Below are 67326 nucleotides of genomic sequence, written 5' to 3' on the forward strand. Positions count from 1 at the left end.
GTGGGATAGCAGGGGAAGGCAACTCGGGGAGATTAGTCACCCGTGAACAGGGAGTTTTGCCGCGGGCGACTAATCTCCCCGTGTGCCAGAGCTCTAAATAAAGCTGCATGAATAGTTTTTGCTTTACACAACTGTAAACCTGTTTCTAAATTCATGCATGTGACAAAGCTTTGTAATTGTCTATAATCTATTTACCAGCATTCTTTATAGCATGTTAATAAGATTAGCAATTAAAAAAAAGCTCACCAAGATTAGAAGTACAGAACGCCCCCTTGGATATGTTGAACTTTAGAATGTTTTACTTGGACATTTAGTATAGAAAAGAAGGGGTGCTTTGTGGAGAAAATGGAAAAGACTCGTCCAGTGTGGGATAATCCGTTACAGTTTGTTTTTGCTTGCATATCCTATGCTGTTGGTTTAGGAAATGTTTGGAGATTCCCGTATCTGTGTCAAATGTATGGAGGTGGTAAGTTAATGTTTTTTTTTTTCCACTAGGGTATATATTTGAAAGTTTTAGAAAGAATATACTTTATATTTTACAAATTCATTAGTAAAGCATGCCCTTTTTCCAATAACATATTATGAGTCTTATATTACTTTATTTGACTTCTATATTCATGTGTCAGTTTCTGTGGTTTTATTTGGAAGGCAGGCAGTAGTACTCAGACTGGAGCAAGTGAGAATATTCCACTTTCCTACCAAAACTGAGCATGTTATGAGTAAAGGTAGCTATACCTGTGGCCATAAAAGCTGCTGGCTCTGTTTCTCCAGACCAAGCCAGGAGCTTATTGGTATGTGTACAGGGCTAACTCTGTGTAACAGTTAATCAGACAGCACTACATTCAGTCTTAAAAGATAATACAAAATCTTAGCCATTTTGGGTGCATTTCAGCCAGAGGCAGTAAGGTGCTGTTAGTAATGAAAATGCTTATTAATAAATCCAATATTTTTATAAATTAAAAAAAATGGACACAGGTTCGGACTGGGCCGCCAGGAAAAATCCCGGTGGCCCAGACCCGTCCCTTGTGGCACTCCCCCTGCCCTACTGCTCCTGCACTGATGCATTAATTTTACGTGCTCAGGGGAAGACATCGGGTGGGGGGCCCTGCAAGGGGGGGCTCCGGGGGATGGGAGCCCTGGTGGGCCCTTCACCCCCAGTCCGACCTTGGTAGTTTCTGTCATGTGTCCATTGCATGTGCACATTGCATATTCTTTTTTGCATTATCTTTTAAAATGTGCGAATAGGCTTGAAAAACAGCAATAATTGCACATACATGCCAATCAGTGGCACTTCCTATTCAAATTAGTGGGAGAGGATTAGTGGTAGGTATCAAACATCTTCTCTGCTGAAAACAACAGTGATCAATATAATCTGTGTATGATTGCCCATAGGCACACATAGAAAAGTCATAATTACAGTATAGTAAAAAATCTCCTGTAGTGATATTGGCTTTAATCCTCACTAGTCATTGCAGGTTACTTGTTGTTTGACGTGAACAGTAAGCAACATGGGCCAGTTTGTGTCTTAAAAATTTTCAGATGATAATCATGGGTGCAGAGCTTCTTAAACTAGGAGACCTTCAATGACTAGAAGGTGTTTTGATCCTTTTTGCCATTGCCCAACCAGCCCAATTGCCCAATAAGCATGAATGAATAAAGTGTAGCATAAGGTTTCCCAATTAATTACAATGATATGCAATAATATGAGAAAATGTTCCCCCAGTCCTGCCACCCCTTCCAATCAGATTTTTGCTTTTACTATTCTTATGGCATGAGGTCAGTATAAGTTTACTGCTGATAAATGGGTGACTGAAACTAAGCAAAATATTATATACAATATTGTAACTCTTAAAATTAAATTCAGTGTACTGTACTTATAAACAGAAGCACTTTATTTTCAGCATTACTTTTTCCCTACAATACTTCCATAGTTTTGTGTTAACACAAATATTGTCAAATATAAACAGGACACAAGATTCAAACTCATTTAAGCATCCTGTTATTTGACTAAACACTTGCTGCAAGGCAAATTTTAGATTACATTAAACATCACAATCTCATGGCTAGTCTAATGACTACAGCTAAAAAAAAGCTATATGAATTTATCCACCGGAATTGCCTGTAAAAAAACCTATTTTTTCAGTAAAAGTCTAGGTCAAATACACTATAATATATAACTATAATTATTGGGGCTCATTTTTAACACTGGGCAAATTTTCACCTGGGCTGCAACCCATATCAATAAATTACTAATTCACTTGTTTAAAAAGAGAAGGAAAGGTACAATTACTGGGGTTTTTACTATTGGTTTGTGATGCATAATTCTACATGGTGATGCCTAGGCAGACATGCAGGGGCCAAGAGCACCACTAAACTGTTGTATAAACCAGGGGTGGGCAAACTACGGCCCGCGGGCCACATCCGGCCCGTTGGCCTTTTTAAACCGGCCCGCCGACTCCGGGTCCCTTTAAATAATTTCTGGGCCCTGATTGGTTGCGCTTTAGGCGTGCTCGTGCGCAGGGGGCGCAACCATAAAAAAGGATGCAGCGGGGAGCCGAGGAACAGACGCAGCGGAACGATGGAGGGAGCTGCAGGTCGGAGAGATGGAGGATGCTGGTGGGGGGGGGGAGCTGGGGGGAGGACGTTGGCCCGGCCTGGCCGGCCTGGGAGTAAATGTGGCCCCCGAGTCAAAAACTTTGCCCACCCCTGGTATAAACAGAGTAAAGGTGATTTTCTTCTATAAAGGCTGTGTATCACCCATCATTTTAGCCTGGTGGACTATAATTTACTCAATGAGCCATAATTACAATACTTAGCAGGTGAAGATGTTAAAGTTTAAAGATGGTGGTAAATGTTTAGAGCAAACATTCAGTATGCAGCCACTGTATATGCTGTTTCCATATTTAATTTATTCTGGCCACTTAAACCACTTAAAACAAATACACCTTAAAATTGCATTACTTTATGTATTTGTGTGTGTAAATGTATGTGATTTGCTTAATTATCCTTCCATTCTTTTTGCATCTTGCCGTCTTTAATCCTTGGTCAATGTATTCTCTATAAATTGGGCTTTTATATTAAGAGTCACCCCACAATACTTATGTCACTCTCATTTAGGGCAGTGGCAGACGGGGACTATTCTCCCCGCAATGCCTTGAGAGGAAACTTCGGTCAGAAAATCGTATCAATGCGTATGCCATCCCACCAGCGATTTACATTCTTGCTGGTGGGATGGCATTGCGGGGAGATTAGTCGCCTGCGGCAACAAAGATTTGTTGCGGGGCAACTAATCTCCGCGTCTGCAACTGCCCTTATGCCTTTTTTACTTTACCTTGTAGCATTTGCATTTCATACCCCTTTCCCCTACTTTTGATGTTTTCCCCTGTTTTCTCTGGTTTTACTTGGTTTCGCTCTCCCCTTGTGGTATTTTTCCCATTCCTTCTGTAGATGTTGAAATATGGACACATAGGGGCAGATTTATTAAACTACGATCCAACTTTTTCGTACTTAGCGTATTTTCTGCAACTTTTTCGTACCTTTGCGAAAGAAAGTGCCATTGAGTCCTATGGGAGGCTTCCAAAATCATGTACAAAAGTCAGAAAGGTTTTCCTGCCATTTACGATCGTTCGGATACAAAAATTTTGTGACTTTCGGATCGCCAATACAATATTATCATCACTAATACGTTTTATTCGTAAGCATTTTCATGATATTTGCGATCATCAGAAATTATCGTATCCAATCCGAATTTTACCCATTTTGGGATTCGAACTCGTACTTTGATGAATCAGCCCCATAGCATATTAGATAATCATTTCAGCTACAAGTGAAGTAATAAGGAAGAAATAAGGAGTATCAACATTAAGCCACTCTGAACACCTAAGGGCAGATTTATCAAAGTGTGAAATGAGAACTCACTGCAGAAAAATTCACCCACTTTGAATTCATTCCTATGGGATTTTTAGAGGTGTATTTATCAATGGGTGAAAGTTAAAGTTCACATTTGATAAATCCGCTTTAAAAATACCATAGGATAAATAAATAGTGGGAGAATTTTTCTTTGGTGAGCTCTAATTTCACACTGTGATAAAGCTGTTCCTTCATGATGAGAGCTGAAACCACAATTAACTTGGGTGTAACACATATCATTTTCTACACAGAACAAGGGTATCCAACCACATATTCATGTAATGCAAGTAGGATGCATTTTTAAGATATGAAGCAAAAGGATAGAAGTTGCAAATTGTCATAAGAATCAATTATGACAAATACTTAGGACTAAGTCACCTGGCACATGGGAATACTGCCCCAGACCCTGAATAAACAATATAGTAGTAGGCAGTTTCACATATGAAAAATTTATTTGGTGAACAAAACAATCATTGATTTATCCAAAGTTCGAAAACATTTTTAACCATACTAAAAGGACAGAGGTACCACAGTGCTGCATGGTCCTTTTGGTATGTTTTTTTTTTTTTAATTTTATTTTTGATAAATTTATGATTTATTTTTTTTGTGCACCAAATAAACGTTTCATGTGTGAGACTGCCTACTACTTGTATTACTAAACTGTAACAGTCAAAAGTATCCATAGTTACATTAACTACTTAAACCAATATAAGCTTTGAGCTATTTGTATGTGATTGAGAACTTGTCTTATTAATTGTTTTTAACCTTATGGGGTTTTGGTATTAACAATAAATTCTACATTTTACATTCCTCCAAGGAATTAAAGATTGTTACAATTTGCATAGTATAACTCCCATTGACTTCACCATGACCTTGACAGCTTTTAGATGGCAAAGTTTTGTATAAGTGTTTTTTGGGGGGTTTTACACACACCACAAAAAATGTATATCTTTATTTATGAAGTGCTACTTATGTACGCAGCTCTGTAAGTAGAATATATTAATATAAACAAGGGTTTATTAAAATAATAGATACATGCAAAGTATTACAATAAACACAAATAAATATAAGGTACAGTTGCAATAAGTTAAGGGCCAAAGACACAAGAGGATGGAGGTCCCTGCCCTGTAGAGCTTATAATCTATATGGGAGGGTAATTTACAGACATAAATAGGCAAATATAAGTGCTGTAGGTTACAGTTGTTGACACTGCAATGTAAATGTGTTTAGGTTTTTTTTACATAAAAAATTTGAGTATAAGCAAAAAAAGACATGAATCGTAAAAAAATGAAATACAAATGTTAGTAAATGCCTCCCTTAGGGGCACATTCATCAAAGTAAAAAATGTTTTTTTTTTTTAATGGTTACAACTTTTGTGTATTTTCTGCGACTTTTTCGTACATTTGCGTGACTTTTTCATACTTTGCGACACAAAACGCGACAAACTCGTATTGTTTCGCTGAGTACTAAAGATTCAGAATTCATTTAAGATTCGGTATCGTGACTTTCCTTGGGTCAGGTTGGAGCTGCATAGTGCCATTCCTATGGGAGGCTTCCAAAAACATGCACAGAAGGTTCAAAGTCGGAAAGGTTTTCCTGCAGTTTACGATCGCTCAGATACAAAAAAATCGTATTATACGAAAAGATATGATTTTTTTCGTATTTCAAGATACAAATTTTTCGTACTTAAAAAAGCTCAATACAAAAAAATCGTATTTAATGTGATTTTTTTTGTATCATGCTTTTTAAAGATACGAAAATCATACTTTGATAAATCTGCCCCTTAGTGTATATCTAATCTCAAGTAATTGTCATTACAATGAGCACCCTACAACAATAAAGTCGTGTCTTTCAGCAAGCCAACAACAATAAAATCAAAGTTCCTTTTTTCCTTTCTCTTATTGTGAGGTTGGGGTGCAGGGTTATATTCTAATAATATTCCTTCTGCTCACTTGTCTAAAGTAGTGGTATTGCTGTCTCCTCTTCTGCCATTGTACATCTCCCCTCAAAAAATTTGCAGACACAGACACTCACAGAAAGAGCAGTATGGACAAACCTTGTTGGTTTCAATGTATTGTAGAAAGAGAACCAAATGCAGAAGGTATGTGTATGTGCAATCCAGGTAAATCTGGAAAGAAGCCTGTGCATAGTCAAAGTCATGAGGTTCTCAGGATCAACCATTTGTGCCATATTTCTGCTGACAATCTAAAAAGAGTTAAAGCTTTCTTCTTGGGCATAAAACCCTTTCAGCATTTCATAATAAAGACATAATATGAGGATTACCTAGGATTTATTAAACTTCGCCTGGAGTGGTAATAAAGATAGGTAAAGTGTAGAATCCAAAATGGCTTTTAGATTAAACTGTTCCAATCACATTATAGTTAGAAAGATAAGTAGAATCAAATCTGGAGTATTTTCCAACAAATATGAATTAAAGAGCTGCATTGCATCTTGTGACATACAGCAAATTGTTGAAACGTACCAGAGAAAATGGGTTTGGTAATCTTAAATGCTATATCGTTTATATTGATTAAGTGCAGACATTGTGACAACTATAGATATTTGCAGGAGGGTACTTATGTATCTCTTTTTTTCTATCTCTTCTCATTTTCAGGTGGGTTTTTGATTCCTTACTTGATAATGTTAATTTTGGAGGGAATGCCTTTGTTATATTTAGAATTAAATGTGGGACAGCTTTTACGGCAAGGAAGTATAGGGGCCTGGAAGTCGATAAGTCCTTACCTCGGTGGTGTTGGTATGTCACTGCTTTAATTCTCCTTATTTTTAATATGGCTTTATTGTTTACTTTGAAAATAGAGGAATGAGAAAGATGCTGATATCACTTTTTCATTTTCAATATTGTATATAAAGTTATTTTAATAAAAAAGTTTGTTGTGTATTTTGACATAGTATGACAACATGCAACTAAACTTCTCAGAGAATCCTTTTATCCACATGGTGCTTAACAGGTACTTTTAGCATAAAAACATTGAAGGAAAACTATACCCCCGAACCATGTGGGTCTCTATAAAAATATATTACTTTAAACAACTTACAGTATATGTTAAACGATGTTTCATCTAATTTATCTATTTTTATAAAATATACTTTTTAGTAGTATGTGCTATTGGGTATTCCTAAATAGAAAATTGCCATTTTAACTACTAGACTACTGATTCCCTGGGATCATACGATTTACAGAGCACACAAACAAACCAAAGATACACATACATGTTAGGTCACATCAGCCAATTAATTGACAAAGTTCTGCCATCACAAACTGGTGGTTCAAGGTGAAAATGGGCAATATTTACTAAAATATATACCAGTTTTGTAGGATTCTTTAATAGGCCACATAATATAATATAAACTCTGCTGGTTAAGAATTCATTCTGGGGGTTTAGTTTTCCTTTAAGCCACCTTTTGCTGTGGCGCTATAATTTCATGTTGCCAAAAATCATTCATATGGACACAAAATGCAACAGAACTTTTTAGGCACCAACCTCTCATCTGGGAGAAGGTCAACAACAACTTCTTGTATGCAAACCAATCACCCCTGCTCAACTGCCCTTCATTTTATCTGTTACTTCACTCACATCAAAAATGGAGGTAAGCATCTTGGTGGCTCTGAAGTAATCTTCATCACCATGGAGTACACAGAAACGATTGTACACAGCATACAAAAATGCTATATGTATAGTTTACTGTATGGAAATTACATAACTAATTTGTCTACTTTCATCTCTTACACAGGAATTGCCAGCATGGTTGTGTCTTTTTTTCTTTGTATTTATTACAATGTAATAAATGCTTGGGCCTTCTGGTACCTATTTCATTCATTTCAGGTTTGTAAATATTAAAATTTTTACATTTTAAAGTTTTTACATTATTTAAAAAATACAAAAAAAGGTACTGATATTTTCATCCTACATATACTATAAATGTTTATTAATAAATATTACTATCAAGTAAAAAAGACAAGGCTACCATCGTCACTAGAATTTCCTATAGGTCACATGCACTGATTTTAAGCTAGAACTCATCGAGGGCTCATCTACAAATTATAGAAAAGAGCAAAAACAGGCCCAGACTACCATGTTTTTTATACTTTGCACCCTGCTGCCATATGTGCCCACACATAAAGGTCATTGTTCTTTTGAATGGAACACAAGGACCTGTGCATTCCTCATGAATACCATGCTGCCTGCATTCACAGCACTACATTCATGTGGGGTTAGCTGGGCAAAGCAAATGTAAGGTATATGCATGTTCCTGCAGACACATGGTGTGAAGAAGCCCTTTGCATACCACATGCCTATGGCTGGCAGTAAATATGCCAATGGTGAACTCAGCAGTTTGCACCTCTCTCAGGTTTTTTTGTCTGGAAAGATGCAGAGAAGGGATTAAATCTGACATTATTCCCTGAAAATATCTAATTTTAACTTAGGATAACAAGATATCCTACAAAGGCAAACTGGGGTGGGCACAATACTTGAGCAATAATATTAGCAGTATTTGTCTTCCTAGCAATACTTTTTCATTTATTCCTTCTGTTCCTTTCTCTTGCTTCTATCTTTCTTTTTCTACAGAATCATATAGAAAACCACAGTTGTGTGTTACTACTGCAACATCAATCATAGATGAAATAATATGTTTATTATGGAATTAAACATTGTTTTTTACTGTAAAACTGAAAACTTAATGGAGTAAAAAAAAATATGTGTGATAGTTACTTTTAGATCAGGGGGCTCAAACTCAATTTACCTGGGGGCCGCAGGAGGCAAAGTCAGGATGAGGCTGGGCCGCATAAGGGATTTCACAAAAAATTGGCTTTCAAGGGATAATGCAAGGCACGGCGGGCGGGAGCTGCTGATTGCGGAAATGACATTATGCCATCATAACAGTTATTATGGGAAGACGTTCTGTGTGCACAATTAGCTCCTTAGCAGCTAATTGTGCACACAGAATGTCTTCCCATAATAACTGTTATGATGGCATAACGTCATTTCCGCAATCAGCAGCTCCCGCCCGCCGTGCCTTGCATTATCCCTTGAATCGCAATAAAAATCGCAATCCATTCATTGCTTTTGAGAAGGCGTTGGTGCGGGCCACAAAATATTGTACTGAGGGCCGCAAATGGCCCGCTGGCCGCGAGTTTGAGACCCCTGTTTTAGATGCTAGCATAAATGCTATAAACCTGATTTAAAGTTTTAGCAGTACGCAAACTCCCTTAGTGTTTATAGCACTTGCAAATAACACTATAAGAGTTTGCTAAAACATTATTTCTTAATTTATGGACTCAGGAAACACATATTGGGTCCTCCTAAGTAGAATGCAAGGAAATTGTCCCTTGGATCACGGCATTAATAAACCTAGGAATCAGGAAACATTATACACCCATCTTTAGGTTATTAATTTAGAAGTCATTTTACTATTGCTTTGTGCTTAATTTGAGTTAAAATTAACTCTCCTACACATGTGATTTGTCACAAATCGGGTGCAAAATATTTTCAAAGTCTGCCTGCTGTCATTGCGGTGTTTGGCATGCAAGTAAAATGTGCACTCTATTCTTTCGGCGCAACTGAAATGCAGAGATTGACAAAGGGCACAGAGGTGGTGGTAGGTCCAGGGTTTCCCTGTGGCAATAGGCACAGCAGCACTTAATTCAAAACAGAAGGCAGGAAGGACTGAACATCACAACTATACAATAGTCCAAGGAACACATTTTGACAGAGGACCGTAACTGCACTTGCAGACATATATAAGCCCAATCACCTTAACTGTGATATACTATATTTATGTATAACTGTCCAGACTAAGTCTGGATGTGATTTGTTTTATTTCGACTTAAAGGAAAAGGATAGGCTAATAAAGAGTTAATCTCAAGCTGCAGGCATACCTTCAGTTGTCTCAATAGTGCCCTTAAGTCTTCCCATATTTCACCTGTTCAGATGATCAGAAGCCAAACAGGAAGAAAAAACACTGAGCTGTGTAAAGAAAGTTCCCATAATGCCTCGCTCCTGCACAGACACCCAGACCAAGTGAGCATGCTCAGTTAGTTAGACTATGAGTCAGCTTCTTGCTGATTGGCTCAGATCCACATTCCTAAGGTGGGGGAGTGAGTTCTTAGCATTCTTGAGGGAGGGGGGAGTAGGAGAGAGCAGAAAGCTGTGTGTCTCTGGCGCAGGAATTACCGACACAAGAAATCTTTTCACAGAGAAGTCAGTGCAGCATTTCTGCGAGTGCTCATGGCTGTATTTACATAGACCTTTCTGATAAAGCTTACTTAGTTTTTACCTTTCTTTCTCCTTTAAAGTTCCTAATGTCACATTCATTGAACTACCCAAGGCATAGTCCTGCAGCTTTATGATACAAAGCTTGTATCATAAATAAATCTGTAACCATGGAAGGATTTGTATTACTAAATGTTAGCTGTTTGGCACCTATGAACTGTTCCGTTGGGAACAGACCATGCTTTAAACTGGTGGTGTTTTTTTCCAGGTGCTGGTGCTTTTTCCAGGCAAGGCACCTGAGGCTTTAAGAGCTCAGGTTTGCTAAAAAGCCTTACAAGGATTTCACTCTTTCTGCCTCCTACCTCATTAAAGGGGACCTGTCACTCTAAGAAATTATTCCAAATTCTTTATTATCATGTTAATTAAGCAAAATACAAGTTACACTATATAAATGTAACACTATTTTGGGCTGGATTGGACCAAAACCAGGCTAGGAGTAGAGCATTGGTTACATGCGACTCTCATACATGAGGATGGGCCTCCGCTATATGGGAGAAACTACTGGAGGATGTTGTTGAACTATACCTCCCACTGCCACTGTGTAGTGTATTAGATGGAAATGCAGATTTAAGAATAGATAATGGACACCAGGAGCTCTTGCAAAACAAAGGAACTGTTTATTTGTCCAAGACCAGATTGTAAATGCAGGGAAATCAATACTCACTCAGATGAGGTAACAGGTATTCAATAGCACAAATGATGTTAACGCAAATCAAGCAGATGAAGTATGGTGCCTTCCGTTTATCCCTTCTCATAAAGAGGTATGGGTAGGATACGGCAGCCAACAGAATGATAGTAGGCAGCTCACCGGTTAATCCCTTCTCTTGGTAGAGGTAAGGGCAGGGTTAATTGCTGGCCTATGTCCCTAGCACTTCTGTGTCCCTAAACTAAGGCAAGTAAGCCTGTTAGGAGACTACTCCTTTACTCTCTCTCCTGGATGGAGCAATGAGCTGCTCTTTCTATATAAATCCTGACTGTGTAACTCTCCTAGAGAGTCCTATAATATTAATTAACTTGTTCTTACTTTAACGCGTTCACGGGGCCCTGCCCCCTACTTTAATTTGGATGAAATGGCTACTGGGGCCTGTGTCTGCACCCAGGCTCAATGGAGTGGCGCATCAGGTAGCAGACCGGCAGCCAAAGAGGAAGTCACACCCTCCTGCCAGACACTATATCAGTCTGCAGGGGGCGTGTACAACCAGGCTAAACCTATAAGGCATAGTTTTATAGCTGTAACTGAAGTACAAGGGCTTCTGCCCAATAATAATAAAGATGTGAAGAGGTAGGGGATAAAGCCATAGGGAGCTTAATCCTATGGGTCCCTACATAAACTATTTAAAACTTGTTTCTCTCAGTCTTGGAATTCACAATTACAGCAAGCTGGCAGGCACCATTTTATGGACACTTTTATTAAGGCAAGCTTTGTATCATCCCAAACTATTATTTATACGCCAGAATGGGGGACCTGAAGCCCATGTATTGGGGAGTGACAGGGCAGTGAAGTCAAGGGGACAGGAACTGGACTGACTGGAAGTGCAGGGCAGCTGTGTATAAAGAAGAAGAGTGAAGATAGGAAGCTTACATGTGAGTGAGGTGGTAGGAAAGGATAGGGAAATTACAATGCAAAGTATAATTTTGGAAAGGTTGTAACAAAGGCCACAGCCCTAGCTGGTGACTTACTGGCTATTAGGGATGCACCAAATCCAGGATTCGGTTCAGTATTTGGCCAAGATTCTGCCTTTTTCAGCAGAATTCCGATTTTGCCAGATCCATGGTCCTAGTCGAACCAAATCTGAATCCAAAAAATCATGTGACTTTTTGTCACGTAAATAGGGAAGTTGACAATTAACTCTTCCAAAACCTAATTAGCATATGCTAATTAGGATTCAGATTCAGTTCGGTATTTGGCCAAATCCTTTACAAAGGATTCAGGGGTTTGGCAGAATCAAAAAAAAGTGGTTTTGGTGCATCCCTACTGGATATGCCAAAGTAATAAATCATTCCTCCTTTCAAGGGCCTATAGAAGCCTGATAATTGATTTTCCTAATTGCTTGATCATTGATTTTTCTACCACTATCCAGCTTGTTGCTTTTTCTAAGCGTTTTTCCCCTAACTTTTTATTTTATCTTGATGACTGGGCATATCTAACTAGATTTGGGGCATTGGTCTCTGACCTTGAGCCCCATGCTGCTATTGGGGGGGGGGGAACTTCCAAAGAACTTCAAAACAACTTGCACCCATCCCCAAATGGGTGTGGGTTAATACTTCTGTAAAAAGAGATGAAAGGAGAGAGAGAAAAATTGAGTAGTCTTTTAGGCAATAATATATGGTGCTAAAAAATGTACACACTGCACTGTGCACATTCATTACACAACATATCACTTTTAAGTGACTATTGTTCATATTATTCCATCTGACAGCTGATAAGATGCAAGAAAATGGTTCCAGAAATGATACACAGTGTTTCTGATTAGAGACATCCTGGTGATACCACAGCAGAAGTTTCTCCACCAGCTCCATTGTAACATAGGAAGACATAGTAAGTTAGGTTAAAAAATACATACGTCTATTAAGTTCAACCATTGTCTGCCCTGAGGGAAGAATGCACTGTTTTGGAGAGAGATAGGGGATTCTACCTTTCAGGGATTGATGACCAAGGGGTCTGAACCAACAACAACTAGACTGGAAAGAACAAGAGTAAAGGATGAGTCTGCAGGGCATTTTTCTGTGGGAGAATTGCTTTACTGTCTTTCAGCATCCAAACCTATAAAGCAGTGTATGAATTCATCCTGTACCAGAGGACAAACACAAAGTAAATCATGGGCTGTGAGAGCTGCCTAAGTAGGCAGGAATCAGCCCTTGCTCGTTGAAGACATATCAAGTGATTATTTACCACAGGGAGAAAGTTAAGCAAGACCTACTTCTCCTTGCTCATAATTTGGCGTTTGTACAAAATGTAACAGAGGCTCTAGATCAGGGGTCGGGAACCTTTTTGGCTGAGAGAGCCATAAACACCACATATTTTATAATGTAATTCCGTGAGAGCCATACAATATGTTTGGCCGCGGATGCTGCGGGGCAAGGTAGGGTGGGTCCCAAGGATGCCGGATGCAATGCAGAGGAGGCCATGGCCTGCGCTCGGCAGATAGAAGACGTGTTCTAAGCCTTAGGCTTAGAACACTTCTTCTATCTGCTGAGTGCAGGGGCAAGGTAGGGTGGGTGCCAAGGATGCCGGATGCGGATGCGATGTGGCGGAGGGCATGGCCGGCGCTCGGCGGATAGAGGACGTGTTCTAAGGCTTAGAACACGTCTTCTATCCGCCAAGCACAGGCCAACCCCCTGTTTTTTTTAAGATTTGGCAGCGAGCCAGATGCAGCCATCAAAAGAGCCACATCTGGCTCCCGAGCCATAGGTTCCCTACCCCTGCTCTAGATGTTATAATTTATGAAACAGTATCCAATTATGGTTACTATGTTAATATATATCATGTAATTGGTATTGTGCCAGTGCCACTTTTCCTGTATCCAACCATGCAGGAGCAAAAGCACCATAAATATTTAACATAAATAAGTTAAATATATAACTTTTTATGCAAACAGTACGCATAAATGACAACTAATTTTTCAACAAATACAAGGAGACAGGATCATCTGTTCCTGATGTGTACATCACAGACCCAAAAGCACAAGGTTACCAAGTGAAATCCTGGACAAATATGTGGGTGATAACACCATATTCTTATGATCGCTTTGGCAGCTGTTTTAGGCCATCCGGTCTCCACCTCTTCCCACCTCCACCCAACTGAAACAGGCAAAGCCCAGATGAAGAGTTCAGAGCAGTGTTTTATCTTTCCTTTATTGGTGTCTGACTGTAAAACCACTTCCCTAGATAAAAAAAAAATTTTTTAGGCCTTTAAAATCAGGGATTGAAGTATAAAAGAATATGACATAAAAGTGATGCGAATAACAACCCCAGGTAGAGGTCTCATCTTTCAGAAGGGAGATTGATACCTGTAGTCTGATGGTGGAGCATAGTTGAAAGTGTAAAAAAACCAGATACCAGCTGCCATATTTTCATCAGCACCTCTGGCCAAAGTTCTGTGCACTCTGGAATAGAGTACAAGGACACATTCCAAAGCCCTGGGAGTGGGAAGTAGTTTGTTGTCCCCTCTTCTGCATAAGAGAGCAGTAGAGAGAGTGAGAGAGCAGTGAAGAAAGTGAAAGAGTTGCCAGGAACACGAAAGTCTGCGGTGTGCTCGGCTTGGGAGAAGCTTTGAGCTGCAGCCATAGAGAGTGTTCTGCCTCCTGCTCAGCTGCCTATGGGTGCTGGTTGCCATCCTTGTGTGTCCCCTGTGTGAGGACAGGTGTTTCTCATAAGCCTGCTATGTGGCAGTAACTGCCTTATCCAAAATAAGAGGTATTTTGGGGCAAAAAAAACCCTCCTAGACAGCTATATAGGACTGAAGAGCTAGAGTGTAGACACATACACGCCTAAAAACTTGTACCTGAGCTACACTACCTCTCTAATTCCACATTCCAACAGTGAGGAATGTTAACAAAAAAAAAACCCACCAAACAAGCTATATTTTGTTTTATTGCATAGGGATGTTTTGATGTTTTTTTTACTCACTTATTACATATATAACATTTAAATCAGGTTGACACAGTATGGTGTTAGGAACTTAATAGAAGTACCTTTTCATAATGTTGTTTTTATCTGTATGCTTTGCTTTTAAGCCACCTAGACTATTTGTACAGCACTGCAAAATATGCTAATGTTTTTTTTTAAATACTTCATAATACAAAATAACCTAGGTGACATTGTTAAGATTGTTGATCCCCATTTTCATAAACGATTCTTATCTTTTTTGTGTTTGTTTGCAGGAGCCCTTGCCATGGTCTAACTGCCCAGTGAATAGTAACTTATCGGCTTATAATGAAGAATGTGAAAGAAGCTCTCCTACTCAATATTTTTGGTATAGAGAAACCATGAATATATCCCCATCCATATTACAAAGTGGAGAAATCCAGTGGGAACTAGCTGTCTGCTTGATTTTGTCATGGTTTGTTGTTTATCTTTGTATATTAAGAGGTACTGAATCAACTGGTAAGGTAGGTGTACAAGAAATCTATGGTTGTAAAGTATTCTGTATTCTTCATATACATTTTAAATACAAACCGGATTCCAAAAAAGTTGGGACACTAAACAAATTGTGAATAAAAACTGAATGCAATGATGTGGAGGTGCCAACTTCTAATATTTTATTCAGAATAGAACATAAATCAGGGAACAAAAGTTTAAACTGAGAAAATGTACCATTTTAAGGGAAAAATATGTTGATTCAGAATTTCATGGTGTCAACAAATCCCAAAAAAGTTGGGACAAGGCCATTTTCACCACTGTGTGGCATCTCCCCTTCTTCCAACACTCAACAGACGTCTGGGGACCGAGGCGACCAGTTTCTCAAGTTTAGGAATAGGAATGCTCTCCCATTCTTGTCTAATACAGGCCTCTAACTGTTCAATCATCTTGGGCCTTCTTTGTCGCACTTTCCTCTTTATGATGCGCCAAATGTTCTCTATAGGTGAAAGATCTGGACTGCAGACTGGCCATTTCAGTACCCGGATCCTTCTCCTACGCAGCCATGATGTTGTGATTGATGCAGAATGTGGTCTGGCATTATCTTGTTGAAAAATGCAGGGTCTTCCCTGAAAGAGATGACGTCTGGATGGGAGCATATGTTGTTCTAGAACCTGAATATATTTTTCTGCATTGATGCTGCCTTTCCAGACATGCAAGCTGCCCATGCCACACGCACTCATGCAACCCCATAACATCAGAGATGCAGGCTTCTGAACTGAGTGTTGATAACAACTTGGGTTGTCCTTGTCCTCTTTGGTCCGGATGACATGGCGTCCCAGATTTCCAAAAAGAACTTTGAATCGTGACTCGTCTGACCACAGAACAGTCTTCCATTTTGCCACACTTCATTTCAAATGATCCCTGGCCCAGTGGAAACACCTGAGCTTGTGGATCTTGCTTAGAAATGGCTTCTTCTTTGCACTGTAGAGTTTCGGCTGGCAACGGCGGATGGCACGGTGGATTGTGTTCACTGACAATGTTTTCTGGAAGTATTCCTGAGCCCATTCTGTGATTTTCTTTACAGTAGCATTCCTGTTTGTGGTGCAGTGTCGTTTAAGGGCCCGGAGATCACGGGCATCCAGTATGGTTTTACGGCCTTGACCCTTACGCACAGAGATTGTTCCAGATTCTCTGAATCTTTGGATGATGTTATGCACAGTTGATGATGATAGATGCAAAATCTTTGCAATTTTTCGCTGGGTAACACCTTTCTGATATTGCTCCACTATCTTTCTGCGCAACATTGTGGGAATTGGTGATCCTCTACCCATCTTGGCTTCTGAGAGACACTGCCACTCTGAGAAGCTCTTTTTATACCCAATCATGTTGCCAATTGACCTAATTAGTGTTATTTGGTCTTCCAGCTCTTCGTTATGCTCAAATTTACTTTTTCCAGCCTCTTATTGCTACTTGTCCCAACTTTTTGGGGATTTGTTGACACCATGAAATTCTGAATCAACATATTTTTCCCTTAAAATGGTACATTTTCTCAGTTTAAACTTTTGTTCCGTGATTTATGTTCTATTCTGAATAAAATATTAGAAGTTGGCACCTCCACATCATTGCGTTCAGTTTTTATTCACAATTTGTTTAGTGTCCCAACTTTTTTGGAATCCGGTTTGTATATTTGAAACCCTTATGCCTGTTTTTTTAACAATAAGATTATTATTATTAGATAATGGTGCAGCATTCACCCAAGTTCTAAAGTGTAATAATGCAAACATATTATTGGCTGAAATTAACACAAGCATCTTATTGGTTATTATGGGCTACTACAGCTGAGCAAACTTTGCACCTTTTATTGCGCATGAGGTTTTTAAGGGGATGCCCACCTTTTTTCCTAATTTGTTTCTTACAGGTCTCTGTTGCCAAAGTAACATAGTAACATAGTAAGTTAGGTTGAAAGAAGACGTACATCCATCACGTTCAACCATAATGCCTATATATAACCTGCCTAACTACTAGTTGGGGAAGGCAAAAAAAAAACCCATCTGAAGCCTCTCTAATTTGCCATAGAGGGGAAAATATTCCTTCCTGACTCCAGTCCCTGGATCAACTTGTACTAAGAGCTATCTCCCATAACCCTGTATTCCCTCACTGGCTAAGAATCAATCCAGCCCCTTCTTAAAGCTATATAATGTATCAGCCAGCACTGATTCGGGGAGGGAATTCCACATCTTTACAGCTCTCACGGTAAAAAAAACCTTTCTGAATATTTAAATAGAACCTCCCTTCTTCTAAATTTAGTGGATGCCCTTGTGTCCGTTGGAAGGACCTACTGGTAAATAAAACATTAGAGAGGTTATTATATGACCCCTTATAAACCGTGGCCAGTCTTTTTTCATAACTGAGACTTTCCATACCCTTTACCAGCTTAGTTGCCCTTCTCTGGATCCTCTCTAATTCAATAATGTCCCGTTTGAGCACTGGAGACCAAAACTGAACAGCATATTCTAGGTGGGGCCTTACCAGCGCTCTGTAAAGGGGAAGAATAACACCCTCCTCCCGTGAATCTATACCCCTTTTAATACAGCTCAAAACCTTGTTTGCCCTAGCAGCTGCTGCCTGGCATTGCTTGCTACAGCCAAGTTTATTATCTACAAGGACTCCAAGGTCCTTCTCCATTATGGATTTGCCTAGTGCAGTCCCATTAAGGGTATAAGTGGTTTGCATATTTTTACATCTCAGGGGCATGACCTTACATTTATCCACATTAAATCTCATCTGCCACTTAGCCGCCTAGATTGCCAGTTGGTCAAGATCCTGCTGCAAGGATGCCACATCCTGGATAGAATTGGCTGGGCTGCAGAGTTTTGTGTCATCTGCAAACACTGATACATTGCTTGTAATACCCACCCCAAAAGTAATTTATGAACAAGTTAAACAAAAGTGGACCCAGTACAGAACCCTGAGGGACCCCACTGAGAATCTTACTCCAAGTAGAGAATGTACAATTAACTACCACCCTCTGTACCCGATCCTGTAGCCAGTTTTCTATCCATGTGCAAATGACTTTGTTAAGACCAATAGACCTTAGTTTAGAAACCAGTTGTTTGTGGGGAACGGTATCAAATGTTTTGGCAAAATCCAAATAGATTATATCTACTGCATCCCCACTGTAGTATCACAATAGCCTTGGATATTCTGATTGATCAAGAACTCATCCAGGCCCCTCTTAAAGGCATTAACAGAATCTGCCATTACCACATCACTAGGAAGGGCATTCCATAACCTCACTGCCCTCACCGTGAAAAACCACCTACGCTGCTTCAAATGGAAGCTCCTTTCCTCTAATCTAAAGGGGTGACCTCTGGTGCGCTGATTGTTTTTATGGGAAAAAAGAACATCCCCCAACTGCCTATAATCCCCTCTAATGTTCTTCTACAGAGTAATCATGTCCCCTCGCAAGCGCCTCTTTTCCAGAGAAAACAACCCCAACCTCGACAGTCTCACCTCATAGTTTAAATCTTCCATCCCCTTAACCAGTTTAGTTGCACGTCTCTGCACTTTCTCCAGCTCATTAATATCCTTCTTAAGGACTGGAGCCCAAAACTGCACTGCATACTCAAGGTGAGGCCTTACCAGGGACCTAAAAATAGACCTATTAATATACTTAAAAAACTTTTTGGAGTTAGTTTTGGCCTCTGCCGCAATGCGCTCCTCATTTTCTATCTTAGCGTTCCGGATTGCTGTTTTACAACACTTGTTATAGTGTTTATATTCATTAAATGCAGCTACTGTCCCCGCTTTCCATTTTTTCCCTATTAACTTCTTTACCTCAGAGTTAAGCCACATAGGGCGATTCTTAACACTTCTACTTTTTCTTATTAATGGAATAAATTGAGAACATTTTAAATGACAACCATTTCTGCTCTGTGTTTTTATCAGAAAACATAATGCCCCAATCTATGCCCTGAAGCGCTGCCCTTAAGGAGCAAAAATTTGCTTTTCTAATAGCCAGTGTCTTTGTTGCCTCAGTGTAAATTTGTTTCCTGCACCAAACATCAAATGAAATAACGGTATGGTCACTATTACCCAGGGGTTCAACCACTTGCACATTTGCTATACATTCTGGGCCATTAGAGATCACTAGATCCAATATAGCATGGTTCCTGGTTGACATGCAGCAAGTTTATAAACTTGTTCCCATTTACTGTCCTGGCAGTACAATTGCTCCATTCAATATCAGGGTAATTAAAATCCCCCATTATTATCACTTGCCCCAAACTAGCAGCCTTTTCTATTTGCAACAGGAGCTGAGCCTCCTCCTCTTCGCTTACATTAGGGGGTCTATAGCATACCCCTACAATTAGGGGTAGCTTCTTTACTATCTGTGAGAAGCTCAACCCATAAGGATTCAGCTCCCTCTGTTACCCCCATCAGTTCCTCTTTAATATTTGCTTTTAAATCCTGTTTAACTATTGCCCCTGTCCCTCCGAAACAATGTGTAGCCCTCCCTGCCATTATCAGTATCCCGAAGCAAGTCTCCTCCCCCATTTTCCCTTACTATGCCCACTACCTCATATATCCTGTCTACCACAGAATTTCCCGCTGCACCCTCCCCCCCACTCCTAGTTTAAAATCTCCTCCAACCCTCTAGCCATCTTCTCTCCCAAAGCAGCTGCCCCATCATCATTGAGGTGCAGCCCATCTCAGGCAAAGAGCCTGTAGCCGATTGAGAAATCGGCCCAGTTCTCCAGAAACCCAAAGCCCTCCTCCCTGCACCAATCTCTCAGCCACGCATTAATCTCCCTAAGCTCTCCCTGCCTTCTTAACGTTGCTCGCGGCACAGGTAATATCTCTGAGAAAATTACCTGGGAAGTCCTCGCCCTCAACTTCTCGCCTAGTTTTTTAAAATTGTTCTTGAGGACTTCCCCCCCCCCTCCTCTAACTTTGTCATTGGTACCTATGTGTACCAAGACCACCGGGTCTTCCCCAGCCCCTCCCAACAATTTGTCCACTCGTTCCACCACGTGCCGAACCCTAGCATCAGGCAAGCAACACACAGTTCAACATGTAGGGTCTTTGCGACAAATTACCCTATCCACCTTTGTAATAATTGAATCCCCTACAACTATAGCCTGCCTTTGCTTCCTAGCACTATTCCCCCCACCTATATTAGAGGTGCCGGCTCCCAGGGTGCTGAGAGTCAGCCTGCTCCATACATGCCAGCTCAGAGCTGTCTTCCCCAGCATCTTCACCTAAAGCGGCATATCTGTTGGGTTGTAAAAGCTGTGAGCCAGCCGCCCTACCCTTCTGTCCCCTACTACCCCTCTTAACTCCCTTAATAACCTCCAACTCTCCCTCAATAACCTCCACTGTCCCTTCTCCACCCCCCACTACACCGGCCCCTGCCAGTGGTTGCTCAGTGAGCCTCCTGTTCTCCCCCATGTTTGCAGCTGCCCTCAGTGCTGCCAGTTCCCCCCTTAGATTCTGCACTTCAGATTCAAAGAGGATCATACTTGTTACTCCGAACACCTAACTTTCATTCAACTTTTTTTCAGCGAACACCTAACTGAATAAGTACAATGAAACCATTGTGATTGGATGTCTGTGACTGTACTACCCTCAGGGGTATAAATGCCAGGGAATTCTCTACCACTCATTTGAACTGAAGAATCCACTTGTATGAGTGGTGAAACATTTTCAAGAAAACTCCAGTTGTTTTAGACTTAAATCTACTAGATACTGTATATTATGACCTGGATGAATAAGACTCTTCATAGACATTTTGTTGTTTAAGTTCTCTGCCAATAAACCACAGAGTACATATCTTGTTGTAATGTATATCCCTCAAAGACCTAAGTAACAAAGGCAACATAAGCACCGATTGCTATTCGTAGTATTCATAGTATCACTATGCACCAACAATATAGATATATATATTTACATATTATGCAACTTAAAATTCATTATTTTAAAACTACAATATCACTGCAAATATATTTTCAATATTGGTACACTCCTGAATTACAAGATCAGATCCTGGCAGCCTGAAGTATATGAACCAATAAAAAAAGCATGCAGTTACAGTGACATTAATATGTTATGGAAAGCCATGACTAATAAAAATATGAATTGCTAGAGATGTCATTGAAACTTGTGTATCATAAAAAAATGATAATATTGGGGATCTATAACCTCTATAAAAGAACACTGTCTGTGGCCTTGTGGAATAGTAATGAATTGTACATTATGACTATATTGCTAGAACAATTTTTAAGAAAAAATTAATGATTAATAGACCTTTAGGAAAATGATATACTGTATACACTGAATGGTCAGAGGAAGACTTTGAACTGAATGCAGAGCAAAAGTATCAAAAAGTTAGCCACTGCCCTGTTTTTGTCATACATGTTTTTGTCATATGTTATTTATAACATATGTTATAAAGTAACATTTTTCTTTTTTTTTTGCGGTTTTGCTGTTTTTTTTTGGTTTTGCCTTTTTCAGTCTTATTAACTATGTACTATTCCACTTCTGCTCCCAAAAATGGTTAGTAATATAACCAATTACAAACCAGTCCTTCTAATAAAACTGTATTTTATCTACACAGGTTGTGTATGTTACAGCATTGATACCCTACCTTGTTCTGCTAATATACTTGGGGCGAGGCCTGACATTGCATGGAGCTGCCAATGGGCTTGCATTTATGTTTACACCTAAGGTATGCAAAAGTTAATATATCTTCAAGGATTCTAATGGGATTATCACTTTAATAGCAGCAATATTTTCATTTACATTTACTGTGTAGAAATAAGCAAAGGACAAACACCATTTCTTTTTTGGTGAAAAAAAGCATTTTTAAGGCACAGTGGACTGGGGTGTAATGGGCCCACCAGAAAACTGCAGGACCACTTTTTAAACTATTTTTCCTTCTCTTTTCATTAACTTTTTTTTCTCTAAATCACTTCTCCCTATATATTATCATCTATCTTTTCCTAAATAGGAGAAGTGGTACCTTAACATTTGGGCTCCGTGGGACTGTAGCCCTGAATATTATACCTGCCAAGGAACCTTCCAAACCTTGCAAACACCTCTTCTCCTGAAAAAACAACCCCTATTCTGATATTCTTTACTTATAGAATGCTTGTTCCATTCCTTGTACTGGTATACTCAAACTACTTTTTGGTCAAAGCCCATGCAATGATACAACCTGATTTCCTTGCAATCACATGTACAGTATATATTGTAGTACCCCTTCATTATCTATATAATTGAAAATTGCTGTTATTACTTAAATTACCCAACAATTAATGATCCCATATCAAAACCAAAATTCATTGTGGTACAAACAAATTAAACATTTTTAAGAATCAATTGTTTTAGGGGGTCTTTGTACAGTTAGGTGGTCTTTTAATACAAAGGCAGGGGGCTTTGTTTGCAGAAGCTAAGTTGCACTATTTTTATTAAGGGTAAATCTATGCATATTGAGAATACTGTTCAGTAGACCTCTGAGGTTCATATTTAAGGTGATTGCATGTGAGAAATTGTGTGAGATAAAAGATGAAAATTCCTGGTGATTTTTAGAAATGTCATGAGAACTGCTCTCTGGGATAAAGCTCTAGGAAAACTTTGCAGTTGGGAGTTTGGAGAAGAAGGAAATATTTACCCATGTTGTATTCATAAGAATGTGTACTTTCCAAAAATATATGGTTTTCAGGGGTTACACATACTTTTGGGGGCATGAATGGCACATAATATTTCAAAGGGCTTTTGCGAAAAAAAGTTACTTAAAGAATGCAAGCATTTTTTGCACCATGTGGCCACTATCAATTAATATGAAAGGAATAAACAGCAGAAATTTCAATGGAATAAAAACCACAACATTTATTGGCTCAAATAAATACAACAAAAACTAACATATAAATCATAATATACCAAAAACGACAGGTGCATCCCAGTGCCTCATACCACCCACTCTCCTAAGGCGTTTAGCGCTGTATGGTGCTTCATCAGAGGAGGTCACCTCCTCTGATAAGTTATGCCCTTTGGTAGAAATAACAGAAATGCAAGTTATACACTAAATGGTACTATGTTGAGGGATCCTTAACTAAGAAGGATTTGGGGATTTATGTGAATAACAATTTGTGTAACTCTAGACTGTCACTCAGTAGCTACTTGAGGAAGGAAATCTTTATAGGTCCCTGGTTAGGCCTCACCTTGAGTATGCAGTGCAGTTTTGGGTCTCAGTCCTTAACAAGTATATTCACTAGTTGGAAGGCAAGGATTAAAGGACAGGGCTGGCAGCAGGCAAACAATGAAAATTTGTATGATTTTTTTCATTTTGGGGCCTCTATATGCCAGATTCTTGGTTAAACCTATGTACATTGACCATCAATTTTTTTATTAGACCCATGGCATTCATATTTAGGTTTTCTGATCTTGATACATAAGGATTTGTGTTGCAATACAATATGTAAAAATCAATTGTATATTTCTCAGTAGCTGCTACAATAATACATATTCTTTTATTGTTTCAGTTGGAGCAACTAGCAAATCTTAAAACATGGATCAATGCAGCAACACAAATATTTTTCTCGTTGGGTCTTGGATTTGGAAGTCTCATTGCATTTGCCAGCTATAATGAGCCAAACAATAACTGTGAAAGACATGCCATCATTGTCTCCCTAATAAACAGTGGGACATCCATATTTGCAAGCATTGTAACTTTCTCTATATATGGGTTTAAAGCTACCTTTAATTATGAAAATTGCATGAGCAGGTAAGAAATTATTTTTTATATTTATAATTAGTTTAACAAATGAGAAATTTACATATGGTTATGACTCATATAATCAGATATTCATATTAGGAGGAAGGTTTAACTTTACATAAACAGGGCTGATAATAGGCTCATTCATAACCCGCAACCACAGATGCAGTTGTGAAAAAATTAATGCAGTTGCATAAACTGACTTCATTATTGGTACTTGGACCCAAAACTGTTCCATGGAGTTCAGCATAGTTGTATTTGACACTGCTGCATCTGTCCCACCTCCTGTTGGGGTTGTGCATAAGTGGGCCTTTTGATGCTGGGGAACCCCAGAGCTCCAGGGTTCTCTAGAACTTGACCATGGCTTCATGGAGAAGGGACCAAACGGCTTGGAAATCAGCAGCAGTGACCTGACAAAAGACAAGGGAAAGGCAGGAGGGTTATATCCACAGAAAAAAGCTCCAAAGAACAAACTAAGGAGGAGTTTTGATTTTCTTTGGGAAATATATAAAACGGAGAAATTGTTCCAGAGGCTGACTGGTACTTTCAATGTAGCAATAGCCATTGAGGATGAAGAAGAATTAACTATAGCCCCACAAGTTTACTAAAGGGATGCCAGATACAGAAACCAAACTCCACTTAGAGTTGCAATGGTGAATGCTGTATGATGAATGCAATGCAGAAGAATATTTTCTTTGACAAATATTTGGACCAAAGATGCAACAGAAGGGATTTTTTCTAAAGCAACAGCATGAGCCATTTTAGAGATTCTGTCTTCTCCCACTAGAACAGTGGTCAGGTCAACATATATATGGGTAAGTACACAATGAAATCCATGGCAATATTTAACCAGAACTGGCGAAGGCTGATAAAAACCGCTGAGTGCACACAGTTCAGAAGGATACAAATAGCAAAACATAAGTTGGTTTAAATCTACCATCCGCAGCTCAGAGAGGGGGACTTAAAAAGTTACAGAAGGCAAAACACAAAGTTTCATGAAAGATAAATCAATAATGCTCCCTAAAGTCACAGAGTGAGGAAAGCTTAGCAGGAGAAGTATTTAGACAAGTATGGAGAGGTAATTCGCATAAAGACATTGGTAAAGGAATGTTTTATGAGTCAAATAACTTTGCCCGGAAAAAATTCCCCCCTCTGACCTAGGCTGAAGCATTTCCCTGTTGCTTAGGCTTATTAGGGAAGAACTTAACAAAGTAACCACTCAACCACATTACATGCACAGACCAGTGGACCTCCTGCTACCAGGGGAAGGTTCTGGGCTGTAATAATATATAATTTTCATTTAGGCCTTGCCATAAAGCTGCTACATGCTGCTTAACTGCTTCATTATAAGACTCCTCTGCAGCTAAGCTGCAAAAGTAATGGCATACTCTGCCACAGAGAGACCCCTGAGAAGTCATCATAAGAAAAGCAGAAGCACCCATCCTGGAGTAGCCAAAAATTCTGCAGAATTGTATATTAAAGCATTCTGTAACCTTCCACTAATGAAAGAGAGCTCGACAAGGAGGCAGCAATCTTGGGTTCTGAAGAAAGAGCAGCTCCTGTGGTTAGAACATTCGAAGGTAAGGATGAGCAGAAACAGTGGGCAGATGTGCAGAAGCCGCTTGCAAAATCTATAGGGGTGTTTTAAGGTGTTTTTCAGGGTCAAAATGTAACCTATGAAAATTGATATGAAATACTCATATTTTGTGGGTGGCATGTAGCTTTGTTTGTCAACCAATTTATAGAAAGACTCCCACTCCCTACTGCAATCTTCAATATCTTGTAGCTTGTGGCAAGTGACCAAGATACCCAACATCCCTCTCCCTGTCATAGGTGGAGGGAAACCTGCTTTAATGCAGTTTTCCCTTAACCTAAATTGCATTCCTACCCTGAAACTATTAAGTGGAGCGGAAGAGAGCTCTCTGCTTAGTCACTTCATGGTACGACTGCTGATCTAGGCAACATGGAGTTCAGTCAACTCTGCAGTGGTACAGAGAGGGATGGCACATGGGGAAAGTAGGGAGAAGAAGCAAATCATGGCCCATGGCATGGAATCATGGCAGGAAGAAGGTGTGAGTGTCACACAGTGAGAGTATCCGTGTCAGGGGCAGCCACAGGTGAGTGGCTGGCAGGTAGGAGCCTATGTGCTGATAACCCAGAACTCCCTTAAAAGGCCAGACAGCAAAGTTAAAATGAACAAAGGAGTTTTAATGAATACAAACAGAATGGAAATTAAAGTAAAGTACAAGCCTGTGATAAATACAGAGTCCGGTAACAGGTGAATCCAAAGGCAGGCAGGGGTCAGTCCAGGCAATGTTCTAGCAAGTCCAATAATCAGGCAAGGGTCGATTCAGGCAGAGTTCTAGCAGATCCGTTAGTCAGGCAGGGGTCAGTCCGGGCAGAGTTCAAGCAAATCCAGAAAGTCAGGCAGATATCACAAAGTCAGGTCAATATCACAAAACCAAACAGGAACAAGGCAGGGAACACAGGAATCAGGCATCAGAGGTGGCAAGACCAGGCTCAGCGGGAATGATGATCAAGCACTGTGTCTAGCCCGGAGAGGGTTTATATAGTCTGGTGATTACCAAAGCAGCCACACATGTGATGACCAATATAGACAGGGAAACTGGTGGAAAGGCAGAAAGGACATAAGGGCAACCAATCCCATGTAGCTCAAAGAGCCCCCTGTGGCTCAGTAAGCATGTGCACCCGGAGTTCCGCACAAAGTCCAGGGTTCGAATCCCTATAGTTCCTGATAATCCGGAAGGAGGCAATGGCAGATAGGTAAAGGGGAATAAAATAAGAGATAGACAGATGGGAAAAAGGTCAGCATGAGACCTTTGTAAAAAGGAAGAATGGAATATGAGCACACTGTGCTTGGTTTGCCTAGGGTACCAAAATGCCAACAATGGGTGTGATTAGAGTCAATTCCACTAATTCAATAGATGTCTGGAAATTTTTTACCTTTAGTGCTCTGGTACACGGGGAGATTAGTCGCCCGCGGCGCGATTTCGCGCAAATCGCCGAAAAAGACTCGCAAGGCTTTTTCGTTGATTTCCCGAAATCGCCCCGCCGCGTCTGCCATCCCGCCGGCGACTTACATGTTCGCCGGTGGGATGGCAGGGGGAAGGCAACTCGGGGAGATTAGTCGCCCGCGAGCAGGGAGTTTTGCCGCGGGCGACTAATCTCCCCGTGTACCAGAGCCCTTAATAGATGGAAAGGTTGTTTTATGTGTGTAAGTAAGGTTGAACAGAAGTTTTGAACCTGATACTTGTGTTGTCTTTTTCCAATCCAAATTAATCAAAAAACATAACAAAAATGTATATATGCCATAATCTAAACTAACTGTAAACTAATTGTAGATACTTTATAGCTTTTGTAAACTCATTGTAGATACATTATAGGTTTACTGTTGAAGTGCTTTTTTTTACATTTTTACAGAGATATACTTTTGTTAACCAACACTTTTGATTTAGAAGAAGGATCAGTAACTACAGAAAACCTTGGAGATATGAAAAACTACCTCAATGCAACCTTCCACCAAGAATATTCCTCTATCGTTCCACTACTTAAAAATTGTAGCCTTGAAAAAGAGTTAAGCACGGTATGTCAATCTATAGAAAATCTGAAAACTGACTTTAAATTTCTTAAATAATTTGCAAGACTCCAGATAAAGGCTTATCATCAGGCCTGGACTGGAATTCAAAGTAGACCATGGCATTTCAAGTCCCAAACAACCCCCATCAGCCCACTAAATAGTGACAGTATATGGACTGTTGCTGAACTGTGTTGTTTTAATATAATATGAATAATGTATATAGCTTAATTAACTCTAGAACTGAGCCCTGATCTTCAACCTGCTATAAGATTAGTCATGAACTGTCCTTAGTAAATGGCTACATTGTCCATAGACCTCGCCGTTTTGTGGTACAAGAGATCTTGCAAGAAAATTTCATACAGCTTGTACATGAGTGTCGCAAGGGATGGTATGAACAAAACAAAAACTACAAGAACTTTACTGATGGCCTGGAAAAGATGCCGACGTGCTATCCATTCTTGTGGTACATGTCAGAGTTGCGACAAAATCAGCCATAGCACATACTCCAAAACTCCAGCAAGTATAATCAAGGATACATAATGCTCCTTTTGCTAAATGCCATCTTCCAATTATCATCCAGTCATTATTGAAATTTAGTTAATATAGACCTTGAGCTTTGTTTTGAGGGGATCAAGCAAGCTCATGTCCTAGCATCTAAATTAATTAGTTTACCAAGATCTTGATAAGCATTAAGCGGGTCAGCAGCCAACCATATACAAATTAATATAATTCAAAAAAATGACTAAACATTTATGTGAAGGTTTCATACAGATTTCATACAGTAAGTTATTTCCTAAGCATTTACACAGTTCTCAACTGAAACCATTTTTTTTGTTATACATATATATATTTTTTATGTATTTTACAAAGGTTAAATAATGAATAAATAGAAGAAAAATACATGTCAATTGCAAATGCTGAACAATTTGCTACATGAACAATGTATTGTATACTATGTTAACCATCCCTTATTTAAAAACAGCATGATATACTTGGGATCAATAGCAAGCATGGTGCAATGTACAAGCTGCAAATTTGGATGCAAATCACAAGAATTCCAGTGCAAATGCTGGCACCTGCTAAGCTGCGATCACTGCAATTTTTGATGTACCAATATAGACACAAATTTGCACCCATTTTGGTAAATAACAAGCAAGTTGTGCCACACTGTGTTATTTATAGTGCATGATAACATTAATGCCATTTGCATCTGATTTATTTGCTGCGAGTCTGGTGCAGATGTGAACCCTGGAATTAGCAGCAGGGTTGGATTGGTAGTAGTTCCCTTGCTTCAATTTGTTTGTCAGAATAGGCTAAAGGGAAGTATTGTAATGGAGCATCTATAGACCCTTATTGATGAGTGGTCATTTTGTGTCCATTTTAAGACTTTCTGCTTGCACTTTTAATGTAGCTTTACTGTACACTTAAAGAAAACTGAAAATGTAATACAAGTTTTATCTCTTGAAAATAAGAAACTTTATAATAATACATTAAACATTCTGTACTATTCAATACTTTTATCTTCTCTTGCAGCATTCTGTCTTTCTTCATTCTCTCTTCATGCAGGAATTGGAGTCAGAGTTTGATGACAGCTATAATATATCATTGGGGTGTGCTCTGTTTTTCAGTTAGCTGTCAACCAAAATCTGACTCCAAATACTGCATTTAGAGAGACAGATTGATTTTGTAAGGGCAGATGCAAAATGTAATTTAAGTTACTGGAAAAAAAATAATTGTTTCTTCCATTGTTTTTTTATGCAATAAGGCTGTTCAAGGGACTGGGCTTGCATTTATTGTCTATACAGAAGCAATCAAAAACATGGAAGTTTCACAACTTTGGTCAGTGATGTATTTTCTGATGTTACTTATGTTGGGATTAGGAAGCATGTTGGGAAGTACTGCTGCAATAATTACTCCTCTGACAGACAGCAAGTTTATTTCCAAGCATTTACCTAAGGAAGCTGTTTCAGGTAAGAAAATATTTAAGTTACTTAGTAAAAGTATTTTGCTTGATACTTGATGTTTACAGTTAATTTTGCAAATTATGTTTTCTTAGAGTTTATTCAACATTATCCATTTAGTCTGCCATAGGGCCCTATATCTTGTTACAGAAATGGAATTACACAAACTCTTGGGCAGATTTAGAAAGTTTATGGTGTCCTGAAAAAAAACAATGCTTTGCCTAGTGTGGGAAATTAGCTTTGGGAGATATTTTTCACTTTTAGGAAGGAAGCCCAGACACTAACCACTTTATTTTGCAGCAATTTACCCAGTGTTTATTAGGAACAGACAATAACTGACCTTTACCTGGAAATGGTGTGGTATCATCTCAGTTTTTTAGCACTTTTTAATCAAACATAAAAATGTACGTTAGCTCACCTGAGCTACAAATTATTTTCAGTAAGCTACATTTAAAGAAGAAGCTTGGTAAAGGCAAAGCCCAATGTACATAACATAAAGGGACATCAAATATTTATCAGTAGGTTGCTGCAATATAAGCTTGAGAGATTCAACATCCATTATCTCTTCCATTATCTCTTCTCTTTCTTTGGTAACATTCCTTCCAATCTGTACCAGCTTTAGCCAATTATTATTAGAAAAAGCCTTTTAACACCATTCCAACTGGCCTTGATCTGCTAGGGTATTAGGAAATGAGTCTCTGCTTAAAAGGGACCTGTCACCCTAAGAAATAAACTTGAAAATAAACTTCACTTACTCTATATAAAATATTTTAATCTTGTTTTCTTCAGCCCTGGAATTCACAATTGCAGCAAGCAGGCAGGTGCCATTTTGTGGACACTGTTATTAAGGCAAGCTTTGCATCCTGCCAAAATCTTGTTTATGTGCCAAAATGGGGGACCTACTGCATGTGCCCATGCACTCGTTGAAAAATTAGTTGAGAAGGGGGAATGTGAGGAATGCAGTGACATCTTAGGAGTTCTGAAAGTAACTGTTTTCCCTGGTGCAGGCAATATATGACTGACAGCTGGGATTTTTTAAATGCCTTTATAATGGGTACATTTTCCACATTTTCCAGCATTATCATGACACAGTGCCAGGCCAAGTTTGTTGTGCACCCAAGGCAAGTCACAGTTTGCAAGTTATTGATTGGCAAGTGATGAGTCGTAACTGCAGCCTTTGCTGCCCGCAGATACCTGCCAGTTGGTGCACAAAACCATCCCTGTGTCCGCGGCTCTACCTGGTTTAAGTTTTATTTATAACACCCGGGCAGATCCTGAAATGGGGGTAAGCCCCCTTCAATGTATTTTGGCATTTTTGCATTTGTATTGATCATGATTCAGGGACACTGGCTGCATCAAACTTGACATAGGGATGCAGATAGGCCAATCTTGATGCAGGGGTTTTAGGTGTGTCAGTGTTGATGCAGGGATATCTGATGCATCAATGCATTTTTTTTCAGATAAACAGGTCATGTTGAAATTCTGGTGTGGATTTGTTTAGAAAAACTGTGGGTGAAACTGTGATTTTTTTGTACCAGGCAAAAAAGTTTGGCCATCCCTAAAAATTAGTACAAATAGCAAATCTCACAGAATAGCTGTCTTCAATAGGGACAAACAAATATTGCATTTAAAAACAATTACATATAAAAAGAACTTTAAAATAATCAAAAATGTATAATGGATGTATATAGGAAATTTGCCTTTAATTCCATTAAGCAGTAGTATTACAAAAAATGGTTATAAATTTGGCATTGCAAATACTGTACATCTAGGCCTAGGCATAGAATTTTGGAGCCAAATTTAAGGTCACGTTATTAGCAATATGTATTGTGTATATAGATGAATAAATATATATACTTCTATAATTTCAAAAAATCAATATGATCAAAGGACTCATTTATATCAGCAAGTACAGTGAGCAACTTGTGCATTTCCCTGCAATGTATGTAGGTACTTGCATCATAATGCACTCTTTGCACTTTCATATAGTTCTGTACAGAAATGTTATGTATATTTTATGTAAACGCAATGTATATTATATACAGATAGGATTGGCACCTTTTTGCAAAGTAATAGCTTTTTAGCTTTCTGTGCTATTTATAACATTGCCATCAAGTATAATTTTTTTGGCCAGTAAAATACCAACCAGGTGGCAATTGTACATAGAGATGGAGTAAACCATATTTTAAAATTACACAATGTATAAGGTCCATAAAAGCATAATATGTTACAGCATTGATTTCAAATAAAAAGGTGTTATTATGATCCTTTCAAATGAAGTAACATGGTAGGATATTGTGACATAAAATATTAAAAGAGCTGCACACATGTTATATAACATGCAGGTGGGGCTTAATGTAACATTTAAGGGGGATAAAGCCTTTCTTACAATTCGGTGACCCATGTGAGTCAAATATCAAATAACGTTTCTCCTTCTATATAACTATTTCTGTTGGGTGTATATTCATTAAAAAAATAGAGCTATTATAAATGAGTATTCTCTACAATATTTTTTTTCTTTCTAGGATTACTTTGTTTTACTTGTTGCATTATTGGACTCGTTTTCACTTTGGAATCTGGGAGTTATTGGTTTGATATATTTAATGACTATTCAGTCACACTTTCACTACTTCTCATTGTTTTCGCGGAAATCATTGGCGTTTGTTATGTTTATGGACTGAGCAGGTAATTAGTAAGTTGCGCATTTTGGTATAAATAACACAGATACTAGTTATACAATAAAGGGTAGTATGTTAGGGACCTCTTAACTGGGAATTATTTGGGGATTTTGGAGATTCTTATGGATAATAAACTGTGTGAACCTAGACAGAGTGGCTACTGAAGCAAGTCAAATGCTGTTTTGCATAAAAAGAGAATTAACCCTAGGGATGAAAACATAATTTTGCCTTTTTACAGATCCCTGTTAATGCAACACCTTGGGGCTGATTTACTAAGACACGAATTTGAATCCGAATTGGAAAAATTCTGATTTGAAAACGAACATTTTGCGACTTTTTCGTATTTTTTGCGTTTTTTTCGGCGCCTTTACGACTTTTCGGAAATTGTCGCGACTTTTTCGTTACCAGTTTTGTTACGAGTTTTTTGTAGCCATTACGATTCGCTCGTATCTTGTCGCAACTTTTTCGTATTGAGCGCTCGTAAGCGGCGGGCGAAACTTTCAGACTTAGCATGATTTTGGAAGCCTCCCATAGGACTCAATGGCACCCTGCAGCTCCAACCTGGCCAAAGAAAAGTCACCATACTGAAGCTTGAATGAATCCGAACGCTACGAAAAAATCGCAACATTTTGCGCAACTTTCGGAATGGCTACGAAAAAATCGCCAGATTTTGCGCAACATTCGGATGGCAATGAAAAAGTCGCGATAATTTTCCGAAAAAATCGCCAAATACGATCATTACGAAAAAATGCAATCGGACGCATTCGGCCGGTTCCTGAGTAAGTAAATGGGCCCCCTTGAGTATGCAGTTCAGATTCTATGTAAAGCTTTTAAGAGCTTGGACAACTTCTTCAACAAGTATAGCAGCCAAGGCTAAGGTCTTAAGGTCTACAGTTAATTTAGCATAGGAATTTGTATATATAGTATAGTTCTATATATGTATATATATATATATATATGTGTGTGTGTAAAAAATGCCAATGCACACCAGGAAAGTTTCATAAATTTCATACTTATTTTATTTAGATCGACGTTTCGGTCCTCACCCGGGACCTTTATCAAGATCTTTATCGTCTTGATAAAGGTCCCGGGTGAGGACCGAACCTTCGATCTAAATAAAATAAGTATCTCTTTTTGCTGAAAATTTCCTGGTTTGCATCAGCATTTTTTACATATTTACATTGTTTTTCTGATTTGCACCCAGGTTGTAATCCATATAAGTGTGTGCCTCAGATGGACATTTTTTAACTATGTTTCTGTTACAGTTTAACCTTAAGTCCTTTAACCTGTTGTCATTTCCATTCTATATTAATGTCTCTAGTTAAATAAATTGTTACTTAATCAGTTTAGGGTTCTGCTGATCTTCAGTTTCCCTCTTATAGATATTCCTGTTATTTAGCAAGTCATAATTATTCAGAGGGCATTTCTCATCAATTATTTAAACATTCGTAGGGATCTCTATTGATTTTGAAAGTTTTGTTTTTCCTAAAGCTATTCTAACTCAAGTTTACAGCTGCTATTTTCTTACCTTTTGGGTAATTAGCCACTGGGTATTGTCCCTTGGTTTTGTTTTTATTTTATTTCTACCTTTACGTCAAAGTTTTCTTCATCTACTCTATTCTAGGTAATTTCAGTTGTTCTATGTTAAACTAGTGTAGTTTACATAGAACAATGAATTGCCCATCTTTGGTTTTCCATTTAGCAGTAGCTTTGTAGAATGTATGTGTACAAATGAGCATCAGATCTGATCACAAGATTTCTCATATATGTAGAATCCAAAGAAGTCAAGGCCAAAAGTAAAGAAATGACTATGAAGTTGTGTCATTTAACTGAAGGCCTTGTGTTCTGGGTGCTCAGTTGAATAGAATTCTCAACCAATCTTCACTGAGTGGCAAATTGAACTGAGCCTGAGAGGTGGAGGAGGCTGGAAAGAGTTTTTGAACCTACGAGAAAAGTTAAGAGTCGTATGGGTTTATCTTAAATGAACTTATTCTCTACATCTATAAAAAAAAAAAAAAAAACGTCTACAGTATAGAGTGTCTGGGGTGCAAACAGGCTATGATCAAAATCTGAACTGTGAAGGCAGAAGCTTGTTATCATTTTTCCCTCATAAACATTATCTTAAATGACATTTCCCAATATATTTAGGCCTTTCCTAATTGCTGAATACTTAGCTATATTTTTGGAAGGGGATAGATGGCTCTTTTACACTAGTCCACTCTTCCACAATTAGATTTAGCATTTACAGCAATTCTCCACCCCATCCCTATTTCTAAAATTTTTCATTTTATTTTTAATTATTTTTTAAATGTTTAGTTTATTTTAATATTTCATTTTAGAGAATGGCAAGGTCTCAGTTAAGGCACAGAAATTAAAGGGAAACTAAACCCCCAGAATGAATACTTTACCAGCAGATAGTTTATAACATATTGAGTGACCTATTAAAGAATCTTGCCAAACAGAAATACATATATTAGTATATGTTGCCCTTTTACATCTTTTCCCTTGAGCCACCATTTTGTTATGGTCTGTATGCTCCCTTAGAGATCACATGACCAGAAATAATGTAGCCCTTACTGTGACAGAAAAAAGTGTGGAAGCAAATGCAGAACTCTGTCCATTAATTGGCTGATGTGACCTAACATGTACAGTATGTGTGCCTTGGCTTGTTTGTGTGCAGTGTGAATCGTATGATCCCAAGAGGACATTTTTAAATGTCAGTTTTCTATTTAGGGGTACCCAATGTCACAAATTACTTAAAAAGTATATTTTTCTGAAAATGGTTTATTTAGATGAAGCAGGGTTTCATATATAAGCTGGTTTATGCAATATAGTTTTATAGAAAATGTATTTGTTCAGGGTAAAGTTCTCCTTTAACACAGTAGTTTAGGCCATTTGTTAATTTTTTTTCCTTTAACGCAACCTTTATGATTAATTCTGCATTTCCTTTATATATAAGCTTTTCCTACACATATAAATTCAGATACTAAGGTATCTGGTTCTAAACCATAAAGCTAAATGGGTAAAGAGGCAAAGCCCTAACTGGTACAGAGGAAGCAATGCATTAGGCACAATGGGACATATATTTTGGCAATGCAACTATGCCCAGTGACTATGGAGAATTAAAATCCAGAATTGCTAATATTTTGATCATAGAGAAGCTCACTAGTATTCTTTCAGACAAAAAAAAACAAGTTAAGAAAGTCTGAGACTCTGGATCAAGTTACAGGCTCCTACAAACATTTTATAAACCCACATTGTTTTATTAGCCAATTAATAACACAGCTGGTCCTTTCCTGGACCAACTAAATTATAAAAAAATAGTGCAGCTTCTTAATTACAATATTTAAAGCTTTCTCATCCCATGCCATTTTCAGATCTTTGAACAAATTGCTGAAAAGTCTCTAGTAATATAATATTATCTGAGAACAAGATGTAAAAATAACTTAAAAATAAGTCTGAAATCATCATAATTAAACAAAATTTGTTCCATTATGCTAAAACAGATATTTCTTGTTTTCTAAATAGATTTGAAAATGATATTGAAATGATGACTGGACATAAACTAAGTTGGTACTGGAAAATCATGTGGGGATTCACAAGTCCTTTGCTCATTATAAGCTTATTTATATTTTACTTAACTGACTACATCATGGCAGGAACCCTGCAATATAAAGCATGGGATGCAACACTGGTAAGATATTGTCTGTTTGTCTATGTGTTTTACAGCCTGGATCTGAAAATTAAGATGGTGGTATTGTATCCTTCTCCTCACTTAAATGAAACTAGACATAAAGCTCTACATACAGCACTTCCATGAAAATTGTATGATCCCCTTATATATTTATACATAGTTATCATGTCTCTTCTCCAGTGTAAACTACCCCAGCTTGGCCAGTCTTTCTTAATAAATGAGACTTTCCATACCCTTAACCAATAACTTAAATCTCCAATTCCACAGTCAGTAAGTTACACGTTCAGTTCAAGGGGGTATGAGACTTTGACCTGCCAATTGTGCATTGATAGGCTGCTCTCGCAATATACATAAATGCCAAACTGTGTTCCCCAAGGGCACCAAACTTCACATAATTGATTGGTGAGTCCTTTAATTATTTAAATACCGCTCTCTGCAGCGATACAGGTCAGTATGGCACAATACCTTATCTTGCGCAGTCATCTTACTAGCAGAAGCCTCAGAAGCCTCCGCCCATTCTCATCTAGGCAATTTTTTGTGCACTCCTTGTCCACCAATCATTATTATGCCACCATGCTGCATGTTGTTTCTCTTTTTAATACATTTAGCAAATTGATCTACCGTAGTTTATAGTATATAGTTTATTATACACAACCACTGTCTGTACACAGTCCTTTCCCTAGTATCCAATTAATGTATAAACGACATTACCAAGACTAATGGAGCTTAGTTTAGAAAGTAATCCATATCAAAAGCTTTGTTAAAATTCAAGAAGATCACATCTACTGCAATCCTATTGTCCATCGTTCTCCTTACTTTAGCCATGCTGATTTCTACCATGCCATGTACCAGAGCATATTCTTGAATGTGATCTTTTAACAAACTTTGACTTGACTACCACATGTCAAATTTATGGGCCTATAATTGCCAGGCTGAGATTGTAATTCCCCCCCTGCCTCCGTAATGTCTCTACCTATCTGATACAGTTGTATCGGTGACTATATGGCTACCTACATGTTTGCCAACTTTATAAATTATCTACCTATCTCAGCTTTATTTTGACTCCTTTCTCTTGCTAAAATGTTTGTTTTTAAGGGAATTCCAATGCAATACATGTATCTGTTGTTCCTTAGGGTGAAGACACAAAGAGCTACTAGTAGCAGCTACTTGTCATGGCTACTAAAATAGACAATGCTGATCATTTATTGATAATTGTCTCTGTTGTGTATTGACTGTTAATGTGTGATCACTAGATTGCCCTGTTACATGTAAAAAACGGTGTCATCCAGTTCTGATAATAATTGTTTCCCCTAGCATTGCCTGTCTATCCTTTCCTTCCTCCCAACTTGTTGGCAGTTCAGCCATGTTTTGTTCTAAGTAAAGCTTGTTCCACTACCAGCTGCTGTGAACCTCTTTTATAACACTGTGTCCAGAATACAACAGTCTCTATGAGTGTTTTAGGAGAGCAATTCACAGTCAGGGGCATATTTATATTAAAGCACCTGTACCTAGCTAGGGTGGCTGCTGATTCCCATAGGAAATCCGGCGACAAAACTAGAAGGGGGGGAGGGGGTCACTGGCTCTGAAGACGTGACATCACATACACACTGCACATGATATCACTTCAACAACATTGTGCATGTGACATCATGCGTACTGTGCACGTGATGCCACATGCATGATGTAGGGGCGTGTTTAGAACTTGTGCCTAGGGCAGCACTGGACCTAAATACACTCCTGTTCTCAGGATTTTCTGGTGTTTTGTAGCTGTGACAAGTAGCTGCTACTAAGTAGCTCTGTGTGTCTTAGCTCTTACTGCTACTGACCAAATATTTAACAGTTTGAATTATATTATACATGCAGGTAAACATTAATTAAAGAAATACAGCATAACAAATAATGGGACTACAAATGTCAGTTATATAAGTCATGGTAACATTTATTTATTTTTCTTTCGTTATAGGGGCAGCTGGTTACCAAAGATTATCCACCTTATGCATTGGCAGTAATTGGACTTCTTCTTGTTGCACCTGTTTGTTGCATTACAGTGGTAGCAATAGTGAACATTGTTACTAGAATTAAAAGAAATGAAAACTGCAATGTGATACAAACATAAAGCAATCTATTTTTCTGAAATTATTTCAACAGACTAAACTTAAACAATTAAATGCCATAACAGGCAACTAATCTTTTACTAATCCTGCAAATGTCTTTCATTTTTGAGACTTCAGTCTCTATGAAGCATTTCATAAAGAGAGGGGTTTCAGGAAATTTTATACAGGTATGGGATCCCTTATCAAGGAAACCCGTTATCCAGAAAGTTCCAAAATACAGAAAGAGCATCTCCCATAGACTTCATTATAAGCAAATAATCTAATTTTTAAAAATGATTTCCTTTTTCTCTGTAATAATAAAACAGTACCTTGTAAGTGATGTTTAGCAGACTTGAGTTATGGAGATCCAAATTACAGAAAGATCCCTTATCTGAAAAACCCCAGGTCCCATACCTGACTGTACACAGCAATCAGGAATAATATAAGCATGTGGAGAAACACTGAGCTAGTGTCTTGGACATATATGAATATATACATATATATATGAAAATATGATGTTAAATACAACTAAATAACTAAATGAAAATATACAATGATTAAATATATATACTATTTTATACAATTGAATACAATAACATCTGTGGAAATAAATATTTTATAAAAAAAAAACACACACACACACTGAAATTTTATGGTTCTATACACATCATTCCAATTCACATTCTAACTGAAAACAAGTTTTGTTCACGTAATAGAAGATTTAATATGTTTTACATAAATGGCACCATAGCTTATTACTAAGTGCTAATCCAGTAAATTATTGCAATGTGCTTGCTGTATCCCAACATAATGTTACTTCCTATGAGCTGTCTTCTAGGACAGTGGTACTATCACTATGCACTGGCTGCTTGAATGGTATTACACCTGATGCCTGCTTGGATGGTGTTGCATCCAATATACTGCCTACTAGCATGGTTGTACCCTGCCTCCTACTATGGATTTACTCCCTGCTGCTGCTTTCTAGACTGATTGTTTTCCCAGTTTGCTGCTAGTGTGGTGTTATCTTGAATATGTATTCCATTACTATAACTTTTCATCTCATAACAACCCCTGTATTATATGGAAGTTCTGTTTTGGTTTCCATTACAGAAGGACATAACTGAAAATAGACTTTAGTGTAAGTGGAAAAAATAAGCGTGGAAAGTATATTTTAGTTGCTTAATTAAATCCTTTTTGGACAGTAAGCAACTAAAATCCCCTTATAAGAATAATCTATGTAAAGATTATGTGTTGGGGCTTTATAAATAGTATTATTTTAAAAAGAGCTGCCCCACTGCAGGATTGAAGAACAGATTGGGGGACTACCACCTGCAGCAGCATCTATTACCCTTGTGCAATGAGCTAACACCTAAAATGGAATATCTTGCCCCTCCGCCAGATAGCTTTCTGAAACTATTTCTTTGAGATACTCTTCATCTACCTTAGAAAGAAAACCTGGAGCAGTATGTGACACAGCCTGGTAGGGAGACTGGCAAATAAACTTGTTAAAAAAACACAACTTTCTTCCTCAGCATGTGGTTCAAGAATCCAGGTACAAAATAAGCCCTTGGGTCAAGAGATCTTCCCTGTAAGAAACTGTTTAGTGGGGAAGAAAGCAAAGCAGTTCTAAAGGCCATTTACCAATGCAACCACATCTAGTAAATTCCAGTTTAAGACCCCAGCAGGTAGACTGCTGATATTAGTGACACTGATATCACTACCCTTTCCAAAATCCTGACTATGTCTCTAATAGCAGTGCACTGTGGGTGCCTCTTTGCCAATTTATGTATTGCATCATCATGGCATTGTCGGACTGTATCCTTCCTGACTCTCCTATAGGAGCCCATCAGGATAGAGCCTGAAAGAATCTCAAGAATGTTTTTTTGTCTCAAGCCTCCCTTGGCCTGTCCAATGACCAAATACCACTCCCCAGCCCCCAGTTTGGCTGGCATATGTAGTGACGATCTGCCAATGTAATGCTAAAAATGTCTTTATTATCTGAACATATTTAGAATTCAGTCAGTAAGACTTCACACCCACCAACAGAGACAAACTTGTGGGCGAATTCTGACTTTTGTCCATTTCTTGAGAATGTCCCATTGCAGGGTCTTACTCTAAGGCTGGTGGCCCATGAGGAAATTAGTTGCCCATGACTAATCTACCTGAAATGCCTTTCCACCAACAATTAAGTGAATTGCCAGTGGAAAGGCATACAAGTTGCTTAGTTTCCGGATCTCCCCATGGGTATCAGGCGAACAGCATTGAATGGTTTGTTGGAGACACATAGACCTTCTGGAAAGCCCTGTCCTGGGGCCAATATTCAACTTCTCCCAGTTCACAGTTTTCCTCTTCTGCCTGGTAAGATTATCCTTTCATTAGTAAGGTGTCTAAATACAGCATAACAGACACTCCTCACAGATGACGACGTGCCACCACCACTGTTAAAACCTTTGTGAACATTTGGGGTGCTGAAGTCAACCCAAACTGGAGGGCCAAATAGTAGAAATGCCTGTTCATACAGGCAAACCATAGAACCCAATAATGACCAACCCACATTGGGAAATAAATGTAAGCATCTTTTATGTCCCCCAAAGTCAGGAACTTTGTGCATTCTAAAGCTTAACTGAATGAGTTAAGGCTTTCTGTTCTGAACTTTACTGATCTTGTAAAATAGTTCAGAAACTTGAAGTCATGAAATGGTCTAAAGCAGTGCTGTCCAACTTCTGTGGTACCGAGGGCCGGAATTTCTCTGACCTACGTGGTGGAGGGCCGATAGTCAAATGTTGACTACGCCCATGTATGTGAAAGCCACACCCTCTTATAAAGACACACCCCTTTGCCACACCCATTTTTAGACAACACACATGCTGGCATCTGTAGAAACTGGGAGCTGGGAGCTAGAGCACAGGTAAGAATGTGTTTTCTCCTGTCTCAGAGTACAAGCTCCCCATTTCATAGTGTAAAATAGAAAATTAATAAATTGTAAGAATTGTCAAAATGGCACATAGAGCTAAATTAATGTATTTTGGGAGCATTTATTCACAAACTGGGGACCTATATTACAAGGTCAGCACCAGTGTACCTACTGTAGGTACATATGCTGACAAAGCAGTAAGAGAATGCCTGGTACATACACAAGCACAGCACTGCTACAACCTCAAAGACCAGAACCTGAACAGGTGTACCACTGGCAGTATGTGCCTTAAGTATGTGCAGATTAGCATAGTGCTCTAATACAGGAGATTCAGTGATCAGTGGGACCTCAAAATATTTATACATGCACTTAGATTGTAAGCTCTACGGGACAGAGACCTCCTTCCTACCGTAAATTATACCACATGGCACTGTGTCTTTACACTTATTTATTGTATTTATTATAATACTTGTCCTCCCTGTGTGTAAGTTTCTCTGTTGTAAAAATGTACAGCCCTGTGTACCCTTGTAGCGCTTTCTAAATAAAGTTATACATACATACATACAAGACTACAAAAAATTTGCACTTGTTTAGTACCACAATAGATTGATATAGGCCAGAATAATCCTCAACATTTATACAGAAGGAAATCTTTTACAGCACTCATTAAAAGGCACATTAAACCCACATAAAATGGTACAATAAGGCTTAGCAACAATGGGTACCCTGATTTCCTGTATCAAATTGAACACTGACCTCCAGCATTGAATGGGATAGGAATCACAACTGGTACACTGAAATAATACCCCAGTATAAATTGGTACTGTGACCCATTAAGCCCAAAATTCACCCCATCATAAATTGCTACAGACACCCCTAATATTAACCACCAGCAGGGACTGACACTGTGACCCACAGCGTTAAAAATCATTATCCCCACAGTTAGGCTCACCACTTTTAGGGCAGGCTCTGGTAGTATGATGCAGGCATGGGCAGCAAGTTTAGGGACCAAGGCAGCAGATGGCAGGTGGCAAAAGACCAGATGAGGATCGCGCAGCCGTATTCTATCTGCTGAAGGCACCTTGCCAAATACAAAGGGAATGTGGGGGCGGAGCTTGTGCCGCGAGTGGGCGGAGCTTATGCAGCGATTGGGCGGAGCTTGTGACATCAGATCTGGACGTCCTATCGGCCGGTAGTGGACTGACTGAATAAAGCAGGGAGACTTTAATGAAAGTGCGGGGAGACACCGGACAATGTGGAGATGCACAGGCTGCTTGTTAGGTAATCGGATTAGTTAGGGGAGGTGTGCGCACAGCCTAGATTTCAGATTTACCCACAGTGTCGCAGGCCGCATGCGGCCCGCGGGCCGCCAGTTGGACAGCGCTGGTCTAAAGGATCTGTCCCTCTTGGGAACAATCAAAAGGTACAGGAATAAAGTCCTGAGCAAGACAACGCTCTTTGATCACCTGCTGAAAAGCATCTGCTTTGGTCACATTCTTGGGAACCTTTGGCACTAACAGGCTTTTTCATCATTTTTGAGTTTGTGACTTTGAAACTCATTCAAATAAAACACGGCTATTAAGGCAAGCTTTGTATCACCCCAAAATCTTGTGTATGTGCCAGAATGGGGACCTGATGCCCAGGCCCATGCACTGGTTACACAATTAGAAGGTCAGTAGGGAGGGGTAAAGTAAGAGCTAAATTGGAAGTTAAAGTACTTGTCTGCCCCACCTCTATGCCTCTATGATTGACAGCTGGGATTTTTAAATGCCTTTATAATGGGTTTGGAAATGTTAATAGAGAAATGAATTTGGGTTTCTTGTTTAACTTAAGAAAGTTCTTTTATTATACAGTTTTTTATGTCTGGGTGACAGGTCCACTTTAAGTGTGTCTGCCACAGTGTTCTGTGCTGGACAGATAGGGATTAGACAGGGAAAGGAGGAGCAGGTGTGGAGTAACAATAGCGAAATGGGTCTGCCTAGTTAGCTATCCAGCCCACCTATAGCGACATCTACAGCCCGCACCCATCAACACCCACGGTGCATCAAACACCTTTCTGCCCAAAACTAAAAGTGTGCGCCTGACGCGCGTTTCGCACAGTATATCCGAGCTTAGGCCTATGATTAATATACCAGAGGGTGGTACAGAGGTTTATTTGCTGGTCACTTTCTCCATGCTTCCTATTGAAACAATAAGGAAAACTCAGTTTACTAAATGGGACAGGACTTTGCACTAGATTACTGATTTGAGCTGCCATTTTCAACTTCTGTGTTAGAATGCATCAGAAAGTAGGGTGAGAGGTATGTTATTTTGAGGGCTGTTTAGAGTCTTTTGAGAGATTTTTTTATGTTGAATATACTACATTCTAAAAATGAACCATATCCATGTCCAAGAACCCCGCTCAGAGCCAAAAAGCTTTTCCTCTTCAAATAGCAAATTTATTTAACAAACTGTTTTAGAGGCATCATCTCCAGCCCAGTGGCTTAACCAACTTGCCCTATGGGCTAATGTAGAAAAGCTGCAGTTATGGCTAACAATTCCCATTTATGCAATAGAGGCTTCACTGATGAAATATACTGCCAGAGAAAGAATTGTTACTCTAGAAATACCACTCTGAATTTGACCAACCCACACTGGGACTTGGCACAAATTGCAATGGGCTTTTTAAATTCCTTCTTAGCATTTGGGCTGTATAATCAGGTTTAGCTTTGTCTGGGGTAGGACTATCAGAAGCAGAGTTAGCTGAAAGTAATGAACATCAAAAAGCTGCTAATGACAGAACAAGAACAGGTATAAGTGCAGGGCTTACCAGGAGAGAAAGGAATTTAAACATGTGGGGCCACATACACGTATTTCTGATCAAAAGCATCTGTTAGATAGGAAGTTGCATTCCTGGCAACCAAGAAGGGGAAACAACACTTAAATCCATGTTCGGCATGTAACCTAAGATGAAAACCTGAGCACTGCCTGAACTATGGGACAGAAAATAAAAAGCTTCTTGTGGTAGGGGCAGTGGCTTTACATCATTCCTGACTTTAACTTGGCACAATAGTATCAGGATTGGTAATAAGGCTTTAGTTGCTGCTGACAGCAGCCAGACAAATTACACTGTGTGTAATTGTCCTAATGGAAACTACCTGGCCATGTAGTACAGGTTGTTATTAACATTTTCTACCACATATTTTTGGATAAGAGCAGCACGGACGGCTTCAAGCTTGGGTCTGCCAGCTTAAATACACACAGAACTGCCCAACAAGCACTAAGTATTCTTTAACATACAATTAAAAAGAACAAAAAAAAACATGCTCCAACATGTTTTAACATCTTGGGATAAAAAAAAAATCAAACATCTATGAAAAACCTTTTTTTTTTATTAGGCTTTCAAATGCAACTTATATGCATTAAAAACAAAGACACAACCAACTTTGTTACAAAAAGAACTGAATGCCAATATTCAATATCAATTACCTAGTTGCAGAACCCAGATTTTAACCGATTTGTGAATTTAAATAGCAACCTGAAAAATATTTGTATTTGACCAAAGCATTGAAGGGAATGCAAGAAGAAAGTTGTTACTGGCACCTGTCCAATGCACTGAATGGACTGTTACTAATGTAAAGGAACAGTGAAGAATATAACATCACAAGGATTCCTATAACACTAATGCTGGTCATATACAAATGTGTGGCAGGGATGCAGTGTACATAACAGGAATCATTTACTAACACTAAGCACCAGTGCAGTAACCAACAGTAACCAATTAAAATGTATTTTCTACATCCAGTAGATCAAAATGTATTCTATATGGTTACTGTACCAAGCTAAAGCACCCAGCATTAGTAAATATGCCTCAATAAGTAGTTAACTAGTACAGTGTACAAGTAATATCATGAAGTAGTATTTGTGTGCATTCAGGTATGAAAAAAAAAAACTGTACAAAAACATCCTCTAATGGCGAAGTTTTCACATATATTATCTTCTTGGGCCTCCTCTACCTCTTCCTCGCCCTCGGCCTCTACCACGGCCTCTCCCTCTTCCTCTGCCAGCAACTGTTTAGAAACAGAAATCAGGTGAGGATCAGTAAAGTAAAAACAAACAAAAAAAAAAAACAAAACACATACATACATTTGCTAAAACAGAAATATCAAGTAACAGTTTCCAACAGATCTTCGAATTTCGGATGTATATTATGGCATTATATTGTTTTGCAAAATAGTTCCAACCATATAAAATAATGAAGTAGATATAAAGGAAATATACCTTCATAGCAAATCCCATAATGTACACACACTACCTGCACACTGAAACACTACTTCTGCCTAATGCAGTTTTGTATGCCATTGTATCTAATGAATATACCAATCTAACCACTTCAGGGAGTACATCAAACACCTTCCTAGCTCTTACTGTTGGAAATTAATACTTCTATATTTATGCTTACTGCATTAAAAGCAGTGGATGATATATTATGGGATGAAGCAATGCTAACTACTTCAAAACATTATTTAAAATGTAAAAATAGTTGATAAAATGCTCTGCCTTTAACACCTTAAGATACTTTGGACTGGCTTTTAAAGACAGCCTAATCTCTTCGTTCCTGTCTCCCACCCCTATGCAATGAACAGAGGAAGGGGAATGAGTGGAGCCTGACACACAAATGCCCCAACAGCCGACATGTGGAAACCACTTGTGAGTGTTTTACTTGCAATGATGCAAAAGTAAATGAATGAGAAGGCAATTTCAGGGGATTTGTTGCTGTGGTAACGCAGATTTACTACAGGCAACAAATTTCTGTGTGCCAGTACCCTTAGCACTGCATTTCACAACTAACAATCACATTCTAGCCATTGTTAATCAACGGAATTACAAGTTTGTTTTAATGTTTAGAGGCCATCTCCACACAGGCAATCCTACTATTGTTTCTACAGTTTTACCTAAAAAGCCCATGCAACCCGATTAATAAATACCAACATACTGCAGGCTGTACAGCTAATATTTACAGATTTGAGCTGCCCTTTGACATAGTTCACCATTCTGGGTTCCTCTGGCAGGATAGAGGTTTCTATTATGTAATCCCATCTAACATGATCACCTTACTGAATAAATATTACATACAATTTGCAGTCATCACACGCAGCTCAACATGGCTTAAAGGAGAAGGAAAGGCTGAGTCACCTGGGGATGCCAAAATGTAAGGCACCCCCAAGTGACTTTAAATTGCTTACCTTTTAGCCTGGGCTGGTGCCCCTGTTAGGAGAAGACCGCACCAGCCTGGGGTACCTGCGAGCGTCTCCCCTTCCTGCTTCTGGCGCTTGCGCAGTAGAGTGGAAAGCCAAACTTAAACAAAAAAGCCAGCCCAGGGATTTTGCCGACAGAAGGAAGCGCTCGCTGCAGGTACCCCAGCTTGGTGCGGTTTTCTCCTAACAGGGGCACCAGCCCGGGGTAAAAGGTAAGTGACTTAACCTTTCCTTCTCCTTTAATTTATAAAAAGTGACCCAGATTGACAGTTGGTGCTTTTGGGAACCGTCTGTTTGGATAGGAAACTGGCTACACAACTGCGTTAGAAAGTGTAGTTTTTAATGCATTCTCTACTTGGGTTCTTAACAGGGTGCTGCAGGGTTCTGTTTTGGGTCCACGTTTATTTAATTTGTTTATTACTGACTTGGTGGTGGGAATTGTACACTGTAAGTAGTGTATTGGTGTTTTCAGATGAAAAAACTATTCTGGGCATCTTTGAAACAGGATCAGGACAAACTGGCAACCTAACAGGTTTTATTTAAACAAAAGTAATACAATAATTCAGGTTGAAAAAGTGACTCATATCCACAGAGTTCAACCTTTTGCTCCGAATTAAACCTGCCTAACTGCCCGTTGTATAGATGTGTGTCCTTTTAACCAAAATTAATATGTTATGTTTTGGCACCAGTAACGGTTTTGGTGTTCCAATAACAACTTTTTTTTTTTTTATATACACAATAGAACAAAAAATATGAAAACTATACTTACCAGCCTCCCTCTTCTTTGACTTAACTTTTGGCTCCACATCAACAAGTAACGTGTCAAGAGGCAAACTGTCTGGTAGAATGAAGTAACGAATATTATTTCCTCGAATACTTAATGTTTCCAATTGAACAGGCTCTCTATTCTTCACTGTCATTTTAACGGCTTTCAAATGCGTATTCATGCTCACATCTACTCCTAAAAGAAACAAAAAAGTAAAAAAAAATGAAAATCAAGGCGTCATCATTGTTTACAACACAACTTCATATGACAGAATAAAACAAAGTCTTAAAAAAAAAAAAATATCTTTAAAATTCAGGGATTAAATAATGAGCATTATTTACTTTTACCTTACTAAAGGGATTGGCATATGGGTCAATTCTGCCCATTTTGTTGTTAAAGTATTTGCCAGCACTTTGTATGGGGTTATGTTCAAGGTTTAAAAATGAATGCTTAGTTTCTTCTCAGATACTATGGAACTGCACAATCTTATTGGTCAGAGGGTCAAGCATATGATGTTGGGGTAAATGGATGGCAGACTAATGCTCAGCAACAATAGCAAAGGTGCTTTGTCCTTTGCTATAATTCTATGATACCATTGTGTGGCACAAGCTAATTAAACTACTCGGGAGGACACTATAATAAAACAATATTAATCTAGGGTCATACATGTAGAGATTCAATCAATTTAACCCAAAACCACACTCCTCCTATTTGATTAACCGGATTGGGCCACTCCATATTACTGAAGGTAAGATGGAAGGATTGTAATTTTGGGGTAAATGGATGGCAAATTTTAAAAGCTCAGGGGCTCTGAAAATGTACAGGTTTGTCCTTTTGATTAATTTTATGATACCAAGTACTAGCAAAATCGGATTGGTAGGTGTGTGACTTAGGGGCAAACAAAAGGGGGTAGTAAAACCATTTATCTAAATTTGTTTTATGACTGATATTTTGAGACAAAATTATTAGCGTGGGCTAACAGAGCCTTTATATAATAATTGTTTTTTTTTTTTTTTTTTTATAGCCCCCTACAGTGCTAGGCTGCCAGCACTGGGAGGAAGGTCCTGGTTCAGGCAGCCATGTTGTGGCACTCACATGTGCATAACAAGTGAGTGCCACAAATCGCTGCTTATGCATATGTGTGTGATGTAGGTGGGCAAGTCGCATCCGCAGCTCCTACATTACATGCATGCACATAATAAGTGAGCGGGAGTCTCCCGCATAATGCGCATGCATGCTTAATTAACATGGCCGCCGCACTGGGAGCTCCCTCCTGGTGGGGGGCGGCCTAGTGCAGACAGACTTTAAAAAAAACCCAAAAACTACTGCATCTCCCAACCAGAGTGTGGGCTCTATTAGCCTGCAACTTTGGTGGGGAAGCAATTTTAGCGCGATCGGTGCCCTTTAAGGTAAACGTATGACAAATTAAAAGAACATCTTTGAAAAAGGTTTTGTTGCATTTGGTTGTACCCTATGGTATGATAAAATCTGACAGGTCCCCCTGCCCACAACAGACTGGCCCATTCTATTTGACCAAAATTTTGGTAACTAAAAATAGCTGTTGACTTTCTCCCGGATGAGATGTCTCTGTCAAGTTGTTGTCCCATGTCCAAACAAATTTGTGGTAACATGAAAGAACACAACAGAATAGGTTGGAGATGTGAATAGGCATTGCAAGCAGGGGCAGAATATTTTGTAAACTAAGGGCTGTGGCAGACGGGGAGATTAGTCGCCACTCGACAAATCTCCCCGAAATGCCATCCCACCGGCTAGAATGTAATTCCCGGTGGGACGGCATACATGGCGCAGAAATTGCCGAAGTTCCTTTGCAACTTCGGCAAATCGCCCTGCCGCATATGCCACTGCATCGGCGATTTACATTCTAGTCGGTGGGATGGCATTTTGGGGAGATTAGGTGCCCCTGGTTTAAAAATTAGCACTGAGTACCATAAACTGGGAAGTTGTCCAATGGCTGAACACAACAGTAATCACAGATTAGTATCACTGTTATTTGCAGTTATTGGTGCTTTACTAGGGCATCCAACAAAATTTAAAGGAGGCATATAGGATTAACAAAAATATTCTCTTAGTTCCCTGTTTCAAATGAGGGAGGGGGGCGTGTCCTAACGGTCCCTGCCATAAACACAGTAGGAGGGGGGGTTGCCAATCACAGCCCTGCACTCACACAAAGGAAGGCTTCAGCTCCCTATCAGGTTTGCCTAGATCAGGGATCCCCAACCTTTTTTTATCCGTGAGTCACATTCAAATATAAGAAGACTTGGGGAGCAAAACAGGCATAATACATGTTCCTTTGGTTACTAAATAAGGACTGTTATTGGCTATTTGGTAACCCCTATATGGACTGAAAAACCTACAGGATGTTCTGTTTGGCAGCATATCTGGTTTTTATGCAACCAAAACATGCCTCAAAGCCCATAATTCAAAAATAAGCACCTGTTTTAAAGCCACTGGGAGCAACATCCAAGGGGTTGGAGAGCAACATGTTGCTCACGAACCACTGGCCTAGATGCAGCCTGGGAAAAGAAGGCAGCAGGTAGTAAAACAGGTGGGTGGGGCTAGTGGGTTTTTGGGCGAAAATTTCAATAAACGCTACTTTTCTTAGCACATTCCATCAAAATAAAACTTACTGCACAGAAGCCAAGTCTTAGCAACAAAAGACAGCAGAAGTTATGTAACCTATGCTGCCGGAACTGTATTTTTGAGGTGACACGCATGTGTATATGACAAGACCTACACTCTGTATTCAAAACAGCATGGCTTCACCGACTTACAGAGAAGACACATTGACCAGAACCAGTCCCTGCTCTTTGCACCACAGGGGTTACTAATACACAGCCAATTATGATCAGAGTCAAACCACAATTGTGGGGAAGCTTCCCCTTTTCTACATATTCCCCACCGGACCTACCTCCTACCAATAAATGTTCACCCTGACCCACAGATCCAAATGCTCATAAGTGTGAGACCAATCAGAGGAGCTGGCTGAAGTTGCCATATCCAGCACTGGGGTGCATGCTAGACTTTCAGTAATTCACATTATTTAATGCCAGCTTGCAAATGGTTCCACCTGCCCACTGGGCAATCATGGATGCACACAGCTTATTTATATATTAAGTCTGAGAAAATTCATTATTTCCCACCAGTAACACCTTTGCTAGTAGTATATAAACCAATACACACTGAAGCAAGACAAAATGGTATGTCTCTTTTATAAAGATATTATCAATAAGTATTTCCATTGTGCACATTAAGTACACATAGCAATGTTATGGTATATATTTATGTGCCCCTCTGTATTACCTGTGATCGTGCCATGCACTTGGGTTCCGTTCTTAAGTTCCACTGTGACAGTTTCATGACTTAATTTCATCAAAAACCTATGAGAAAAAAAAACAAAAGCGTTCATGGCCAGCCGCTCGTGATGAACCCATTAGTTACACAGTTTATATTACAACGCAGACTCGCTAATACATTATTATCCGACGGAGCCTTTACTTCCCGCCGTAATCTTCTACTTACACAAAGCTCTCAAACGTAACTCTCAATCCACCACCATCCTCTGTGAAGGAACCCATAACAATCTAAACGCTTACCTAACTAACTTCATGACTTCTTAATACGAACGCGGATCCGACTCCTTCGGCCAGAAAAGGGTTATAGGACTGGCAAAATGAAACGCGAAAATTTACTTTTAGACCCTCCGAATTCTCATTGAGCGAAAGCAACGTTCCAGCGGAAATCGGCACCTACGTCAGATCCGGAAGCGGAAGCCCCAGTCGAGGGCGGAAGTTTTTGTTACATGTGTAATAGAAGATGAAAACGCTAGCCTGTCTCCACGTAGAAAAAGGAGAATTACATTTTCGACTTTTAAAAAGCAATACTATAAGGGGAGGCCTACACTGCAGTTAAGATACTTGCTTAAATAAAATGCACAAAGCGGCGTTCCAGCGAAGCCTTTTATGCTTGTGGATTACTTAAAATTTCGTCTAATACAGCGCAATGCATTTATAAAGAAATACTGTTGTAATAAAAACTTAGCATACATAGCTGAGCTAAAGTCAACTGGTGCATTTAATTCAACAGAAACGCTACAACACCATCGGGGCGGGGCCGAAGTAGAAGAGGGCGTGGTATTGAAGCTAAATTTCATTTTGGATCTAGGTTGGCCATTGGCATTGCATGGCATGAAAATAAGTATTCTCACTATTAAACTTTATTTTTAGGTAAAAGTTAATGTTTCGTTTTCTGAAGACAACATCCCTTTACCTGCTTACCTGCCACTGCATTTTTTTTTTTTTACATGCTTTTGATATGCTGTCTGCAATCCCCATTGTTAGAGACCTTTAGACAACTAGTGCTGAGGTTTGAATCTTCCGTAGGGACCCATAGGGTTAAGCTCCCCTATGGCTTTAAATCCTACCTCTTCTGATTTTGTACTGTTACTGGGCAACAGGGCCGGAACTAGGGGTAGGCAGAAGAGGCAGCTGCCTCGGGCGCAACGATTGGGGGGCGCCAGACAGGAGCCTCTTCTGCCTACCCCTAGTCCTGCTACTTGTCATTGCCCCCACCGCTTGTAATTAGTGGTGGAGGCAATGACCGATTGGATTGCACCCCCCCCCCTTGCGTTTGTTTTGGCGCCATTCGGGGAGAGGGGGAGTGGCCAAATGCCTAAGCACACGCAAGGGGGTGGGGGGTGGCCAACCGGGTTGCCTAGGGCGCCTGGTCAGCTTGGCCCGCCCCTGCTGGGCAAAGTCCCATGTATATAGTTTACACCTTATTGGTTATTTGGGTTGATCACACCCCTTGCAGTCTCATATAGTGTCTAGCAAGGAGATGTGACTTTCTCTTTGGCTGCCTTCTGAATCTCAAGGAACAGCTCCACTGAGCCTGGGACCACTACACCCTTACTCCGCATGGTCTCTTCCACCTAGCGAAGGCCCATTTTGTCTAAGAGAGTCGCATGTAGCCCATGCTCTAAACCTAACACTAGCATGGGTTTTGTCTATATATAGCCAAACAAGCGTTACACTTCACTTCTTGGACCCAATACCCTCACAATGAGTACTACTTAAAGCACTGATCCCCAACCAGTGGCTCAGGAGCAATATGTTGCTCACCAACCCCTTGGATGTTGCTCCCAGTGGCCTCAAAGCAGGTGCTTATTTTTGAATTTCTGGTTAGGAGGCAAGTTTTGGTTGAATAAAAACCAAGTATAATGACAAACAGAGCCTTGTGTAGGCTGCCAGTCCACATAGGGCTACCAATAGCCAATCATAGCTCTCATTTGCCACCCCCAGGATTATTTTTATGCTTGTGTTGCTCCTCAACACTTTTTCCATTTGAATGTATAAAAGGTTGGGGATGTAACCTATAAAGGCTGGAGTGAGCAGATGTCTAACATAACAGCCAGAAACTCTACTTCCTGCCACATGGGATATAACTGTTCAAGTTAGTTTGTGAGCACGCAGGACTGATTGCAAACCAAACGTTATATTTTTTGTACTTCGTGCAGTCTATTTTACTCAGTTTCATTTTTACACTAAATGGTTCCTTTAACAGCTCAGGGAGGATCGGAAGACCCAGAGAGGTACACTGGCCATGGGAACTAAGCCTAACAGAGTATAAAGCTAATACTTTGGCTGTGGCTGAGGCTAACATTAATTGCAGGGCAGCAGTAAAGAAAGACTGTACCATATGAAAGCACCATTTGGTACCCCGCAAAATGGCTTACCATATGTCTTGAGTTAAATATAAAAAAAAACATTTGTTCTTTAAAAAGTAGAGGATTATGCCTGAATAGTAAAACAGCATGCTCATCCATGACAGTATCCCTTTAACCCTTTCACTGCCAGCCGTTTTGGACAAAGTGGAACTTCTACTGCCAGTTTTTGAACGTTTTGCACTGTTTCACTTTAGGGGCCTTTCCTTGGGGGGACTTTTAGTTTACCCAGGAAAACAATATATCGTTCTTTTCAGGACAACCTAAGCTTTTAAAATATGGTAGAATTTTTGTGTAATTCCAATTTTGTAACAAGATATAGGCTTCTAAATGTCTAAAAAATTAACAAAAAATAATATTTTCCATAATATAAACACACATACCAGAAACAAAAATTATTTTATGCATGAAAATACACCTGATTTGGAAAGCCCCATGACTCCTGAACGTGCCAATACCAAATATATATAGTTTTATGGAGATTTCTCACTTGTATAGGTCAAAAACCTCCAGCAGTACACTACCAAATTTCCAAAGCACTACTCCAGAAAGCTGAATACTTTAGATTTTAAGGCCAAAAATTCCGCTAACAGAAAGTTTATCCCAGAAAATTTTACATTTTTAGAAAGAACAGATTCTGGGAAATCCAGAATAGGCACAGCTGTTTGTCTGCTCCAAACTATCAAGTCGCAATGCTTTCCTAAAGTTATTGGTTTTTATCAAAATTTGTGAAATTTTTTAAAAATCGGTTCAAAGCTTCCAGTCTATAGTATCTTAACTCCTAAAGGTCATAAAGTAACCAAATAAAACACCCTAAATATGAACGCCAGGGATCCACTGAACAGTTTGATACCCAATATGTATAGGTTTAGCTAAGTATGTGGCATGTAGGGGCCCCAATGGGAACATACCCCCACATGTACTGTCATTTCTGTCATTTCAGCTTCTGCAAAATCAACATTTACATCATTATATGTGGGATAACGCTAGTAAAAAGTAAATTCACCCCAGAAAGCCATATATTTTTGGAAAGTACACATTCCCCCGAATCTAAAATGGGTACCCATGTCTTTCTACTCCAAAGTACAAAGCCATAAAGCTTTCCTAAGTTTTTTATGGATTTTTATTGGCATTTCCAAAAATCACCTCAAAACTTCCACTATGCAGCATCTTATTTTCTACAGGTCATTAGGTACCAAGACAAAACACCCTAAATATGAACCCCAGAGGTCTACTGAACAGTTTGATGCCCATTGTACATAGGTTTATCAAAGCACATGGCACTTAGAGACCCCCAAATATACTGTACCTTGTGCACACTAATTTCATGGCTTATCTTTACCTAATTCATAAACACATGGCAGTTTTATGAGGGGTAGAAGCTGCAGAAATGTAGGGTGACCCCTAAAAACCCTATATTTTTGGAAAGTACACATTTTGAAAAAGCTAACATGGGTAAAGAGTCCTTTCTACACCAAAGTACCAATCTGCAAAGCTTTCCTAAAGCTAGTGGTTTTTATGACATTTCAGAAAATTGCATAAAAATATTGCAGTTTGCCGCATTTATCTCACACAATTTCTTGCATACAAAGGCAAATCACCCCAAATAGGAACACCAGAGGTCTACTGAACAGTTTGATGCCCAATATGCATAGATATACCATATAGTCTGTGGCGTGTACTGAACCCAAAATGAAAATAGCGCATATGGATTTCTCGCCAACTCAGCTTTTGCACACAGAGCCCCCTGTCAGCGTATTATGTACCGTAAGACCCCCTAACTATACAGAGACCCCCAGAAAACCATATATTTTTGGAAAGTACACATTCTGACAAATCCAACAAGGGTAAAGAGTCCTTTCTACACCAAAGTACCAATCAGCAAAGCTTTCCTAAAGTTAGTGGTTTTTATGACATTTCAGAAAATCGCATAAAAAAGTTTCAGTTTGCCGCATTTATTTCACACAATTTCTTGCGTACAAAGGCAAATCACCCCAAATAGGAACACCAGAAGCCTACTGAACAGTTTGATGCCCAATATGCATAGATATACCAAAGTCTGTAGTGTGTACTGACCCCAAAATGAAAATAGTGCATAAGGATTTCTCGCCTGCCAACTCAGCTTTTGCATACAGAGCCCCCTGTCAGCGTATTATGTGCCGTAAGACCCCCCCAAACTATACAGGGACCCCCAGAAAACCATATATTTTTGGAAAGTACACATTCTGATGAATTCAAAATAGGTAAAGTTATTTTTGTACACCAAAGTTACACATGGCAAAGCTATGCTAAAACAGATCAGGAATACTAATATAGGGATAAAAATGCAATAAAACCACAAAAATTGTGCAAATCAATGAAACAACAAAATAAGTCACATGACAGCATAATTAGTGGTCAGAATATCTGATCCAATAGTCACGCTGTCAAAATAAACAGTTTTTGGGGTAAATAAAATTTAAAAAAAAGACTCAATGGCACTCTGCAGCTCCAACCTGGCCCAAGAAAAGTCTCCATACTGAAGCTTGAATGAATCCGAAACTTTCGTACTCGGCGCGAAAGCTGCGAAAAAGTCGTGACTTTTCGCGCAAGTCGTAGCGCTACGAAAAAGTCGTGACATTTTGCGAGCAAGTCGTAATGGCTACAAAAAAGTCGCAACAATTTCCGAAAAAATCGCAAAATACCGATCATTACGAAAAAAACGCATTCGGATGCTTTTCGGACGTTCGTGGATTAGTAAATGTACCCCTTGGGGTCCTTAAAAGCTGCTTCCGCTGCCTGGATAAGTCGGGAGGCAGCCTAATGTACATTCCCTCTAAAGTTGCCCAAATTGTGGCTGCGTGTGCTGTACTGCACAATCTGGTGAACCGGCATGGCTTACCAGGGGATGTGGCTGAGGACCTGGATGACCCCATACATCCCCAAGATCCTGTCTGAGGTGCGGATGCCAGAGGGAATGAAGTCCGGGGACAAATCGTTACAAATTACTTTTCCTGTAAGTACCTACAATCTTTAATCCCATAAACAAGAAATACCAAACAACTTCTCCAAAAAAAAGGTTTTATTAACAGGGAATTAGTTGCCCACTTCCAAAAGAAATGCTTTTAGCAGGTGATTCCCCCACCCCCAACACAAATAGCAAAAACAGAAAGAAATATTTACAAAAGAACATAGGCCTAAGAAAAGATAGGTTCTACAGATCGCTAATGTGGCACATTTATTTTCTTTTACAAAGCTGCCTAGTGGGAGCTGCAGGAGCGTTAGCTGAGCTCTCACCACTAGATCTACTGGTAGAGCATGTTGGCCGAATTTCCTTTTGTGCCTTTTCTTGTAAGGCAATTTGTTTCTCTAGGAGAGAATTTTGCCTAGCCAACAATGCCGTTGGACGTTTTGACGTTGGACTTATAAACGCTCCTCTTGCAGGCTTAACATGGCAGCCTCGTGTGCAGCTTGGCGTGCCTGACTCTCCTGTTGGAGGCTTAACATGGCAGCCTCGTGTGCAGCTTGGCGTGCCTGACTCTCCTGTTGGAGGCTTAACATGGCAGCCTCGTGTGCAGCTTGGTGTGCAGCTTGGCGTGCCTGACATTGTAGGCATTAGTGGCCACACACAAGTCCTAATTATTATGCCTAATTAGGGATTTGTGGAAGCTATCTTTCTCCTGGGGGGCCACATTAGCTGTGCTGGTTCTGGGCTGTGTTGTGACCTGCTGCTGGGGAACGTTGGCCGGCTCCTCATCTGAAAACAAGGCCACGTCGCTGGTACATACGTGTGACCCTCTCTCACTTGCCTCCCCACTAAAAGTTTCCCCTTCAATTGCAGGATCACATTGTGGGGAGTGGAGCAGAGATGAGGAGCGTTCAGCAGATCGTCCGTGGCCACCCTTTGGAAAAAAGATTGGAAGAAGACTTTATTTAATTTGTTGTTATTATGTTCATGATGCCAGGCAAACTTCATGGACAATAATGATTGTCATTTGAACAAGTTTATTTTGCAAAAACTATTTGTGGACATTGATTCCTTCCAAATGAGCTAAAAAGGTAAAATGTTTTGCCATACAGAGTGCAAGGGCAAAATCAAGTTGAAAAGATTGACTGTTGAAACACCTGCAATATACACGGACACAATTCACTATTATGCCACTGCACAAGCCTAACACAAAACACAGGTTCAACAAAATTTGGTAACAAAAATACCTGGAATCGGAGCAGATGACGATTGTCTGTGTCTGCTCGTGCCAGGTTGTGGTAAGGATGAATCTGTTGTAGAAAACATTGTATTATATCAATATTAAGCTTCTCTGCAAGAGTAAATACACTTGTATTAATGTCATTACACCTACCTTGGCCAACATTCCTGTCCGAATCGAAGGTGCCGGACACACCGCTCACGCTCTCTGGGTACGGAAAAGGGAGGAGCAGCTCCTCATATTTTGTAAGAAACACTTTCTTTGCAGGGCCACCTCCAGTTCCAGATCTAAATAAAATATATGAATGCTTTTATTGCGTTGGCTCCAATAAGCAAGCCATAACAACGCAGTCACTTTTTGTTACTCATTGTTGCCTCAATCAATTCCCTTTACTTTCAAGTGTAACAATACTAAGGCATGCTCTGACACAAACCCTACTATAATGCTGCAAGTTGTTGCTAAGTGGCCTCGCTAACTCCCAGGGCTCTCCCTTATACTCTGTATTAAACACTGCTTCCACAGTAATCCTCCTTGATAAAGGAGAGTACAGGGCATTAAGTATTTTGGGAAATATTTATTAAATGACCTCCGTATTTACTGCCCTAATTTGTTGTTCTACTACACAGCTTTGAGGACATAAGTTGCGCACATAATAATAGGCGTGCCATACATACATTACATACAAGTAAAGTAAGTAGGAAAAATGCCAAAAAGGAAGGAAAGACAGTAAGCAGATTGAGGAGAAAAGCAGATGAGCAAGTGTTAAATAGAAAGATGAATATAAGATATTTACCTGTATCTGGAGTCCTCTGCCAGCTTTTTCTTCAGGACTCTCTTTATGTCCTGGTAGCACTTCTTGCAGACACTGCGCAGACAGACCCCAATGCTATTTACATGGTCTGCGAAGTCCCTCCAGGCCTTGGTTTTTCCCAGCATATTTGCCGATAAGCTTATGGAAGACCGGCACGAGCCTCTCCACCAAAGCCTCATTCACAAATTCTGAGAATTTTAAATTACGGAGCCTGCTCTCCTGCTGTTGTCTTCTCCTGCTCCATCTGGGCTGCTCATCAAGCCAGGCCTCACTCTCTCAGGGTCACTGCTGAAGGCAGAAGCGGGAACACTTGCAAGGTGTTCCCTCCTTTTTGCCATCTTTTTCCCTCTGCTGTCTCCCACACTGCTCTCCATCGCTTTATATGTTGCTCTGACAATTGCGCACCGCCACCTTCCATGCTCTCCCAGCACAAATGCGCAAAATGGCGCTAGTTATGTGGTACCGCGTGCATCCATTACCGTGCGTGCATAAATTAGCGTGCACGTGACAAGTAGTGCACGTGCGTTAATTAGCGTGCGCTCGTGAAAAGTGCGTTAATTAGCGCGCGTTGCGTCAAATACCGCGAAAAATAGTCTTCGCAACTTAAATAACGCAAAGAGCATCTCGTCTAAATTAACACAAGTATCCTTTTAGTGAATTGTGTGTTAAGATGCGATAACATTTTTACTGCATGCTATAAATAGCGCTCGTTTTAACGCACCTTAGTGAATCAGCCCTTCTGTCTTTGAGAGATCTCATCCACTCATTTGGCTTTAAATATCATCTGTATGCTGATGATATTTTTACATTTTACTTTTTTTATCCCTCCATTAACAAATGTAACTGAGACTTAAATCTCTAAGTGCCTCCTACCAATCTCTAATTGGAAGAACCAACGCCACCTCAAACTGAAACAAAAACTGAACTGATCATCTTTCCTCCTAAGCCTGGTCCTACTCCCCCTTTTCCTATCTCTATCAATGGCACACTAATTAACCCTGTCAACTTGGCACATTGTTTGGGGGGATCTTTGACTCCTCTCTCTCCTTCTTTGACCATATTAACACCACTGTCAAAATCCATCCCTTTGCTTCAACTGTAACATCTAGGATGCTCAATTATGCTCTCATCCTACTATACCCTGCTAATAACTGGCCTCCCTATATCTGCCTTAAATACTGAGGCCACAATTCTCCTCCTCTCATCAAGGAGTTCAGTCCCTTCTACTACTAAAGTCCTTATCATGGCTTTCCATAAAAACAAAAATAATTTACAAACTCCTCTAAGAAGACCTTCATTCCTCTCCACCTCACTACATCTCTTCTATTGTGTCTCCATATGATCCTGGCTTACTCCTCCACTCGTCACAGAGCTTGGTTACCTCCCCCACAACTAATACTGCTGTTTCTCACCTTAAATCTTTCTGCTTTGTTGCTCCTTACACTTGGAATGCCATCCCTGAATTCCTTTGGAGAGAATTCTCCCTCAGTCTTTTCAGAACTAAACTCAAGACTACCTTAAGGAGCACTCGCACAGCACCTGACCTGTGACCACTGTAACCTGCAGCACTAATATCCTTCTATTTAGATTGTAAGCTCTATGGGACAGGGACCTTCATTCTCTTGTCTCTTTGATTCTTAAATTATTACAAGCATACCTTGTATTTATTTGTATTATTCTACTTTGTATTTATCTATTATTGTAACAGGTACCCAACCTGCTGAAAGACTCTACTCCAAAGTGGTCTAGGGTTTATAACAGAATTAAAGCATGAGGGCACATCACAATAGGATACATGTGATATTATGTCTGTATTGATGGCTTCTGTGAGGTGGCAGCTCCCTGAAATATTTATAGGGATGTGTGTATGTTTTTTCTGTTTAGAAATTGCTTTATTTAGCCTTCCTATCATTTGAATTTATTTAATACACCTGTGTACTTAACATGTACATTCTCTATTCTTTTTATTACCATATCACTAACAATTTGGTAACGTGAGGCATATGAAATGTTTGCTGAGGCAGGTGTCTTATCCTTTTAACTAGCTACTAATAGATCCATGGAAATAAGTGCAATCTACTTGTACCTGTTTTGCAGCCTTGCAATGTGTGGATTTCATGTGTCCCATTTTTAAACTGATGAAGTTGTTGCCCTATTTGCTCCTAATTCCCATGCTTCAAACCATTGGGAAATTTTATATTGTAAACTCCTTTGGACAGGGCCTTCTTCACGTCTTTTATCAGTTGTTCTTTGTATGTAATCAGTATATTCAATGTATTTATTATTGCACAGCAATTTATTTCACAGCAGTGAGAAACATGTTGGCTCTTTATAATTATGTGCTAAAAATAATGCTAGAAGTAAAATTCCTGTGGATCAACTAGCAGGTTTCATTTAGGCAGAAAAGTTTGAACTTGATGGATGTATCTTTTTTCAACATCATTTACTATACTACAGTTGTAGTGTGTGTGTGTGCTGGTCCACAGAAGACAAAGGAACATATTTTTAGACTACTACAACCAATTATAATTTTGTGATAGGACATTGCAGATGTATCCGGTAACCACTTGTTATCACCTCTGAGACAATATGGTTAGCCAATTCCTCTGCTAGAGCAGTGCTGTCCAACTTCTATGGTACAGAGGGCCGGAATTTTTCCGACCTACGTGGTGGAGGGCCAATAATGGAAGCCAGTTTTGACCACTCCCCTTTTTGAAACCGCATTTAAACAATACAGCCTAATTACAGCCTGAATCTGAGGCGAGAACCATGCAGGGGGGGCAGTTAATCACAGTACTGATACCATTTAAAGCTTACACAAGAGTAAGCCATCAAAGCACCAAGACAGGTGGGGGGGCCACACAGAGGGGGCCGCCAGTTGGACAGCACTGTGCTAGAGCATATGTCCCATCACAAAATCCAATGATCCACAGTCATAACTGAGACCATATTTTGTGTTGCCATTATTGTGAAAAGGAAATAGGCTATAACTAATTTTAGGACTGGATCATTATCAGCCTACTGACGTGGGTCAACCTGCCATAAGGGTACTAACATTAAAAAAAAAAATTATTTTGTCAACAGTATGGATATATGTAGCTAAAGAAAATAAGAACTGCTACTTTTTTTTTTGAAAGATTTTCTTTATTGCTTTTTCAATTTTTAAAAATTAACAACAAGGAAACAAATAAAGAGGAGAAGAAAGGTGGAGAGGAAGGAAAGGAGGGGGGGGTTCTTGGGCTTCCTTGTTTTCCTTGATTGTACTCATGTTTGTTCTGCAATCCTGTTTCATGTTCATAATAAAAAGTCTTTGGTTCCATTTATTAGTCCATTGCTCTTTATTTGTGTTCACGTATTACTTGTCTTTGTCCGAGTTCCATGTTTCTGGGCCCTTTCTTTGTATCCAGTGTGCATTTTTAAAGTTGTTGTGTGTCTTTTATCCAGTTGTCCCATATTTTGTTACATTTATCTGGGCATCCCCTAGCCTGGTATATCAACTTTTGACTAGGAAGGGTATCGTTTATTAGCTTTTTCCAGAAACCCAGAGTTGGGGGAGCCGTTGCTTTCCAGGTCATTAAGATTGCTTTTTTGGCAAAGTGTAGAATTTGGAGAAGACATAGCTCATCAGTTTTGTTCAATGATAGTCCTTCTGTGTACCCAAGTAGGCATAGTAATGAAGAGCGGACGTTTGGAAGGTTTAGTACTGTGGTACTATGGTCCAGTAGTTCTGTCCAGAACTTTTGGATCTCTGTACAGTCCCAGAATATGTGCATATAGTTCCCTTGTTCCAGGTTACATTTGGGGCAAACATCCAGGTATCCCGGGTATATTTGGGCCAGCCTGTGAGGTGTCAGATATACTCTGTTCAGAAATTTAGTGTGTATGTACCTGTCTCTGGAGGAGATGTTAGTGTCTGGTATTTGACTTAGGATTTCCTTCCAGTTAGTTTAATCTAATTGAGGGAAGTCCTGTTGCCACTTATATACAAAATGTTTGAGTGGGTCAAAATCATTCTGCAGAAGGATAATGTATAACCAGCTAACCTGTTTGGTGAGGTTGGGGCGCCTCAGGTATTGTTCTAGTGTCGTTATTGTAATATCTGGGGCATTGCCCTGGAATTGGGTGTTTAGCGCATGTCTTAGTTGAAAAAACCTGAACAACATACGGTTATGCAGCCCAAAGTCTGTCTGCAGTTGTGCGAACTGCTTGAAACCTCTATTTGAGACTACATCCCCAAGGTGTTTCACTCCCGCCACTGCCCAGGTACTAACGTCCGGAATTGCCCGTAGGTGAGGGAGTGTCTCATTACCCCATAGCACTGTCCATTTGGACCATTTCGATACCTTGTTGTACTCCCTTACCACTGTTTTTTTAAATATTGTTACTACTGTTTTCATGGCCGGTGTGAGAGGGTATATGGATGAGGTACCTCTATGCAGTTGGTTTGCTAATGCCTCAAAGGAGGAAATCACCCCAGCCTCTAATACCACTGCTTGATTGTTTGGGTTGGGATTTAACCACCACCAGGCAAACACCAATTGACTTGCATAGTAGTACAGTTGAAAACTGGGCAAGGCGAGACCTCCTTTGCTAAGTGGAGCTTGTAGAATCTGCCATTTCATTCTTGGACGTTCGCCTGCCCATATGAATCCCCTGACTATTGCATCTAGGTTCCTAAACCATTTTTTGGGAATCAGTACCGGGGAGTTGTGAAAGGCATATAGCAGTTTGGGTAGGAAAATCATTTTTATTATGTTTATTCGCCCTGGAAGGGACAGTGGTAGCACGGCCCAGTTTTGGGTTTTAAGCCTCAGGGAGCGTATAATTGGAGTTAAATTGAGATTTATGAATTCCGAGAGGTTTTTGTGGATTTCAATTCCTAGGTACCTGAATCTATCTACCCATTGCAATTGTGGACCATGTGCGGGGTCTCTATTTCCTCCTGGGTCTATTGGAAAGACCAAAGATTTTTCTCAGTTCACCCTCAGTCCTGAGAATTCCCCAAACTGTCCCGTCTCATGTAGGAGTGCGGACAGGGATTCCCTCGGGTCTGCCAGGTATATCAACATATCATCTGCGTATAATGGGCCATTCTACTGTATCGAAGGCCTTCTCTGTGTCCAGAGACACCACTATTCTCTCTCCGGAGTTCTGATGTGTTGTGGTGATGTTTGTATACAAACGTCTTATGTTAATGTCTGTGCTTTTGTTGGGCATAAAGCCGGTCTGGTCTGGGTGAATTAACTGTTCTATTATTTGCTTTAAGCGGTTGGCTAGGATTTTTGCTAGGATTTTGACATCAGAATTCAGGAGAGAGATTGGTCGGTAGGAACCACATTTTTCTGGTGGTTTACCTTCCTTTAGAATTAATGTGATGGTGGCCAGCCTGGAGGACTCTGGGAGCAGAGTCCCCAGGGGGATTTTATTAAAAAGAGTTACCAGGTGTGGGTTAATAATGTCTCCATGTGCTTTGTACCACTCGATCGGTAGACCATCCGGTCCTGGTGCCTTGCCCATGGGGGAGTCTTTTATTGCCTCCGCCACTTCATCTACCTTAATATCTTGATTAAGGAGTTCTGATCCCTCTCTATGGAGTTTGGGGATTGGGATTTTATCTAGGTATTGGGTGAGGGCTTCTTGTGAGTGCTGAAATTTGGATTTGTACAGTTCAGAGTAAAATTTGGTAAATTCATTTTGAATTTGGTCTAGTTCCTTTACCTCCGTTCCCTCTGGATTCAGTATTCTAGGGATTGCTGTTAACTGGGTCGGGTCTCTAGAGAGTATGGCCAGTAGGCGTCCACATTTGTCGCCTTTTTCATACCAGTTGGCCATTCTGTTTCTCTCCCTTTGAGAGTACTTTTCAGTGTAGGCTAAGTTGACATTCCTCTGTGCTGTCGTGAGGGACTCGCCTACCGTTTCTGAGGGGTCTCTAGTGTATTCCCGCTCTGCATCATCTAAGGCCTCTTTGACTTCTGTGAGTGTTGCGTCTATTCTACGTCTCGCCTGTTTGATCAGGGAAATGTACGCTCCCCTAGTAACTGCTTTACCCGCATCCCATACCACTGGCTCTGACGCTGTTCCTGAATTAATCTCCCATTATGCTTTGAATTGTCTTTCAAACTCCCTCTGTACAAATTCCTGCTGGATCCATCTAGGTGGTAGTCTCCACTGTCTCTCCTCCCTCCCGCCTGGGACTCTGAGGTCCATCTGTATTGGTGCGTGATCCGAGCAGACTCTGGTAACGTAGGAGATTGAGTGCACCATTTGTAGGATAGGAGGGGAGACCAGTGCCAGATCTATCCTTGAGAGGGAGCCAGTGGAAGCTGAGTGGCAGGAGAATTGCCGCGTGTTGGGGTGGGACCATCTCCAGGCATCCGTTAAGTTGGATGCCAGGAGCCAGTCCCCTAGAGCGGCTGTGTCATTTTTGTTTGGGCGCAGTCGGTCTAGGACTGGAGTCGGAACTGCATTAAAGTCCCCCATCCATACTATTGGATAGTCTCCTATGGATGCGATTTTTCCCATAATTAGCTGGAGGAGAGTTGTGTCGCCTGGTGGTGGGGAATAGACATTTACTAGAATGAGTGGGGTTGAGGCGGTGTTGATTTTTGTGATTATGAACCGGCCGTACCTGTCCGAGACCATACTCTCTATTTGGGGGAGGCTGGTCTTTCTGAAAAGGATTGCCACGCCCCTAGAGTAGGAGGAGTACTCTGCATGTAAAGTGGGGTGAATCCAATGCCGCCTGAGGGCCATAACCCTCTGACCTATGAGGTGCGTTTCTTGCAGCAGAATGATGTCTGCTCCTATTTTTTTACAGTGGTCTAGGACTAATGAGCGTTTAATCTTATCGTTAAGACCTCTGACATTCCATGAGACTAGTCTGACTTTACTGTTCGCCATGTTTAGTGTGTGTTACTGTGATAGATGTGTGAGGTGCAGAATAAGTACTCACAGGCTGGCCCTTGATCTGTCGTAGGATTGCACTGGAAACCCATAGGGTTGGGGGGGGGGGGAGAAGAAAAGAGAGAGGTAAAGACAGCAAGAGGTAAATAACAAAAACAAAACCCCAAAGTTCCCACCACCCGGTATCCCCTCCCGAACATGGAGATACATTTTTCCCATAACTGTTACTCTTATTGGGTGCAAAGCTCTGCGGAGAGCTTAGTCGAGTCAAAACTCCTAGGTTTTTAGAACCGTTAACTGTAAACCTGTGTCTCGTCTCAGTCCAGCTGTGGAGACAACGATCTCAACTTCAATTAGTATCCTTTTGACAGACTTATCCGCTCTGGGTACTGACCCCAGCTGTGCAGTTGTCTCTGTTGTGCCCCTCTATCTGAGTTGGGGATGTGGAGGGTAGTTGCACTGCGGGTTCCCGCCTTAAAGATAGGTTTGGTGCCTATTCCCGGGTCTTTACCTAGCCCTGGTATTGCCCCTCTGGCCTACCTTTTAATTAACGGACCTGCAGAGTCTGTGTAAGCCGCATACTCACTACTCTAGGTTCCGCTTGCTTAGTTGCGAAGGGACTTGGGTGGGGAGCGTGGGGGGTTCTCTTGCGCTGCGTCTGGGTGCTCGAATATTTGGGCCTTGTCCCCATCGACAACCCGCAGTTTGGCCGGAAATATCATGCTGTAGAGCAGTGCTGTCCAACTTCTGTGGTACCGAGGGCCGGAATTTTTCTGACCTACGTGGTGGAGGGCCGATAATGGAAGCCAGTTTTGACCACTCCCCTTTTTGAAACCGCACCCACTTGAAACCACACCCGTGTTATCACATGACCATACCCATATTAATGGTTGTAGTAGAGCAAAACCTGCCATACTCTGCCTGCCCTACCCTGCCTGTGTGTGCCATACTCTGCCTGCGCTGCCTGTTTGTGCCATTCTCTGCCTGCCCTATTCTGCCTGTGTGTGCCATACTCTGCCTGCCCTATGCTGCCTGTAGCCTGCTCCTACAATATGTACAATAACTATATATTAAAAAACATTTTAATTGCAGTACCACCTCAGTATATGTTCTTTTTGTAGTATGCAGGGATTATTTGTGGGTTTCTACTGCTCTGAGGTGTGAACAGGGGAACAATGGGGGTGATTACAGCCTGAGCCTGAGGTGTGAACACTGCAGGGGGTGAACAATGCAGAGATTAAAAGGTGTGAACAGTACAGGGGATTACATATTTAAACAATACAGAGGGATTACAGCCTGAATCTGAGGTGAGAACCATGCAGGGGGGGGCAGTTAATCACAGTACTGATACCATTTAAAGCTTACACAAGAGTAAGCCATCAAAGCAGCCAGACAGGTGGGGGGCCACACAGAGGGGGGTCGCGGGCCGCCAGTTGGACAGCACTGCTGTAGAGTATGCCCATATCACGAAGGCGCCTCTTCACCCCTACAAATGAGCTCCGTTGGCATTGAAGTGCTGCTGAGTAGTCAGGATATAATGAAACTCTTGTTCCCTGGTAGAGTAGATTGCCTTTCCGGCGGGCAGTCTGGAGGGCAGCGTCTCTGTCCCTATAGTTCAGCAGTTTTATCAGAAAGGGACGGGGAGGGGTGCCCGCTGGTAGTGGCCTTGTAGGTACCCGGTGGGCCCGCTCGACCACGAATTGTGGTGAGAATATCTCTGCTCCCAGTAAGTCTTTCAGCCATTGTTCTGCAAAGTTTTCTGGGTTTGGCCCTTCACTCCTCTCTGGTAGGCCCACTACCCTTATATTAGATCCCCTCTGCCTACTCTCCATATCCTCCAACTTCTCAGTAGTCTGCTTTAGTACTTTCTGCATTTGAACTATCCCACTAGGGACAGGAGCTATGCGGTCCTCTAGGGTGCTTATGCGTTCCTCTACTGCCCCTGTGCGTTCTCTGATAGCCTGCACATCTTGTTTGAGGAGGGAGATTTCAACTCTTACCTCCTCTATTTTCGTAGTTAATGTGGCGGTGATAGATGTTTGGCAGGCTGCAATTGCTGCCAGGATGTCTTTTGTGGGGGTTGCCGAATTCTCCCGGTTCTGTTATGGTAGGGGGAGATGCAGGCGGTTCTGAAGGTGGCGTGGGGCTGCGGGCGCCATCTTGGCTTGCTCCGAGCGCATACTGCCCCAACTTTGCCGCTGTTTCTGGGTGCACCCGGTGTGCGTTTTTCCCCATTCCCGCGATCGGTGTTGTCCGCGGTCTGAGAGGCACAAGGGTAGGTAGTTTTAGCGTCGCTGGGGAAGCTCAGGGTGGTCTGCTCAGGGTGCTTGCTGGCGGAGCTGCTGCGAGTGCGGCTTAACTGCTCGGCATCCGGCTCCGCCCCCCCAAGAACTGCTACTTTTAAGTGGAAAATGTAATTCATGTATTACAGAGCTTTCTGAATAACTGAAACCTGTAATCCCTACTCTATTTTTATTAGTACTATATGAACTGGATGAGGACTGGGTGCTACATTTATTAAGCATGAGAGCCATACTGAACAAAAAGTTGAGAACTACAGCTTTAAAGAATAAGTCTGATAAAAGATTAGAAATAATATATATGAAAAAGAACCTAGCCAAACCATCTAAAATGACAAGTCCCCTTTTGCAACACTCACTGTTGAGTTTCAAAATCTCTGGAAG

The 67326-nt window shown here is 40.1% G+C and overlaps 2 protein-coding genes across 2 annotated transcripts; one reads left to right on the plus strand and one right to left on the minus strand.

Annotated features, from left to right (window-relative positions):
- The first annotated feature begins 321 nt into the window (after positions 1–321).
- On the plus strand, positions 322–38185 carry slc6a20 (solute carrier family 6 (proline IMINO transporter), member 20). Its single transcript, XM_002942525.3, has 11 exons — positions 322–466; positions 6524–6664; positions 7663–7754; positions 15086–15313; positions 21901–22011; positions 23828–24069; positions 27502–27664; positions 29424–29628; positions 32145–32304; positions 35826–35991; positions 37955–38185. The coding sequence occupies exons 1-11, from the start codon at positions 346–348 to the stop codon at positions 38105–38107; spliced, it is 1782 nt and encodes a 593-aa protein (XP_002942571.2). The 5' UTR covers positions 322–345; the 3' UTR covers positions 38108–38185.
- A 6166-nt stretch (positions 38186–44351) lies between these two features.
- Positions 44352–51072, minus strand: snrpd1 (small nuclear ribonucleoprotein D1 polypeptide). The gene is given in 4 exon segments (NM_001004780.1): positions 44352–45047; positions 47005–47196; positions 50323–50399; positions 50616–51072. Coding segments are annotated over 4 exon segments (360 nt in total). The 5' UTR covers positions 50630–51072; the 3' UTR covers positions 44352–44970.
- Positions 51073–67326: the final 16254 nt, after the last annotated feature.

This window comes from Xenopus tropicalis, chromosome 6, assembly GCF_000004195.4.
Source record: "Xenopus tropicalis strain Nigerian chromosome 6, UCB_Xtro_10.0, whole genome shotgun sequence".
Classification (NCBI taxonomy): Eukaryota; Metazoa; Chordata; class Amphibia; order Anura; family Pipidae; genus Xenopus; species Xenopus tropicalis.

Bases quoted from the DNA above. Each gene is read 5' to 3' on its own strand.
- slc6a20 (XM_002942525.3), top strand. From the start codon at position 346: ATGGAAAAGACTCGTCCAGTGTGGGATAATCCGTTACAGTTTGTTTTT. The intron at 6,665-7,662 runs GTATGTCACTGC...TCTCTTACACAG, and splicing joins TCCTTACCTCGGTGGTGTTG to GAATTGCCAGCATGGTTGTG. The intron at 35,992-37,954 runs GTAAGATATTGT...CTTTCGTTATAG, and splicing joins AAGCATGGGATGCAACACTG to GGGCAGCTGGTTACCAAAGA.